At 32.6% G+C, this 71,893-nt stretch overlaps 7 protein-coding genes across 12 annotated transcripts; 5 read left to right on the forward strand and 2 right to left on the reverse strand.

Annotated features, from left to right (window-relative positions):
- Window positions 1-12,470: 12,470 nt before the first annotated feature.
- Window positions 12,471-14,969, forward strand: LOC137808264 (Tetratricopeptide repeat (TPR)-like superfamily protein). The gene has a single exon (XM_068609293.2). It carries the CDS (start codon window positions 12,682-12,684, stop codon window positions 14,557-14,559), a length of 1,878 nt encoding a protein of 625 aa, XP_068465394.2. The 5' UTR covers window positions 12,471-12,681; the 3' UTR covers window positions 14,560-14,969.
- A 299-nt stretch (window positions 14,970-15,268) lies between these two features.
- LOC137808265 (WD40 repeat-containing protein HOS15) lies at window positions 15,269-29,314 on the reverse strand. Its single transcript, XM_068609294.2, has 14 exons — window positions 28,990-29,314; window positions 26,658-26,803; window positions 26,034-26,532; window positions 25,455-25,549; window positions 25,302-25,348; window positions 23,613-23,763; window positions 21,955-22,018; window positions 21,028-21,186; window positions 20,797-20,918; window positions 17,492-17,566; window positions 16,889-16,942; window positions 16,694-16,767; window positions 16,138-16,212; window positions 15,269-15,759 (listed from the first exon to the last, which is right to left on the reverse strand). Exons 1-14 carry the CDS (start codon window positions 29,048-29,050, stop codon window positions 15,540-15,542), a joined length of 1,842 nt encoding a protein of 613 aa, XP_068465395.1. The 5' UTR covers window positions 29,051-29,314; the 3' UTR covers window positions 15,269-15,539.
- A 1,831-nt stretch (window positions 29,315-31,145) lies between these two features.
- On the reverse strand, window positions 31,146-41,497 carry GPS1 (geranyl diphosphate synthase 1). Of its 5 annotated transcripts, XM_090299680.1 has the most exons (13): window positions 40,950-41,242; window positions 39,631-39,720; window positions 37,886-37,966; window positions 37,693-37,764; window positions 37,356-37,418; window positions 36,754-36,888; window positions 34,539-34,625; window positions 34,333-34,404; window positions 34,117-34,202; window positions 33,749-33,881; window positions 32,996-33,085; window positions 32,060-32,158; window positions 31,146-31,644 (listed from the first exon to the last, which is right to left on the reverse strand). In XM_090299680.1, the coding sequence occupies exons 6-13, from the start codon at window positions 36,874-36,876 to the stop codon at window positions 31,465-31,467; spliced, it is 870 nt and encodes a 289-aa protein (XP_090155806.1). In that variant the 5' UTR covers window positions 36,877-36,888; window positions 37,356-37,418; window positions 37,693-37,764; window positions 37,886-37,966; window positions 39,631-39,720; window positions 40,950-41,242; the 3' UTR covers window positions 31,146-31,464. The 5 variants fall into 5 exon arrangements, 2 of the variants coding, with proteins under 2 accessions (XP_090155806.1, XP_068465387.1); XR_016519247.1 differs by lacking the exon at window positions 37,356-37,418 and having other exon boundaries at window positions 34,121-34,202; window positions 40,950-41,395; XR_016519246.1 differs by lacking the exon at window positions 37,356-37,418 and having other exon boundaries at window positions 33,765-33,881; window positions 40,950-41,383.
- A 4,679-nt stretch (window positions 41,498-46,176) lies between these two features.
- LOC137808258 (GDSL esterase/lipase At4g01130) lies at window positions 46,177-48,503 on the forward strand. Of its 2 annotated transcripts, none has more exons than XM_068609287.2 (5): window positions 46,177-46,504; window positions 47,083-47,292; window positions 47,377-47,531; window positions 47,622-47,892; window positions 48,145-48,503. In XM_068609287.2, the coding sequence occupies exons 1-5, from the start codon at window positions 46,267-46,269 to the stop codon at window positions 48,411-48,413; spliced, it is 1,143 nt and encodes a 380-aa protein (XP_068465388.1). In that variant the 5' UTR covers window positions 46,177-46,266; the 3' UTR covers window positions 48,414-48,503. The 2 variants fall into 2 exon arrangements, with proteins under 2 accessions (XP_068465388.1, XP_090155807.1); XM_090299681.1 differs by having other exon boundaries at window positions 46,211-46,504; window positions 46,615-47,292.
- Window positions 48,504-49,221: 718 nt separating this feature from the next.
- Window positions 49,222-52,125, forward strand: LOC137808259 (putative receptor-like protein kinase At5g24010). Its single transcript, XM_068609288.2, has one exon. It carries the CDS (start codon window positions 49,437-49,439, stop codon window positions 51,933-51,935), a length of 2,499 nt encoding a protein of 832 aa, XP_068465389.2. The 5' UTR covers window positions 49,222-49,436; the 3' UTR covers window positions 51,936-52,125.
- A 4,872-nt stretch (window positions 52,126-56,997) lies between these two features.
- Window positions 56,998-60,094, forward strand: LOC137808261 (putative receptor-like protein kinase At2g23200). The gene has a single exon (XM_068609289.2). It carries the CDS (start codon window positions 57,153-57,155, stop codon window positions 59,739-59,741), a length of 2,589 nt encoding a protein of 862 aa, XP_068465390.2. The 5' UTR covers window positions 56,998-57,152; the 3' UTR covers window positions 59,742-60,094.
- Window positions 60,095-63,090: 2,996 nt separating this feature from the next.
- Window positions 63,091-66,204, forward strand: LOC137808262 (putative receptor-like protein kinase At2g23200). Its single transcript, XM_068609290.2, has one exon. The coding sequence runs from the start codon at window positions 63,320-63,322 to the stop codon at window positions 65,903-65,905; it is 2,586 nt and encodes an 861-aa protein (XP_068465391.2). The 5' UTR covers window positions 63,091-63,319; the 3' UTR covers window positions 65,906-66,204.
- Window positions 66,205-71,893: the final 5,689 nt, after the last annotated feature.

The following is a 71,893-nucleotide window of genomic DNA, read 5'->3' on the forward strand; positions in this document are numbered from 1 at the left end:
ACATATAAGTCATAATAACCAAATATAAAAAACATATAAGCATTCTTATAACCATAAAGTTTTAATAATTAAACTTGCTTAAATCTAACAATGATCTACAAAAACTATTTTTTAAATATAAGCAATTTTCGTAATTTAAATTAATAATAATATGCAACATGTTTTACGTATTATATGTAGTAGGTGCAGGTATAAGAGGAGTTGATGCGAAAACTTTATCACCATTAAAATTTACAGGTAAATACTTTACTTGAGATTGATTTAATGAGTATTTTATTCATGGATACTATATTATCACAAACCTCACTTAATTAAGAATGATATAATTACACCAAATAAATCCTCAAGTAATATTTTCTCTAATTTCATCATCCATCTGTACCATGTACTGATTTTAGTATCAAAATCCATGTAGATACTACTACACTACAGAATTCTACCTGTGAGAATATGCACAAATTTTGTTCAAATATTCAACTTTTGCAAAGTGGCGTAGAATAATATGTTTGATCTATTTTTGCTAAAATATAACTTTATCCCTCATGTAAATTTTTTATTTTAGTTTGGTTTCTTAAGTTTAAACAAATACACTTTGATTCCTTAAAATGTTTCTATTAAATCCAAATAGTTTTTGTGTGAATTTTTTGCATTTACATTATTATTTTGATTAACATGGCAATTATCGGATGTGACATCTCTCATAATTTGTCACATGTCACTAAATTACCTTTGTATAATCAACTAAAGGTTAATAGTCAGTTAACTAACAAATATGTATATATTTTATGGAAAAAAAATCTTACTATAAAAACTTTAATTTTATTTATGTATGAGATAATTGAATATGTGTGTGGTGTTTACTAGCTGACACATAATTAACTCTAAATAGAAGCATTAAGAATTTTAATTTAACAAAACAAACAAAAAAGGTAAAAGACTCCTTCAAGTTTAATTGGATATTAATTTTATTTTTTCTTAATAAACACACATATTAATTATTAAAGGATAAACGTGTACTTAATTATCTCAACATTATAAGTTCAAAATAAAAACAAACTTAATTATAATATACCAATCATGTTGTAATAAGAAAGTGCATCCTCTTCAATTCTATAGAAGTCTACTTAGTGAGATATACATGAACCCTTCTTTATTTAAAAAAAAAAAAAAAACCATGAGAGTCTAAATTATATTGTAATTTTATTTTATTTTATTTTATTTTATTTTTCAGTTCTTAAACAAGACTTAATTAATAACTAATATAGAAAGTTAATATAACACTGGAAGTTTGGTGTATGTGCACTAAGTGGGTTGAGGAGGTTATAGTATACCATTAATGCTGGGTCCCATTTCGTGCAATTTTATATAGACTGGGTTTCATAGAGGATAAATAGTTATTGGGGGTGTATGTGGATTGTCATGGTTCGAGAAATTTGGAAACAGAAGAACCTTGTCATCTTTGAGAATGATAGAGTGGACTATTACGAGATTTTTACTTTGGCCTAACTCAAGGCGTGCTCTTGGCTCACGAGTAAAGTAAAAGGCGTTTCGTTTAGTTATGCCCAATGGTGTATGTATCCTTAAGCAGATATGTGTGCTTTCTTTTTGCTTGCTTTTAATTTGTATCTATCGTCTTACGTTCTTGGTTGGATGCTACTAATGTTGGTCTTATGCCAATAAGGGGTTTGTTGGTTATTGCAGGTTTTGGAGATGGATCCGAGGTAATAAAAAGAATTTATACGTTTTATATTATATGTGTTTATGGTTCTGTTGGATAGCTCGTATATGTTTTGTTTTTTGGGGCTTGTAATTTATGTTACTTTGAGTAAGATTACACACGTTGGTTAGTATTGGAGCTTGAAAGGTGTTGCGTTGCAATAATTTATTTGTTCTTGACTTACTAATGTAAGTGGGTATTGATCCTGAAGTGTTCCATTTTATTTTATTTATTTATTGTTGAGAAAAAAATTTGTTATTTCTTGATAATAAAAAAATGTTATTTTATTGAGAAAATATTTGTTTGTTAAAAAAATATTATTATTTTTATTGAAACCATCTAAGAAGTGTCTAAATAAATGAAGCAAGTATTTTTTTTTTATAAAAGTGACGTGCTAAGCATTATTATTATGAGTTAAAAAAATCAATTAAATTAGCATTTTCAAGCTCATCAATAGTTTTTAGCGCATATAAATACAGAAAAAAGAGTGAAAAAACATAACATATCAAACTAAACTCATAGAAATAAGATAAGTTTAAGAAAACCTATTGAATAACCATAACTAATGAAACAAGTAATTTGAAATCCTCTTGCGCAATATTTAAAAAAATAGTTTTTTTACGTTCTTATAGAAATACTATAAAAAAGTAATATATGTTAACATGCACGTGATGAAAATAAAAAAGAAATTACAACATGTGAAATATGGTACGACTTTAATATCAATTAAAATTTAGTTATACTTACGATTTATCTAGTTTATTATTTTTTAAAATTTTATCTATTTTAATAATTAAAATACAAAATTAAAAATCGAGGTTGGTAGAGTGAAGTAGACTTTCATATTTGAGAAGTTACGTATTTGAACTCCCATGATCTTTGAAGGATATCATCCTCTTCTCCATAATATTTTATAATACTCAACATCTATAATTGATTTCGATCGTCTTAAAAATGACAAAAAGTATATGATCTAAAACTTATAGGACACGTTGCATCACCCAATTCTGCTTATTGTATTAAATTATGTATAAATTTATCAGTATTTTTCACTTTTTATAAAAGAAAAAGGAAAACAAACATCTCATATAAGAAAAATATTGAATTATACAATTATAGAAATTTCTCTTGCTTGGAATCAAACATGTTGTGTATCAATAGTGTAAATCAAGAGATTTCGAATAATCAGTCTTAAATAGGAGGAGACAAAATTTATTACTAAATTAAGTCAACAATAAGATCAGATACAAGGAGAAGAACATTACTCTATATAACAAAAAGAAAACAAGTCACAAAACACAACACAAAAATACTTTTTATTCATATTTACAATATTTTATGCTCTTAATAATTTCTGCATATGGAAGCTTCTCAGAAGTCTAATCGACCTCAACTGAATGTTTTAGGTTTGAAATCATCAATACTCTTATTTAAAACAAGTAACACAATATGTTTTATTTTTACCTTATAGTAACAAAATATGGTGATGTTGAAAGGTGAAAAATATATTTTTATGTGAGTAAAACTAGTTTATGAATCAGTCAAAATGATTTATGAATTATAAGACACAACTCCAAATATAACTAATAGCTCTTTTAAACAATGTCTCTTGTTTTATAAAATAAAAAATAAAAAATATGACTTTATCTCCAACGAAACTGTTATATATTGATAAAAGACACGAGAAGATTCATTACTAATTAGAGGGTATTTGGGATAGTTACTAAAACTGATTTCTTTTAGTAATCTCAAACGTATAATTGATTATAATCAAAAGTCAATTTTTGTTTGAACGGTTTTAAAATAATTGTTTTGTTTAGGTACAGTAAAAAAACAAGAATTTACCCAAGAAAAGTACGTATAAAGCTAAAAAGGAAAAAAAAAATATTGAAAATATTAATAAATTATAAATTTTCAGATTGACAAAAGTATCTTATTTGAAAAAAAAAAGAGACTAAATTTCATTTGACATTCAAAACAAACAAAAAATTGAAAAAAAAAACAGCTGAAATGTTTAAAACTTCATATGCCTCAAACAAGCTCTTATGACAGGCCTGGGACTTGAGTCACTGGAAGCAATATACTTTAAAAAACGATTAATAAAGGAAAAAAGAATCTGTAATAAGAAATTTAGGAAAGAAAAAAAATTTGATTGAAAAAGAAGTGATTAAGCAAAGCATAGGTAGTTGTGGGGCTCTGTTCCGAATGAAGAAGGGTGTTTTTACTGATGAAAGCGATAAGTTCCCACACTGGATCCTGCAAACTACTTTGGTGTTTTAGCAGTGGTAGATTGGTACATTAAGTGATCTTGGAGTGTTGGTGTTTTAGAAGCCACAAATTTGATGGGGGAAAGATCTAGTTTGTACAAAGCAGTAGTTACATTGACACACAAAAACATAGGCATAGTGGGACAGTAATAACGTGGGATTGGTGACGGTATGGTCCATCAAAGACATGAGATGGAGTTCATTTTGTTGTTACTCAGAGAAGTCACGGCAAATAACACATGGTATGCAATATAGAAAAGAGGGGCAGATTTGAAGTACAGAAAAAAGCAAACTATATGCCCAACATTAGAAAAAGGACCAAATACACACTAAAGATAGTGGATCGTGTTGTCGCTGCTTGTGCTCAATCTTTATTTTTATTCATAATAATGTAATACTCCTATTCTGGAAGTTAAAGGGGTCCGCAAAAGCTGTCAATAATGGTGAGAAAAAGTTAGAGGGGAGGGGAGAAGTGATACTGAGTTTTTAAATCAGTTTCTAACCAAGATATGATGGTTGTGTGGTGTCTAGTTGTCAGTGGGCTACGTCCATGCACAGTACAAGTGCATTTTCAGCCACTTGTATGCTTATTCTTAGATATCACAATCACACTCTCATGCCATTCTTAACAAAGTTTATAATTTCCCCAGTAATGGGATGATGAAGCCACTGTGATGTTGAAGCTTCCTTTGGAAATAAATAATTGAGGTATTGGATTGATGAGTCGGAAGTTACGAATTAGACATGTCTTATCTTGTTGGAATATAATAAATTTAAAATTACTAGGATTAGAAGCCAAAAGAGTTGTCAATGATCTACAGAACTCTGAAATCAGCATCACCCCAAAATATAGTACCTACCCTTTCTTTAACTCGTGCCTGCTTTTCTGATTCAACATCATACCATTTGCAAGTATACAGCACATTCCAAATCACTTCGTCGCTTCCTTTTGTTTGTATTGACATATCACAGTCAGAGAGTTAATCAACTGTTATTTGGGAACAATCAGAATATTAAGGAGACTTTTAGATTTTAAATATTGGTTTAATGGTAAATTAGAAGCTGAAATGATCATAATTAAAGTCTGGCAACATAGTGTGACTAGGCAGGAGCTGCGATTGGATAATAAGTGCATATGGAGTCAAAATGTGATGAGGGTATCAAGTTGAAGCATTTTGTGACAAAGATCCATGCAAGCAAGCAACAACTGCTGGTTCTGAAGTGGTTAAAAGGAATAACCTAAGTGAGCTTGGGCTGGCTTATCCTCATATATTCCTAGGTATGCTTCTGTTTGGTTTAATGCTGCTTTAAAACATCTATTAAAATACAAGACAAAAAAGGTAAAAGATGGCATGGAAAAGAAAAACTGTGAGAGAACAAATTCTAATCATGTAGCAGATGCTAATAAATTGTGGTCCTCTTTAAAAGTTTTGCTACTACACTTTTCAAACTCAGTTTCTTCACTTACACGCTATCACACTTCCATCAGGAAGTACAAATGGGAACTGTAAATCTCTGCCTTTATGTCAATGTGGTAAACAATCTATTTTGTTAAAGAAAAAAAGCACCCACCAACATTTTTTAAAACAAATTTTAATTAAAATTAAAATTAATAAACCCAGAAGGATAATTTTTTAAAAAACAGTCCCATACTATTACTTTAAGATACTATATTTTTTTTTTCACAAATAAAGTTGTACGGTCCAAATTCAGATATCAATCCGGTCTAACTCAAATAAGTTTCACTTGAGTCCAAATCACAGATGACCCATGACTAAATAAAATTAACCAAGATTGCTGGGAATATTATTGATGAACCCCTACATAATTATTATCATACAATAACGTTAATTTGAATAAATATATTATAAGAATCAATTATTAAGACACAATTAATATGATTTCATATAATTTGATTTTATTACACAATATTCCCTATTCTATTATATAAAAGCTCGGATTATAATACAAAATACTCTTGTTATTTACATGATATTTAGATTTTATGATATGATACTATGATACGACACATTAAAATCTGAAAAAAATATTCAGTATCAAAGATCCAAGCCTATGATAGGGCTTATAAATACAACTCAGAGGAAGTAACTTCAACTCATATTTTAGATTAAACAACTCATTATATACACTGAATTTTATACTCTTATTGACTTCTTGAGAGTCGGAGTATCTTTTGTAGGTGGAGTCTTTCACTCATTTGGAGCCAATTCACAGAGCTTGGAAGGAGACTACTCAAAGCCCATATCAGAATCTGATTGAGCTCATATCAACGAAAACAAAAACAATTTTCAACGGAAAACTTTAATATAACAAGTTTATGATTTTTTTATATTTATATATTCTTAAACTTATTTATTATATATAAGAGGACTTTAATTCAAATTTTTTTTCCAAAGAGAAAAACAATCAACCTTGTTGTAACAAAAGTGCAAAACCAAAAAAAAAAATGTATGTTATTTCTTCACCCACTAAATTGCATAAACCAAACTATATCGAACTTCATAGGTAAACTTTTTCTATTATTCTAAAATACCACAACAATACCAAATTCAAAAATGGATGGAGTCCAAATCTATCCAAACTCCTAAAGATGATGTTAACATTCTTTTAAAAATTTGTAGTTTTAAAATTTTAACAGGTTTTAGTGTTTAAAAGTGAGATATTTTGTGTTTGTTTATAATTCACATTGTACATCATATAGCACAAAAGGCTATATTTGATACTTTTGAATCATACAAAAATGAGTGATGGTTGTGTAGGGTACATCATCAACTTGTAGAACATTATATGAATTTTATTAAAGGATGTTAAAAGAAGTTTTAATCATTCAAAAAGGATATTACAATAAACCATTTTATAAATTTTTATTAATAATAAAAATTATTTTAGATCCCAATAATTTTTTTTAGTTTATAAAATGGTCTCTAATTTAATCAAATACTAATTAATTATTTTGGTCTCTAAAACTAGTTTCTATTTAATGATTTTGTTGTAGTGTTAGTAATGTTTTCATCACCAAAACTCTATATAGATAAAAATATAAACACAAATTTTATGAAGATTAAATATTGTTGTTACTCATGGGACGTCTCGATTAGAATGATCATTCTATCTATGATCCCTCAATTATAGCCTTTGTCATTGGTGTATCATCTTTTGAGTCTTTCTTTATAAATATATCTAGATTGGATGTAACTACTGATAGAATTATGAATCTCTAGTCAATCAAACTCCCAAACAACAGAAAGTCACACATCGCGCAAGAATCAAAGGGTGGATAGACAGACTTTAGAGTTATGATATTGGGTGACTACATCCATGTTTGAAAGTGTTGTAGCAGAGGAACTAGAGGATGAGACAAATGAGTTGACTAACATGTCATTTTATATGTTCACTAAAAAGAGTCTTCAGTTTTATTCAACTTCTTTTTAGAGTTAGGTTGTAACTTCATATAAAACATTACAAAAAGAGGTAGAAAGCAAGTTAATAAATAACTTCTCTTTGCATCATGAACAAAGGTACAATACCCAAAAATCTCAATAAAATTTTATTTACAACAAAACAAGAGTAGAATGAGAACTTGTCTTGAAATATAGAGATATCGAGTGTGGGAGATGAAGAGATTTTAGGAGAAAAGTAGAAGCTCCTCATACTTTAGTCGCTCTAGAAATGGAGGGTAGAAAAGATTTGTATTGGGTCCTAAAAAATGATGACTTTAAGTGGTGTCTTGGTGTAGAGAAAGGAAGGAGATAAATTTTGTAAAAAGAGATGGAAGAAAAAATGAAATTTCAACTAAAAAATGAAATTTCAACTATACAAAGGGAGACCAAGGAGAGAGTGTGTTGTGCAACTCCCAAACCTCATTTGTACTTACAAATTGCCTTATCTTTCCAATTTGTTCCATATTTTTGTTCTCGCTCACCTTTTAAATGATTTGTTTTCAGTCTTGTTTCAAATATGCAATTTGGAGTTTTATTAACTAAGCGTAGCATAATGAAATCTTTTGCGAAAGATATTGAAGAAGATTTTCTCCAAATCAAGTAAAAAATGTAGAGGCTTATCTTTGTAAAAAAATTGAAGAATATCTTTGTAAAGGATATGATTGAATTTTGAAATTATTTCTTCATTTGAATGTTATCATCAAGACACAAATCTTTGCAAATAATTAGAAATAAGAAAAGTGAAAGAATATGCTTAAAATCCAAATTTTAGCTATTAATCTCAATGAAAGTCAAATTAATCCTGATACGAATGTATGAGAAAACATATATATTGTAGGATTGGACAAAATAATAGGAAGTAGTACTCGAATACTTGAGATTTAGATGCTTCGTATAGGTATCATGGTAGCTTGCTAGCTTATGATGAATTGTGGTTTTTTCTTTACCTTTCCTATGTATGTGGTTGTGTATCTTCCTACTAATGTTTTTGATGAAATACAATTAAGGTTGGATTATATAACATGGAGCAGCAGAACATTAAATCCGTTGGTAAGCTTTTTTTGCAACATATATATAAAGGTTTTCTCCACAAATGATACTTTCCTAACAATGCATTTGACAACATACAAAACAACAAGGATGTAAATATAGATTCTCTTTTAGAGACGGAGGGATTGTCACCGCTAACGGTAGAAATCCACAAAAGAGGATAAAACACGCTTTAATAATAATATTCAGTTCCTTATATATCTGATTTTTATGATGGGTTAATAGGATGCGTGTAGAGAATCTTTTCATATGAAATTTTTTCGTTGATGGTCATATACAACTATTTATGCTAAATTTTGTTACTTCAGTGATACTGAGAATGATAACTTTTTTAAGGAGGAGTGATTTTGTAAGTTGGATGATTTTGAGCCTAAAAAGATAGTATCTCTTTGGCTTAAATTTCTTTTTCTTTTTATTTAATATATTTTTTATTTGTTAATAAAAAAAATCTTAACTAAGTAAATTTTATTTAAAATAGGAAATCTATTTTCAATTCTAGTACAAGAAAATCAAACTAAATATAATTAAAAATATACTCATCAAATAATCAAATAGAGATGTGACATTTGTATGTTACTTTTAAATGATGAACTTTATCATTCATATTAATTATACCATCATTCATATTAATTATCTGATTAAGTGTGCATTACTTAACTTTTTATGAATAGAGCAATGATAATTTGACACCTCTTACTCTAAATTACACCTCTTCAAATGAAAAAAATATCCTTTTACATTTCATAACTTCTATTATTTGAAAGGTGTAATTTGGAGCAATGCAAAAGTGGGTGTCAAAATAATATTTTTCTTATGAATATGATTATGTAAGGATATTGTTGTAATTTTAATACCAAAGAACTTTGTTACCACCCTTTAGTTTAATACCACAACTTTTTTTTTTCTTGTTATTGCTATTTTTCCTATTCCACCAAAGTATTGACTTTTGACCTTTTTCACCAAGTTCGATAGGCACAATATCGAAGAGACAGACTGTCACAAAACCAAGTTGAGGGTGGAGGGAACAGAGATGAGTCTTCTGGAAAAATATCAAATTTTAAAACTATTCCATCCTTTTCCCATTTTAATATATATGGAATGTAGGGTTTTCTTTCCCAGAACGGGTAAGACGTGGCAGCATATTGAAACAGTAGTGTATTCTGGTATCTAATAATGCAGGGACAACGTCCAAAGCTTCCAAAATCAAGAAAAACACAAGTGCCTCATAATTGGTGAGTTTGAAGGTAGACGTTGAAATCAGCCCTAACATCCATGCAATACCAGAACAAGAATAGATGGAAGGAAAGGTAACAGTACGCTGCATAATCTTTCCTCTTGTGGGGCATAATGCTGCTCAAAGTTGTAACACTGCACGTGATCAAAACTATAAAGCAAACGAATGTGCCTCACATGTGACAATAATAATATATATGCATCAATCTCGCACTAGCCCAGCAGGAGCTACTAGACCACTCTCCTCTCGCCATGCTCACCGCCCAAACCAAAGCATTGGCGCAGGAACTTGCTGAATAATATCTCAGTAATCATAAACAAAGATTTTGTTTTTTATCACACCTAATAAGGAGAGTGTATGTTATATGCATCTTGGGAGAAAGAGGGAAAAAAGAAAAAGATATATATGATTAGGAAAAGAAGAGTTTAAGATAGATAGACAAAAGTTAAGATTGAAAATAATAAACGACTAGTTCCAGGACTTTGCCTACTCAAATTTAACTACAGGAGTGTTCCTATTGTTCTTGACAGATAAATATGGAGAACCAAGGTTACCGTAGCATGAACTAACTTCCACATGCCATCCTTCTCTAATTGTAATGGAGTTCTCATTCCACTCCCTGTGTATCTCTGTGTTTCCCCATATCACATATCATTTTACTACCAAAATACATAGATTATGAATGAATGAATACAGAATCATATAAAGTAGTCTTGAGTTAAAATCCTAAATATGTAATTATGTTAAATATGATCATTCGTAATATAATTGTATAAGGTTTAAGAAGAATTGATTTTTTTTTTCTTTATTTGATTTTGTAGGGCTCTTTATTAGATTCTATAATTCCAAATTTAACTCAATCCAATATGACTTAATCTTTCACAGATTAGATTAAGATTTCTATTTGTTGAATTCAAAAACCAATTCAACCAAAAAAGTGTAAGTGATTATAACAATATTAAATTATTTAATTGTTTAGATATTAAATAATATAGTTTATCTTTAAAAAATATTATATATAAAAATTTATTTTGAAGTTATAAATTTGAGGGGAAAATTCAAAACTTATAACCCAGTTGTCCAAATCAATCTAACTCAATTAAGGTGAGTTAAGGTAGAATGAATCTAATTAAAAAATTGCGGAAATTCAACTAATACTATTCAAAATTCTTATATTGAATTGATTGATAGGTTTGTCGAATATGCTCATTCCCAATTTTCTCGTCTATCATAAGTCACGATGAAATATATAAAGATTAATGAGAAATCTCTCTTGTGTAAACCTTCATAAGTTGGGATTAAATATAGGAAAAAATATATAGTATAGTATTGATTTACTAGAAAAAGTTAAGATATGTATAAATAATTAAAAAAATATTGAGAGATGGAAATGTTATGGTTTCATTCCACCATGAGTAAAACTTAAAGCCAATATGACTTTTATTTTCTCTAAACAAATAACTTCGTTGAATTAAAAGGACATATTGCTTGAGCGGTAGAGATTTCACAGTACAATCCAATGATTATAGTGAACTATTTATCAGTTGAAAATATTGCATAGAGACCAACAAAAGATTTACTACAAAGAAAAATTTGAAATTATTTAATTATTTATATGCGGTGTCAATTTTTCACAAAGATTAAAATAAAAACCCTTATTTCATAGTTATTATTGCACAATAGCAACAACTTGTTATTAAACACCGCTGCCTCAATTTGGAAACGAGAGATTTCAAAATTATTTAACTTAAGTCTTTGAGACTTAAGTTAAATAATGTTGTTTCGGCAAGCCTATAACACACAAACACGAGCAAGGCAAAGAAAATGGGGGTGCACAATAGAAGAAAAAGATGAAATGAGGGAGAAAGGGAAAAGAAAATTAGTTTACAAATATGTAAAATTGGTTTACATTCCACCACCTCCATAGGGGTGCGAGTTTAAAACATGGGTGCAGAATGCAACAACCATGCATATGCATGCGGGTTTCCAACTTCCATCACGGTGTTTCTTCTTACACCATATCAAAATTCATCCTACACCCATTAATTCTTAAGAAGACTTTTTTATCCTTTTTTTTAGTAACTCTTTTATGAAAACTTTCTAGAAAACATTTTTCATAAAAAAAAAAAATCAAAACAAACTTTCTGGAACGTATATGATACGTTCTAAAATGTATTTTCCAAAATTAAACAACTTCAGTATGTTTCAGAAAGAGCTCACCTATTTAATGGATGCACGAAACAGCTCTTCAATTAAATTCATATAGCCCAACTTTCTATCGGGCAAGGCAAGGAACCTGATGTTCGATTGAAATTTGGAATGCAAATCAAATTATACATGATTCTCAAAAGTCATGAGATGCTCCCATGTTTTCTTTGTGCTGTTTTCTTGTTCTTCTAACACTAAAACCCGCTAAAAATTTCAAAAAGTTGACTTTAAATATTATTGTCATTTTACATAAAAGATGAAGCTATGTTTAACATGCACAATTTATTTAATACTAGAAAAAAAATTAAAACTATTCTTTTAAAATACGATTTCAGTTAATTATAAAAAAAATAATAGTAAACTCAGTAACACTCTTTCTTTTATTTTTCAAACATGATCTATTTATTTTCTATAATTTTAAAAGAAATTCCCCATATCAATAATTTTGAGTAAGTGAGAGTTTGATTGAAAAGGTGAAATTCTACACCTTAAAGGTGGGTAGACTGCTTAAGTGTAAGAACGTTCCAAATTGAACAAACCTTTTAATTTATTAAATAATAAAATCCTTTTAGAAAAATATATTGGGATCCGAAAGTTCGATGTCATGAATAAATTTTGTGAAAGTCAATTTGGGAAAATTTTCCAAAATAATAAATTATCTAAATAATAATAGAATTTGGGCGAACAAGCAGTTAAAATGGGCACAGATGCAATGTGTGGGAGTGAAGTGGTGTATAAAGAAAGATGAGCCCAATCCAAGTGAGTGTATTCACGACGGCACCACCTTCGGCAACGTCAGCCTCTGGTCAGGTGGATAACCTCGCCCTCCTAATCGACAAATCTAAATCCATAAGCCACCTTCTCCAAATCCACGCTGCACTCCTCCGTCGCGGCCTCCACCACCACCCAATCCTCAACTTCAAGCTCCAACGCTCCTACACCTCCCTCGGCCTCCTCCACCATTCCGTCACCCTCTTCAACCTCACCCCAGCCCCTAACGTCTTCCTATGGACCTCCATCATCAACGCCCATGCCCACTCCGGTCTCTGCGACTGCGCCCTCTCTTACTACGCCCAAATGCTAGCCCACCACGTTCAACCCAACGCCTTCACCCTCTCTTCCCTCCTCAAAGGTTGCACCCTCGAACCCACCACAGTCGTTCACTCTCACGCCGTTAAGTTGGGTCTAAGTTCCGACCTTTACGTCTCCACGAGCCTCGTTGATGCCTACGCACGAGGCGGTGATGTTGTGTCCGCGCAGAAACTGTTTGACGCAATGCCTGAGAGGAGTTTGGTTTCTTTGACTGCCATGCTTACTTGCTACGCAAAACATGGGATGCTCCGAGAGGCGCGGTTGTTGTTTGAAGAGATGGGGGTGAAGGATGTGGTGTGTTGGAACGTGATGATTGATGGGTATGCTCAGCATGGGTGTCCGAATGAGGCTTTGGTGCTTTTTAGGGAAATGCTGGGTAAGAAGGTTAGGCCCAATGAGATAACTGTGTTGGCAGTTTTGTCGTCTTGTGGCCAGCTTGGTGCGTTGGAGTGTGGTAGGTGGGTGCATTCGTATGTTGAGAATAATGGTGTTGGGGTTGGGGTCAAGGTAAACTTACGTGTGGGCACTGCGTTGGTTGATATGTACTGCAAATGTGGGGGTTTGGATGATGCGCGCAAGGTGTTTGATGGGATGGAGGGAAAAGATGTGGTGGCGTGGAATTCGTTGATTATGGGGTATGGCATACATGGGTTTGGTGATGAGGCATTGCAGTTGTTTCATGAGATGCTTTGTGTTGGAGTGAGACCCTCAGATATTACTTTTGTTGCTGTTTTGACTGCATGTGCACATGCTGGTTTGGTTGGCAAAGGATGGGAGGTTTTCGATTTGATGAGGGATAGGTATGAGATGGAACCAAAGGTTGAGCATTATGGGTGTATGGTTAATCTTCTTGGCCGTGCTGGGCGTGTGCGAGAAGCTTATGACCTTGTGAGAAGCATGGAGGTTGAGCCTGATCCTGTCCTGTGGGGGACTTTGCTTTGGGCTTGTAGAATCCATAACGATGTTTCTTTGGGAGAGGAGGTTGCGAAGTTTCTTGTGAGTAATGATTTGGCTACTTCAGGGACTTGTGTCCTTGTCTCTAACATGTATGCTGCTGCTCGTAACTGGGATGGTGTGGCTAAGGTCAGATCATTTATGAAAGGGAGTGGGGTTGAGAAGGAACCTGGTTGTAGTTCAATTGAAGTTGACAACAGGGTGCACGAGTTTCTTGCTGGTGATTTAAGACACCGGCGAAGCAAGGATATATATTCGATGCTCGAGGAAATGAATTGTTGGCTCAAGGCACTCGGTTATACCCCAAAAATAGATGTTGTATTGCATGATATAGGGGAGCAACAGAAAGAGCAATCGTTGGAAGTTCACAGTGAGAAGCTTGCCTTAGCATTTGGGCTTTTAAGTACCAGTCCAGGAACCACAATTAAGATTATAAAGAACCTTCGAGTGTGTTTGGATTGTCATGCCGTGATGAAGATGATGTCCAAGATCTCTGGCCGAAAAATAATAATGAGAGACCGGAATCGGTTCCACCACTTTGAGAACGGTTCGTGTTCATGTGGTGATTACTGGTGAACTTAATTTATTATATTTTTTTACATAAAGTTCCTTTCTTCTAAAAGAGAAGCACCAGATTTGCTGCTTTTGCTGACATTAGCTTTGGATGCAATAGCAGCTAACGTACTAAGAGATGCACAGGTTCTAAAATTCAAGATCGAATTCCTATTGTATATTAACATGTCACTTATAATCTATAAAATTATATATGTAATTGTTACTTAAATCCTTGCTATTCCTCACCATTCATAATTGTCAATAAACAACTGTCATCTAAAAAACATCAAGATACTAATCATTCCGAGTCAGCCTCAACTGTATAATGAGGTCTTAGTGGGATTGGGTTGTGTATTGGGTAACACGTTGCTCCTGGTTCAGTTCTTTACATCTCATTACTCAATAATTTAATCTATTCCTTTTCTGACCCTTGAACGTATTAGAGACGTCTTGTTATTACTTTATTACTTGACATCTAATGCTCTAGTTTATTATTACGTTCCCGTGTCATCTACAGTATCGATGAAATGGTGGTCTAGGACCCCAGAATAATTGTTTAGTGCTGCTACGCGTCCCACCAAAAATAAAGTTTATACTTCGTTGCGCCCGCGGGGAAATCTAATTCTCCTCCTTCCTTTTATCGAGCTGTTAAACACGATATTATTTACCAATAACTTTCCCTTCCGCATTTCCTTCATAAGTTACCTTAAAGGATCAAAGGGGCCTAAAATGCAAGAAAGGTAAGTAGACACAATACACAAGTCAACCGATACTTGTGCAGGATGTTCTAAATCTATACATTTTGCTTATTAAGAATACACTCCTACAAACTACATTTTACTTTAAGTTATAGCAAATTACAACAGGATCCACGAACAATGAGTTATACCTACAACTATGGTTAAAATGGGTAACCTACCCACCCACTCAAAATACACTTCCACCGATCTCATCTCAAGGGTGGAAAAGAAATAATTTAATTTACTAGTCCTTCATAGATATTACATTCTGAAATCCAAAACACAAACTGTATTATTGGCAAAACATGCAGCAATCTTATCCCCCTCCTTATTCCAACAGACCTCAAAAATGCCTCCATTGCCCGTGTATGTCTTGACAATCTTGCCTTCTTTCAATGACCATATGTGCATGGATCGGTCAAGAGACCCGCTAACTAAATACTCACCATTGGGACTAAAAGCAACAGAATATACGGGATGCCTGTAGAATCAAATAGACATATCAGGGAAACAAAACTCACGGCCTCGCTTATTGTGCGAGAATATTTGGAAGTGATTGTTCTATTAACGTTTATATTCTGGAAACAATTTTCGAAAATAGAATTTTGACGGGAAATTTATTGCTTAGTGTGGAATTGTTTTAAAAACAGTGTTCAAAACAAAAAGGTGTTTATAAAGGTCTTGCATTGGTGAAACTTCAAATTGAAGGTTAGATTAAATGTTGATCAGCCTCCTCTCAGTCTACAACTTCGAAACTGAGAATGAAAAGAGGCTGATATTCACAGAATACCCTTACGTAAGAATAAACTAGAGCTCAGAAGACCCTCAAATAAATAAATTTCAGCTATAAAAACGGTACCTGTGTCCATCCAAGCTGTAGATAAGTTTCCCGAGTTCTACATCCCACAGCTTTACAGTTGAGTCAAATGAAGCACTGCAAAAATGGAAGATGACTGCAATGTTTTTAAAATGAAAACTAAATTCCAAAAAGTATCCAACAAAAGAAAAAATAGCAAGCAGGCACCCATCATCATAATCAAACTGTCAAGAGGGGAATAATTTACAAAAAGTTTAAAAGAGTACTTTAACAAATTCTCTACAGCAGTCAAATATATAGAATGTAAACCTTGTTTAAGTTAAAGAATTTGAAATTTAGGGATGGTCAATCAAAGAGGCAAAACAGTATAACACTAAGTGAACACAATTATAATCAATTGGAATCAGCAACCTGCCAAAGGCAACATACAAGATAAAACATCATTACGGACTGAAGAAATGAAGTCCACATCCATCGACTAGGATTCAGGGATCCAGAAGCAGAGTAAAACAACATTCTAAGTTTGGAGAAATCATACACAGATGCATGTATGTAAATCACAACTGGAGAACCTAATTTCACCATGAAACTAACTTACCTGGCCAAAACAAGTTTATGATTAGGATTATTTGTACCAGGACCAGTGGGGCTCCATCGGATGGTATATATCTCCTACAAAGCAAATTATTTAGTTTTCCCCACAACATGCATAACACATCAAGAATTAAAATGGCAAATTACAATATGCAGACACAAACGGAAGACACAGGAAAACAGACAAAACTCAGGGTACCTTGGAATGCTCCTTTAAGTCATGAAGATATGTATCCTGCTTCATACTCCATATCTACAAAACAATCACAACACAACCAATCCAAACAAGAACATCAAACCAACATACTGTATTATCAAAGATGACTTCAAATTTCAGACAATAAGTAATTTTATAAAAATATCAAAACAATTGCCTGCAGTATCAGACAAAATAATATAATTAGTATGATAATAACATAGATCTAGGAGTGTAGATTTATGTTTAACTCAATCCTACAACATTGATTTGTGAAGTGAGAGTTATCTTCCACTTATATATATACTCTCTAGCTTTCTCTCTAGTCAATGTGAGACTTAGTTTTTTCCCAAAATACCCGCTTACACACACCATTGGACTTGCTGTTAGTTATATGGTAGGTGGTCCAATAACAAAAGTAGGATAGGTACTGATATCACCTTAGAATGTAAAATTGAGTTTAACTGAATCTCATAAAACCAGCAAGAGATGCCCTCTACTTTCATAAACTATTTCAGCCTTTTCTCTCATCAAAATGGGACATGAGTTTTCCCCAATATTAAATAATAAGATCACGAGGTTAGTTACTAAGTGGTCAACTATTACCTTTGCTGTGATGTCATCAGAACATGAGGCCAGCAATGAACCAGTCGGATCCCATTTGACACAATTAACTTCTCCCTGAAAATGCAGTAAGGTCATTAGCGGATGTAATGTAAAGAAATATCTCTAACTACTGGCTTTCCAAACACTCAACAGATAAAATTCAGATCTTTGATGATTTAATAACCTCAGTCAAAAAACTATGACGTAAAATGCAAACAAGTAAACCCTATAATCTGGTTAAGTGGATTTTACCTGATCAAGACCAAATTACAAAAAAAATACAAGTTGTTAAACTATATGGGAGAGAGAGAGAGAGAGCTGATTGTATGTTTCTGAGGAAACACATGTTTTTGTTTAAATTAAAAAAAGAAATCAAAATAATAAATAGAGATTTGACATCCTCTAATAATAAAGATATTATATGGGAATAAATCAAAACATTTTTAATATCATACATATACATATTACTACAATTGACAAATCTAATGATGTCTCAAGACTCCATTTTTCTCTTAAGAAATGACAGTGAGCCTTAAAAAGTTTGGTCCTCTCATGGAAGAGAGGATTAGAGGCAATGTGTAATAATGCCTTGTTGTCACATATAAGATGCATTCTGTAACTTTCTTCAATATTAAGCTTTTTGAAGAGTTGTTTTAGCCATATGAGGTCACAGTGACCAATGTCATTGCCATGTATTTGATATTCCTACAACATTATGTCTCTTTTTCACGATATTAAATTACCACCAACAAGAACATAGTACCCCAAAGTGGGGCGTGCTTTTGTATTTGATATTGCTACAACATTTTGTCTCTAACTTTTCCATATTAAATTACAACGAACAAGAACACAGTGCCCCAAAGTGCAGCATCTATTGGTTGGTGATCCTTCCTGGTCAATATCATAATACCTAACAATTTGAGTATTTTCCTTATCTTTATAAATGAGGTCTTTTCTTAGAGTCTTTTTAACATACATTAGGATTCACACTACTACATCCCAATGGTCTTGATAAGGAGAATTTGAAAATTGACTCATTACGCTCACCACAAAGTTAGGATGAGTCACATTGAGGTAATTTAGCTTACCAACTAACCATATAGTCAAAATTGAGAGTTAGATCGTGGAATCGTACGATTCCACAATTTTGAACCTTGTGCTTGTTTTAGTGCCTATGCATGATCAGAACAATGCAATATCAGTGGGATTGTAGCATAAAATCAAACTAACGATGCCACTGAGCTTTGTTTTAGGTCAACGATTCAAGTCAGCAGTTTTTGTTCATTTCAAGCCCAATAAAAGAATGATTTTCCCTCTTCTTCACATACAAAAAAATGGCTTCGTCTTCAACTCTACATGAGGTCTTCACCTTTTCCTATTCTGGTGTAGTGTGATGCTTGGTGCGATTTTGTTTCTTTATTTGTGTGTGGTTTTAGTTTGGTGCGACACCTAGTGTATTTCATTTTTGCTTTATCTACATGCATTTTGTTTCATTTCTTCACCCGCGTGTGGTTTCTTTTGCATCTCCTTGCTCGCCGAAAAGCAATTGTAGTCACAAGTCATGGTTAGTTTCCGCTTTCACAAAGTGATTGGTTTTGTTTGAATTATTTACGTTATTTTCAGAGGGATTGTGAGTGTATGTATGCACCATACTTTTGTAGAAAGTAAAAATCTCCAATCCGTGTTAAGTTCCCACAATTTACGATTTTGTGAACCCTCCACGATCCTAACCACAATCTCAATTTAAACTACCTTGCAACTAACGTTTTGTATCTCCCTTTAGTAGAAAACGATTATCCTTTGTTGGGTAAAAGTTTGTCATCTGAATCCATTGGTGTTTCCACAGGCTTAGCAATTAACATCCATGATTCTTCTAGAATGTCTCTTAGATATGACCAATCCATCATTGGATTGTACAACTTCTATACTAAGGAAATGACTCAGGTATCCAAGATCTTTTGTAGCAAGATAATGTTTTTTGTACAATACCCTCTTGTTGTTTGTGATAACAATGTCATCCATATATACAATGAGATAGACAAATCCTTAGGGAGACTAACAATAAAATAAAGAATGATCAGCCTCACTTGTATCATTCTACAGTGTTGGATGACAATCCAAAAATGCCCAAACCATGCATGGTATGATGGCAATCCAAAAAGACCTACATAGACGACGTACCACATTATATGTCTCCCCTGAGCAACAAAACCAGAAGATTACCCCATGTAGACTTCTTCATCAAGATCACTATGTAAAAAGGCACTTTTTTATGTCAAGTTGAAACAGAGTCCAGTGGTGAATAGATGCAATGGAAAAGAGAAGTAAAATCGATGTCATTTGGTAACATGAAAGAAAGAGCCTATAATATAATCTTGGTCACCGACACCCAACAATTGATTTGTCTATTGGATGAGGAACCAACTTCCAACTACCACTACTTTGAAAGGCACACATCTCATCAATCATCACTTGTTCCCACTTTACGTGAGATAAAATTTTACTTGGAGACCTAGGAATGGGAACAAAAGATAACAAGGACAAACAAGTATAATGTATGGAGGAAATCCAATGATAACTTAGATTTTCATAATGGGGAGTAGTAAACTTCAATAACCTTGTGTTTGGCAAAGAAAATGGTGGTCACCAAAACTTCGCCGAAGAACTAGTTGGAAGTAGAGCTAGAATAATGAATGCAAACTTGGGAGAAAGTTTTGACAAAAAGAAAAATCAACTTTTATGATTGGTTTCCATCTTGTATCATTTTAAATTGGTTTTGGAAGGGTAAAAAATACCTCTAATCCTTTAAAAACAGTTGGCCTAGTGGGATTAATACAATTTTGAAAAAGGCCCTGGATACCATGCTAAACTATAGGGAAGATCGAGACATTGAACCAAAATCGTGTTTATGAGACAATACAAATGTTTTATTCATATTGAGAAAAAGAAACCAATACAATAATAGGGGACATTTGATATCCTCTAATAATAAATATGATACGGAAATAAATAAAAGCATTTCTAATAATACATTTATAACTTAGATATTCTTGATTATATAGGATTTGCTCTTTATTTCTACAATTATAATAATGAAATAGTAGAGCAACTCAAAGTCAAGATTCATCTTGAAAGTAGCAGCACACAGTGATCAACTGAACTAATGTATTTAGTTAACTTTGTTGGATATATTTAACTAGCATAGAATGTATGGGATGAACCTTTCTTCCCAATAGGGTGTAAGTTAGCATTGAAAGATTTCCACTTATAACATAGTTCCACAAAATAAGAATTCATGTACAAACCTGATGTCCAGCAAAAGTCTTTATAGGGCGGGTTTCGCCAATTTTGCAAACATATATCATATTGTCTGTGGAACTAGTGGCAAAAGACACATTGTTGCGCCAATCAACATCAAGTGTGGGACCTAAACAACATATCAATCCCAAAATTAAACAATCATTCATAAATATGGTAGAGAAAACTCTCACTAAGAGCTCTTTTTATTGAATTTTCCCTTCATTCCTCATTTGCACCTGAATGAAATTCAAATTGTTGTTTCCATTCCTCTGCTTTCACATCCCACACAATTGCAGTTTGATCACAACTTCCAGTGAGGAGATAATCGCCTTTCTTATTCCACTTAAGGGAGAATATTGGTCCCTTGTGTTTGCTTAATGTACTCTTCAGTTCACCTAGTCATAGATAGCACCAGAGTCAAAACACCTAAAGAAAATTCAAATACACCCAAAGTCCAATTAAATAAATGAAAAGTAGAAATCAATGTTTTTCCAAAGAGAATGAATGCTACTATAAAAATCAGACATTAATACCCATAGAGGATTCTCTAGAAAAGACACATTAAAAAATAAGTGCATATTCATGCATGCACAAACTACTAAGTATAAGATAAAAGTATAATATCCTTAGCACACAGATCAATCTGATTGACATTTATTAAAACAATTCTGTGAATGAATAAACATTACATACGATTCATGTTCATCCCTAATCATTTTGGATAGAGAAAATAACAATTGTGTCACAAGCAACTATATGATTAACTATTTACCAGATCAACAACCCACAATACTGGCATTACAACACTAGTGGTATTAGTTTAGAATAATCAATTTCCAGGTACTAACAAAGGGATAGAGTTCTGTGAGCTCTCAGCTTAGATTACTCTCTAATTGAATGTAATAAATAACGAGTTAATCACCAAAATAATGTAGACTTGTACCAAAAAACTAATAACTATAAATCCTCCGTCAAGCACAGGCTGCTGACTTGTACCAACTTACACCATGCAAATACTATTGAACTTCTTTTTTATCATGATTGTGGAATCAAATGCATACTTACAAAAATAAGACTCCATGGCAACTTCTAGTTCTTTTATCTCATCAATTAAAATTCCTTAAAGGCTAGTACAGAATCTAAGGATACAAAGAATGACCTACCATTAGTGGTCCAAATTCTTGCTTGCCCATCATATGAACCAGTTGCAAGAAGTGTCCCCTCCCCCTGTAAGACAGGGCCAGAGTGAACTCTCCATAAGATATAAATCATTACTAGCAAATATTACAGATAATAATCTTGAAAAAAATCTTTATATTCTCAAACAAAAAGATACATAAACATCAGTACTTTATGGAATATTTTAAAATTCTATCTATTGTCTTGATTTTTAACAAATATCTTCCCAATGTTCACATAACCTATACAAACCTGACAAGAATTATAATAACATATCCCCTATAAACCTTAATCAACTGACAAACCAAACCCATGATTGTCATGATTTTGGCAAACTTCCCCTGTTCAACGGACGTGAGTTACAAAACATAGAGGAGAAATTAAAGTAGTTAGCTCTTTCTACTGACGGGAAAGAAAATATATTGGAGAGCATACAAGTGATGGCAACACCCTTGAACTATTAGAGGTATTTTTTACCCTTCCAAAACCAATTTAAAATGATACAAGATGGAAACCAATCATACAAGTCAATAATTCCAAATTAGTTTGGTTAAAAAATCATCAAAACTGATTTTAAAATTGGATTCCCTTTAGAAATGTAAAATGTTGAGTTCAAAAAAGTTGGTATGCTATACTTGGTTCAATAAGTGGTCCCTACAACTTTAGCTTAACTAATGGCGACTCTTAGGTCTAGTTTTGAAGGATTCTTCATTTGTAAATAAATCTTATTTATGCTGTAATAAATTTTGCATAGCATCTTATAGCATATTACCCTTGCTATCACGGTTATCAAATTCAAGTTCTAACTCATGAAGATGTCCACTATCCTTTTTTTGTGTAACTCGCTTGTAGAATCCTTTGAGTGGGCTCGATAGGATCGTGGCCAAATTTGCAAGTTCAAGTGTTCTTTTTTTTTTAACTCTAAACAATGCCCCCTTTGTGTTCAAAAAATGGAAGAGAGGAGAAGACCTGTGATTAGGGTTCTATGTGGCACTCATCCATGTGCTATTTCTCTTTGCTTCGGTGATGGAGCTACTCTTCTCATAACCATCCCTTTATTTTTTGTCAGTTACTATGCCCATCTCAGTGTCAGTTACCGTAGTTGCACCCCTTCTTGGTTTATTGTTTGTTCTTCCTTAGCAAACAGCGACAATCTTATCCCCACAATATTGTGGTTTGTGAATTTCTTGAAGCTCTATCATCTTTTTATGATTTGAAGATATTTCTCTTTTTTTAGTTATTTAAATGTTAACTTGTATCTTGCATTAACTTATGTTTTAATTGGTGTTGTTTGAAGTTGATTAATAGTAATGAACTACTTGACTTGTTACCTTTTTATTAAGGTTTAATGTTTTGCATTATTGTGGAATTAATTCATTCATTATCTTATTACTTGATGTTTTAATAATTATTTTATATGAAGTAAACTCTAAGGAGTTTACAATTCAAGTCTATGGACTTTTCGCAAGTTCATGTAAACTCTCAAGTTTGATAACCTAGCTTGCTACATTTTGGGGAGGAGGGAAGGCTTCACAAGTTTACAACAGTGAACTAAAAAAACAGCTTTGGTATTTAAACATGTAAATAACAAAAATGAAAGTAGTTTTCTTAGATTTAAATCATAATATGCAACCGAACTCACATTCCAGTCAAGTGTAGTAACATCTTTACTTTTTTCATTTGTTTTACCCCTAACATGCTTCAACACCAACACGCTCAAAGGGCCATTATGTGAACCAGGCTTACATCTCCCTTCTGCTATTGTCCAAATACGAGCTGTTGAATCCCCAGATCTAAAAATTCAAGTGATCATGGTAAAGTGAAAGAATATCATTAATATCATAAAGCAAAACATTCAGACGAAAAATAACCTGTACTACTGCCTCCATCTATTGCAAAAAATTTGTTAGTTTCATAATGAATAAATTCCGAGATTCATATTACTTATATTAATCTTAATACCTGTCTGTTACAGTTTACCAAATTCTCAACCACAGACAATACATACCTTACATAACCCATATGCAAAAATTATGATTGAGAAAAGGACAGAAAATCCAGGCCTAGTTTTGTATCTATAACTTCAAAAAGAAGGGTTAAATGGCCAAAAGAACTACAGAAATAGAGATTCCATTGGCCTTTTATTTCAGTAATAGTTAAGCATGGGTACTGGATACCACTTAAAATAGTTGGAATGTAACTAATAATTGGATACCATTAAATAATTTAAACTGTTTGAATGTTCTTCAATGAAATTTATGAACAGAAATAATACCATTAATTATGTTCCCAAAAAATTGTTTGTATTATTTTCATATTTCCAAAATTTAAACAGATTTTTGAAGTCACTGTTAGTAATAATAACAAGAGGAAAACTTAGGTGGATGACGGTTTTAACAGTGTTAATTATGCATCTAACCAAATCACTTTTAAATGTAAAATTCACATGTTAAACCACCATGCACATTAGTTTTCCATCTATCCTTATAAACTAACAAGGACCTAAAAAAATTAAACTTTAAAGGGACAAAAATAATATAAAACTCTTTTGGGGATATATTTAATATATTTAAAATTTTACAAAGATGCAACACAATTTTAACTTTTTTTTATAAAGTTTATATAAAATTCTTAAAAAGGATAAAAAAATACACAAAACTATTCATTTAACAATAAAAAGTCATACATGTCTTAAACAAAACATAGAAATCAATGCTAACAAAAGTCAGATACAATTTTCCTAGATAGGAAATCACTAATAATCATCTTCTAAATGATAGTAGCCCTCCTTACTATTTTCACTAATATTACAGTTGCAGAATTCATTTTTTAATTGAAATCCCAAAAAAACTCCAATGTCTCCGTTCAAAGGGATTTTTGGAATCAAAAAGTAGTGCCAACCCATCCACTGTGTCTGCTATTCAGCCCACTATTGGGTGAGCTACCACAACTACACTAAACTGCTCTACTAAATAGGCCCCTCTACCAGCCAGGGGCTACTTTGACATGCTATTAAAATCTGATTCCATAAACCACCAGTTTTTTAAAACAGTTCATATTGATTTTACCTTCCATTTCATAAAAAAGATAAAATTTTCAATTTCAGAAATTGAAAACCAAAAACAATGTTTCCAAACAGATTTAATTAAAAAAATAATAACTCAATGCATTTAGTTTTCCTCAATCAAAAAGGAAATCAAAGAAAATTGGAAGCATTAGAAATGGAATCCAATATGCACCAACACAATAATATTATGCGCGTTATCCATCAGGTTATGCACATTTTTAATGGATATTTTTATAAAAAGAAATCATTTATTTAGATGCCTACCCTGATGCAAGAAGAGATCCTGTAGGACTCCATGCACAAGCGCACACCTAAGAACAGATTATGAGCAAGCAAGTTAACAGAGAGTTTAACAAAAATATCACTAAATGAAAAGAAAATTTAAGAAACAAAAGCAGCATTGAAGAAATACTTAACCTCTGATGTATGACCTTCCAAAATTGTCACACATGAACTAGGAATTTCACATAGCTGAGATGTTGATGTCGTAGAAATGTCCATTGGTTCTGGCCCTATTAAAGCAAACGAAAAATATGAAAGAATAATATTAATTGAAATAGACCCCGTCTGTTTTTTTGTGTACTACTGCAACATACAATGAAATACTCCTATTAACAGCATTTGGGGGCAAGGGACTCTAGTTGTGAAAACACTCGCAACTATGATAAGCAATTTCAAAGAAATGGAATTACTTATTTTAAAAGAATCATATTTCCAAGCAAACTACAATATCAGTTATTAGTAATTAAATCACTCCTCCTGCTTCATAACCTAACCATAATGTTCAAGCAAACAAATTACAAATTTTAGAAAGAGCAAGCAATGATAGAAACATGTAAAGATGAACAGAAAATAAGGGATAAAGCAAAATGAAATCATTTGGAAAAGGAATTTAGGACAGAGTTCAATAAGAAAAAGCAGACAAGTACTAAACATGCAGAAAAAACATATTCTACAAAAGACAATGTAAGCAATTTCCACTGAACAGCACATTACCTCCAACTGCTCCATTCTCTTCATGCTTTACAGGGATCCTATCTTCATGATCTATGACCATGTCTTTAACATTCTGATCTCCATGCTGTTGTTCTCGTTCTTTATCAGTTTCTACCTTCTCCCTATCCTTTTCAAGTTCTTTCTCTCTTTCACGTCTTTCCTTTTCAACTTCTTTCTCCCTTTCACGCCTTTCCTTTTCAACTTCTTTCTCCCTTTCACGTCTCTCCTTTTCAACTTCTTTCTCCCTTTCACGTCTATCTCTTTCAACTTCTTTCTCCCTTTCACGTTTATCTCTTTCAACTTCCTTCTCCCTTTCACGTCTTTCCTTTTCTCTTGCCCGTACACGTTCTCCTTCATGCTCCTTTTCAATTTCTTTCTTTCTTTCCTTCTGTAGTTTTTTCCTTCTTTCACTTATTATTTGCCTAAGTTCATGCACATCTTTTGTGATAATATCCAAAGGTTGTAAGAATGAAAAATCTTCTTCCAGGTCTGCATCACACTGGCAGGCTTAAAAGAAACATTGATCAACATGATACCTAGGGTATAAAAGCTTAAAAGGTCTACTCAAATGGATAATTGCTATGTTGATATAAATCAAGAATACAAAAAGTAGAAAATGCTAACATTACTCAAGTTGGCTTCCATCTCAAAGTACTGTAGACCCTTCTGAACAAATGTAACAAGAGCACCTTGTGGCACCAAATTTCCATCAATGGAGCATTTGTTTATACCAGCTTCATAACCAAAAGTAAAAGCAGCATGCGTGAAACCTGCAGTAGTGATGCCGCACAAGTAACCAGTAAACCAATTCAGTTGCAAGCTATATGGCAATTTCATATATATGGAAAGAATGACTTTTTATTGTCCAGTAAACAAATTATGCTATACACTCAAACATCATCCAGTTTTCCTAATTCTTATGAATGCACAACATACTGTTATCACTACAAAATAAATTCAGACTGATGTTTTGAAAGCCAAACTCTCCCGAAAGCTTTTACTAGGTATAGGTAACAACAACAATCAAGTCTTTTCCCATTAGAAGAGGGTGTCTACATGGACCAAACCAAGCAATGTCATAGCATTCTGTCATAAATCATATCTATAAAAAAAAACTATTGACCCCAAAGTTATTCTGAATGATTTCGCTGATATCTTCCTTTTGTCCCCTTTACCCCTATATTATTTACATATTCAGACCTGGAATTAAGGACCAGATCCTGAGATATTAGCTCTGGTTACAGTAGAAACAAGGAAGAAAACAATAAGAGAAACTCCCCTTAGGCACTTCAAGAGGCATAAACTCTCCCAAGGGTCCCAAATTCAACTTAGTTCCAACCTAATCCGCCTTTATCCACTTATACCAGTATTCTGTAAAACATTTCCCAATTTCCACGCAATACTGATAACCAGTTAGTACCTCTTTTCTCTCCTTTTGGGATAACTATGTTATCAGTATGGAATATCCACGGGCTTTGCCAATGACTAATCTACATTGGAAAACTCTCCTTTGATCCTTTCTCCCTTTGGGTCCTCCTTGCATACACATTTGAAATAATGAGCTTCTTTGAGCCTGTATCGGGGTTACACTCCATCTAATTTACTCTCCTTACTAGGGCTTTTATAGACAGGACCAAACCACTTAAGGTGAGAGCCATATAAGCTTCAAGCACAGACAATGCATTTCATTTATAACAAAGGGAATAACAAAGATCAAACTTCTAACCTTTGGGAAATAGAACAGAGGCTCTAATACCATGTCAAGAACAAACTTTCTCAAAAGCTTAGGCTATTAAGTGAACATTCAATAGATTAATTTACATGCACTATTAGTGTAGAGATTTTACACAGTCAACTAATTAGAAATCACCTTAGGCATGACTTTTAAAGCATAAGTCAACAATAATCTTAACATATATGACAGTTTTTTTTATTAAATGACAGTAAAAAAAACCAAAACCAAATGACAAAGCTGTTTGGTAAAAAGTCATGGAATGGTTTTATATCTAACATTATATATCGCATGTTATGCAGTTCTGTGACATTTACTCCAAAGACCAAGCAAAATTTTATTATTCAAACCACCTAAGAGTCCTTTTCAAAGTTACCTTGAGCACTCAGTTCCATATATATGAAAGCTTCATCAAGCCTCCTTTAAATCAACAATCCTACCATCTTTTTGCAATATAATTCATGATTTATAGTACCCACGATTAAAACATATTTAAGTAGGAGCAGAAAATAATCATAGCTCGTCACAGGCATCATGTTGATTCACTATACACATCTCAATCGGTACAAAATGAACTGCAACCCATACCAAACACAAGGCAGCACCATATCATTACGAACATATACTCCAGTCTCAATGTATCTTAATCAAAAACCATAGCTGATAAAACAAAACACCCCCACACCTATTTTTCTCCGTAGCAGATCTAACCATTTTCAGCCCTCTTAGATCTTCAACCCAGAAAACAAACAAAAAAGAGGCGAAGGATGATTTTTTTCCTCGTGAGTAATTTTCTTTTTCTAGCAATACGAAACCCTAATCCGCTGGAACAACATTGAAATGCCCATACAAGCTCGAAAATGTCAAATTATAAACAGAAAGGACTCAATACTCATCGAAACATTTAAAACCTTAACATCTTCCAGACCCCACACACCCAAAAGAAAAAGGGAGAAAAAAACGGAGATACAAGTATATGACATATCAATAAAAATTGAAACACAAACACAGAATGAAGACAGCGCATTCAAACCTGGTTGTTGAAGGTAAAGAGAAAAAAAAAACTAGGAAATTGACAACATCTTACACGGAGAGAGACAGACAGACAGAGACAGAGATAGAGCAAAGAGAAGAGAAATAAACAAGTATACCACATATCAATAGATTTTGAAGCACAAAAAGAAGAAAAAAAAAATAGAAGAGAAGAGAAGAAGCGGAAGGAACCTGATTCTTGAAGGTAACGAAAAACTAGAAAATTGAGTTCGGCGGCGGAGATTGAAGCCATGTTCTCCGCTACACGAGCATGAGTCCTATAGCAGTAGCTGAATAGAGAGAATGAAGAGGAAAATTGAGCTGTGAATTGGAGATGAATGTGAAGGTGAACGGTTATGTTATGGTAAGGGGTAGCAGAGGAACGGATTATAAACTGCAGCAGTTACGCTCAGCTCACGGGGTTCAAGGCTTCGCTTCCTTCCGTCTGCCTCTGTTACTTTACACAGCTTTTCCGTTTTTTCTACTTCTCCGTGCTTATGTTTCACCTCGCTAATTCATTAATTCATTATTTTTAAACCTAAAAAAAACAATGTCATGCTCTTTCATCTTTTTTTTTTTTCATTCACACACAAATCATGCCACCTCAACTCTTAGCGGAAAATTTAGTTATTGAAATTATTTTTTTACTGTTTTATCTTTTATAAGTTAAGGATATATTTTATAGACCTTTATTTTATTGTTTTCTTAAAAACTACTTTTGATCAAGTTTTTGTTTTGTTAACGTAAATAAAGACAGCAAGTAAAGATCATGTTAACTTATAGAAAAAAGTTACCAAGTATAAAAAAAAATCAAAATCATCAGAATGAGCCTTTTTAAAATCTTTTACATGTAAGTCATATTTCACAAAACACAATTTCAGTTTGAGTTTAAAATTTTTATGAAAAGTATAGGTTGAGAAGAACAACTTTGTCTTTTTTTTTTTTACAACTTTGTTTTGATTAAAATAAGCAATAGACTAAAAATCGTACTAAATAAACATGAATAAGATTATCTCTAGATAAAGTCCTCCATTGGAAATACAATTTCTGATGTATCATCTTCACAATTTAGGTTTACAATTTAGTCCTCCAAAACCCTAAAAAATGTTTACAATGAAATCCTGTATAAATAATGTTCATCATGTACCATTTCTATTTTTAAAAAGTAAAAAACATAAAAATAATATTTCTGATGCATTATGAATTCAACATAAACATAAACATGATACGACATTCTCGTATTTCCGATGTTTACTTAAAAATATGAACTTGTGTTTGTTGATGGAGCATTACCAATTTTACGACTTTGCTAATTAAAAGGAAAAAAAGTCATTCGGGAAACTATTTTTGATAGACTAAAAGAGATTCTTAGTTCCATTTCTAATTAAACGAATCTTTCTTAAACTGAATGGAAAAAAATTGGAATTCAACTTAATGATGTTAAAAGATGGGAAATATATTTTTTAAAATAATATGTTTATTACGAATTATTCAAATTATTCAAATAATTCAAAAGTAGCCAACCCGATTTATTTGTTCGATTCATTTAAATTATTGTGCAAATTAATTTGTTTTTGTTCGAATTTATGGATGACTGAATTGTTTCTACAATAATATAATTTGATTATTCTATGTCATATACTACGGAAAAAAAAACTCTGTACTTGCGAATTATGATTTGTTATTTGATTTTACTTTTTCTATTTCAAAAACTTGTGTGGTCAAGCTCTTGTCAACCTCCTTATTAGCATAAGCTTTGAGTGTTTATTATTTCGACAATAGTCTCTAGTTTTTTTTTATTGTTTAGACAATAGTTTCTATAAAATAAGGAAAGTAAAAAAAAAGGAGGAAGGGAGAAAAAAAATTCTCCATTTTTTCAACTTTTTAAAAATGTATCATTCGTTTAAAAAAATTGTCTAATTTGTCCTTTTAAATAGAAAAATAAAACTCAAAAGCGAGTAAACCAAAAATATATCACTTGAGTAACAATTTAATATTATCCTTTATGTTCTAATTTATTACAAAATGTAGTATTAACTTTTTAAGAACTTGGTCATATATACATAATTCATGAAGATAAAAAAATGTGTAATTCTTGTGATTAAATATTTCCTCTGTACCACAATCACTGCAATCGTTTTGCTGAAATAATCATATTATTTTAATAAATATGCATTTTTTAAAATAAAAAAGAGAAAATGATTAATTTGAAAGCGTATTAGGAAGGAAAAAAGATTAATTTTATATGTAATTTTTCTTTTGTATAACTTGGAGGTAAAATCCCTCTTCCATTTTTGGGATAAAATAACATCTCCCTCCATACTCAAACTAGAGATCAAACCCTAGACTTTGGCTAAGAAACTCAGTGTCAATAAATATATGAATTATAACTATACAGCTGTTCCATGCTCCAAATACAAGAAGCAGCAAGGTATAAACTGGCAAAACTTACCAAAGGTCATTATTAAACATAGATGGGAAGAGAATTTAATCTAAACAATTAAGAAAAAAGAACAAAGTCATTATCCTAAAAACACTTTGGGCTGAGGGGAACAATTATAGAAAAATTGATGGCAACAGAGAATTGTTGGTCTTAAATTTACCAAGATCTGTTTTTCCTTTAACTACCCACAAAAAAGGGGGGGCAAACATTACTGAGTCTTGCTTTCACTTTGTTCGTGTAATGACTCTGTGAGTTAGATCTATTAGGGCTTTCCTTGATCTTCTTACTTCCTCGTCGTCACTGTCGGGTAAGGAATCAATTGCTGCTGCTGCAAGGTTAGCATGCTCCACGGCTAGCTCCCTTGTCCTCTGTATACCTCGGCTCTTCCCTAGATAGTCCAAAGCCTATGCAACCAAAATTACAAATACAAAAATATGTGAACTGCGTAATAATAAGCTACTCTGATGTGGATTTTGTGCATAACCATCATGACGTTGAGCTGCTTTAGTAACAAACATATCTGAATTCTATTTGTTCCGTTATTCTACATATTTAAAACATGAAGGGTAAAGCTTCAAATCTATTATCAAAGATGAACCTTGATAAAAGCAGGGAAAATGTATTTTGAACCACTATCAGAGAGGCCATCAATGATCATCAAACTAAAATCTCTGAGTTGAAATGACAAAACCAACTGCAACCACTTAAATGACAGATTCATGGAAATCATCTGATCTAAACGTAGTTATTTCTTTTGTTTAGAGGAATAAGAACCAATTATGTAGAATAAACGCAACCAAGAAACACAATTTAACTTACAAGCTCAATATTCGCAGGGTTTTCAAAGCCCTCGTCAACAATTGCACGCAACTGAGGGAACTCCTCCATCGCAAACAATATGGGAGCTGTAACAATTCCCTGCATTAAGTTTTTGGACACCTGGTCATTCAGCTGGTAAAACAAAACACAACAGGTCTCATGAAAAATAAAAGGCAAAGCGAACCATAAAGTAATAATAAAAAATATTTTCTTCTAAATGGCACCCAACCCAAAATAGGTTTGTTAGCATAGAAATTTAATATCAGTGTAAAAATAGATTTCTATATGCTGTCAAAACAGGATCAAGAAATAAGCACAATAAATAACACATTTGTTTACAGATATTAAATGAAATGTTTCCAGTCATATAAGGCAGTATACTGTATCGAACTTCCATTAACTTTCTGCTTAAAAGCCCTTTTAATCCCCTCAAATATTCCCTATGTGTGATTTTGTTCTCCCCGAGTTGAAAGTATGCAAATTGGATCCACCAAGTATTGCGATTACATGAATTTGATTCCTCCATCAGTTTTCCATTAAAATTTTCCCAGATCTTGTAGACCTTTTGCTAGACGTATATGCTAATATGAGTTAATTACATTAAAAATTTCTCACGATTGCAATACCAAAGAGACAAAAAATGCAACTAAGTCACAATAGCATGTGTCAAGCAACAGATCAATTGTCACATCAACAAAATTTATTAGATATTTAATGAAAGACAGATAGAGGAACAAAAAATACAATTACGATACTAGATCGATCTAATTCGTACATTTGGAAACCAAGGAATCAAAATTGCACTATTACGATATTCGGGAGACCAAACGTGAAATTAAGCCTGTTTTTTTTCTATCACATTTGATAAGATTTTTAAAAAATGAATAAAATTCAAAAGTGGGTGAAATTTAAAATAGCAATAAATTATGAAATTACATGTTGAATGTCCGTTAAAGAACCCTTTCCAAGAGAAGCAGAGGTTCCAGTGAAATCAAGAACATCATCAATCAATTGAAATGCCAACCCCTGAAAAACAGCGGAGAGGGAAATAAGTTTCCAGGAAATCATAGACCGCAACTTAAACATAACATGTACAGACAGGAACTAAGATATCAACTAAATGTTGCCAGATAAAATGGTGGATACATCCGTACCGTAACATTTAGGAGGCGTTTGGTACAAGAAATTTAGTTTTCCAATAATTCAAAATAAAAAAAGTTTGTAATCTGTGCTATGTTTAATCTTTAAAATATAACATTCTGAGGAATGAAAATGTTTTTAGCAGATTCCCACAGAATTGTTTCCAATGGTAGATATGGGAATCTAACTTTTTCGAGTTAAAAAAAGTTTCATAGCAGCGAAACAACACAATACAATAGTCTTATTAGATAATTCAATATAGTAAATAATAATTTTTTGGGTAAAAATACCATGTCACTCATTGGTTACCTGGACTCGTGTGTTTGTGTGTGAATTAAGAATATTTATGACCAACTGAACATATTTCAGTTATTCTAAGGATTCATAATTCCCAGTGGCATGAAAAAAATTTCCCTGTACCAGACGTTTCCTTAGTTCCATTATTTTTCATCATGCAAACCCTTCAATTATTAATTGTTAAACAAACTATTTACTACGTAAAACATCATACTTCAAAGTATAAATCCATGAAAAATTGAATATACAAACCAGATTTTTTCCATACTCAAAAGCAAGAATTGCAACTTCTGTTGTTTGCCCTGCAAGGATGGCTATTGCCTTGCAACTATTTGATATTAAAGATGCAGTCTTGTAGTAGGTCTTTTGCATATAATATTCCATGCTGAAAACATTAACAATTATGAGAAACCATTATAACCATAAACAGGTGCCTTACACGACCACATTCTAATGAATTAAGACTGATCTATAAAAATGTGTTTATGCAAAAGGAAAATCAATGATTTTCTATAAAGAAAACAGTAATTACTGATAGGATACAAAATTGTATAAAACAAAGGTTAACCTCGTCACAAAGAAAATGCATACATACATGACAGAAAAGGACTCAAGCATACCTACACTGTTGATCAGATGTTGTAGTCATTTGCATGGTCTCCCCAGTTACAAGATGCTCTACAACTTTTGCCAATAAAGATACAACCTACAGGGATGCAATCCATACCTTAGGCAGATGGCAGAAAAATAATTGTGTGCCCCATCAAGGAAACTAGATACATCATACATCGTTACAGTTTTGAATGTATACACAGCATATCACCCAATTAACTTACCTCGGTGTTTTTTAAAGAGGCCAGAGCAACACAAGCCCGAGAAAGGAGAAAATCTCCAGCCAGTACTGCCAACTGCATAGAAAAAGAAAAAAAATTAAGCAACCTATGTCCACCATTGGACAGTATGTGTATAGAAAATTTAACCAAACAATACTGCACCAATGGCATATAATATGCTGGCAAACGGAACACAACTTTATTTATACCTTATTGCCCATTACAAAATTCAATGAACCAATACCACGTCTGGTATCAGCATCATCTAATACATCATCGTGAAGAAGGCTGGCCACCTGTGATAACATCATGCCAACATTATTTTGTAATAGTGATAAGAATATATTCTTACAACTGTGTAAAGAGGGACTTTGACCATATACAAAACTCATTCCTAGAACTAAAAATTTGAAGCATAAAGTTTTTAGATTTGGACATTTGCAGATGACCCAAAATTAGACTGAATACACTCATCACTATATTGGAATCGAGAATAGACTTAGCTTAACTCAACCTCAAAAACTAGCTCAAGAGAAGAAAATTGTATGGTCATTATAACAGGTACTTTGTCCGATGCTAAACTGATATAGGATCTTTAAAATAATAATAACAATAATTATAACCTTAATTGACAGAACACACAGAACAGTGTATTTGATATCACACCTGCATGACTATCACTTACATATACATAAATTTTCAGTTTGTTAACAAGACTAAGCATAAACAATAAATGGCTATCACTTCAGTGAGCAAATACAGAATAAAAAATTAATACAATTAGAATTTATGTTGTAAGATATTAACATCACGAAACTGGAGTGGTAAAAATAAAGATATAGCTCTCTCTGCTTCAAAAGAATCTTTCTCAGAGGTGCAAGAGCAGGGAAACACAACTTTGGTCAAAAATTTATTTTCCAAAAATCTGAAAGATCAAGCACAGTGGCTACAAGGGTTTATCAAAATGATATTGTTCAAACAGATAACAGGAAAACTAAACTAGGAAGCACAAACAAATAAAAAAGGAAATACAGAGACAGATGGTAAAATTTGCAATAGAATTGTTTAGTCTTTTTCCAGAGAAACAACTAAGCCTCATCTCTTTGAATGGAAAAAAAAACAAACTAAGCCTTATCTCACAAGGTGGGTAAGCTAAACACATCAAAGAACAAAACCACTAGAATCTATCAAAACCAAATTTTCAATAAATACATTTAGTGCAAGATTTTTTAAAGTTTTCATCAGTTTTCCTCTGTTGGCCTTCTTATTGGAGCATCTATATGTCTTTCCCGGCATAGCCAAGCCTAAACCCTAAACCCTAAGCAAATTTCTGTAATGTTCTTCTCAACAGTTGCCATTCCAACCTTATTCCAAATGCATTCGTTCTTGACTTTTCTTTTATCATATGGTTGCAGCAACCATAATCACAAATAGATAGAGACCATAAACACAATCATGAGCTTTCTTCAGATTTATGACAAGTAAAAGCCCTTCCAATTCTGACCACCAGTTAATAAACTGAGTAGTTCAGGTTATTCTTTTTACCCTTAGAAATTGTTATCATACAATCAAGAGCGAGAGAGACGCATAAAATATTAACAGCAAGTCTACCAGTGAATAATAGCGGTCATAAACAATAAATTGCAATATTCTATAGCAAAAGGTAAAATGGAAAGCCAAATCATCCAGTCTGACCAGGAAACCTCTGTCAACCCAAAAACAGAACCGATGGAACTGATGAAAACCAATATAAAATATTGGTTTGAATCAGTATTTTAAATCTTAATTTACTTTTAATTTAATCTAAAAAATTTAAGATAAATAAAAACGTGTTTTTTATTATATAAAACATAAGACATTTATATTCATTCACAATTTTTCTTTCATGATTTTTATAATTCTATATTACTTTGTTACTTAAAATATTAATTTAATAAATACCAATTCGACCATGGTTAAACCAATAAAATGTGAATCAGTGCTTTGCTTTCACAAGTTAAAACCCATGTGTTTATTAAACATTACAGGAGAAAACGACACATCTTTTAGCCAATGTCTACATTGCTTGAAAAGAATCAACAAAATTAGAAATAAAATAAAAAATCTAAAGCAATATTGCAACAATCTCTTTTCACACATTCATCTCTGAACTTCTTTTTGTGAAGTTATTGGCAGTCAAGCACATATCATTAAACAAAGTAAAACATCAGATATCACCTAAATCATGTATCCTAAACCTAAAATAATCAGCAGTATCAGGAAAGCACTGTTTTATTTAATAAGAGTCTAATTGGATACAAAGCTAGAAGAGTTTAAAAAGTTTCTACACTGGAAAAAGCTCTATATTTCCAATAAAGAAACTGTCAAAAGCAATGCTAATTTGTATACAAACAGACACTACGAGAAAAATTCTGAAGGACTTACGTGAATCATCTCTGTTATTTCAGCTATGCGTTGTTGTCTTGAACGTAAATCAGTTGTCAAGTCACCTCCTAGTTCAATATGAGCAGATGCTTCATTTATTGGTAGATTTAATGCTGTTGACATTAACAATAAAACCTGTAGAAACATTAAATCGTTAACCTGAATCCTGAATGTGAAAGAACAAAACAAGATTAACAATAAATAATACAGGAGAACAAAGACAAAATAATAAAATAGACATTTTATCACCTTATAACTATATGCACACTCACAGAAAAAAAGATGGAGAAACAGTAAAGTCATCAAAGTTAATTAGCACCATGAAGTGAAAAATTAAGAATGCTAGGAAGGCCTCCTGATCCAGACATCAGAACAATTAAAATAAGCTTGAGCATAAGTTGTAGCTATTGTTAAAAATATCCTTGTCCCTGACATGGGCTGTTTTAGCTTATTTCCGTAAACTCCCAAAGATAACTTGTCAAAACAGCTTACAGCCTTACAACTTAAACAGTCTAACCTTTTTTCTACTTGGTTATAAAAACAACTTAAAAACTCTTGTATGAAAAGAATTTATTCAATAAGCACTTAAGCAAGAGATTTACCCAAACACACCCTTAAAGCATGTGTCAACTGTCAACGATTGTATTTCACAGAATTGGGTAAACCTGAGCTCAGGATAGAACAGAGGAAATGAGTCAGCAAGTATGGATGTGTTAGCTAGCTTGTATTGATTTTAAAGGGGCAACTTGATAACCAAGTGATTGTAAAAAAATTCACAGCTTTACAAGCATAACTTAATGGTAGTTTAGCTCCTCCTACAACGATAATTGATATTCAAATATCAAACCACAGGAAATAATTGATACACAAGCATAGAAGATCTGCGGCAAACATTGATGCAAAAGAATGCAAGAACATGTGCATAGCATTTATGCTTACTGTTGGGCGAAATCGTTTTCCTTCCACTCCCATTTTGAAGAAGTATTCAGCAGCTGAGGCAAGCTTTGGAACCTGATACATAATAAAAAATTCTCACCATGAATTATACCTGATTTCTAGGAAGCAAATGACCCAGGACTGAGCTTTCAATTTAATGCATAAATTAGGAAGTAAATCAAGAACAATCTCATACCTCAGCAGCTACCATCGCTCGCAGCTTGTTACCAAGAAGTGACAATTCGTCAGCAACCAGTGAAAATGGATCATGTTCATCCTGAGAACAGTACATGTATCATAATGGATAATTAAGTATAGACAGATAATTGAAAAATACATATAAGAGTCTACAATGAATCTTTCTATTTTTTTTATGGATGAGTTTGATTGTATTTTCGTTTGTTAGTTCTTAAAAAGTATTTTATAAAAAAAAATTCAAAAACTATTTTTTATAGTGGTAGAAGATGTGAAAGATATTTTGTTTTTATTTAAAATATGAGTCATAATAAAAATCTGAAAATAGAAACACAACTAAAAGATATTCTGTTTTTTTATTTAAAAAACAAAAAAAAGGTATATTAGTGTTGAAAGAAGACTTCAAAACTACTGCTATCAAACAAGATTATTTTGTTATAAAAAAATTTAAAATAGAAAAACAAACAGCCTTAAATCTATCAGTATTTGTTCAAAACAGACAGGTTCAAGTTGTTTCTGAGAACAAATAAGGAATAACACAATGGACAAATAATGAAATTTGTATTACTTATAGTCATGGTTGTTAATCACACTCTATTGCATTACAGCACTGGGTTGCTACCCATTTTCAGATAAGCAGAAACAAATTACTCCGCCACAAGTTACCTCAACTATTACATCATTCAAAAACTTTTTATTAGAAAATATTATCTCAAAAATCTACTATTAAAAAGTCTTATTTTACATTTATCAAAAATTGTTTAATATTCCATTGATAAACATCAAAATCAATGTCGCATATACCTTAAATATGTTAAGTCAGAACACTTTGATCACATAATTCTTCAATTTTAATAAAATTTGACAAGAACAACCAAGGTGTTATATAGTAATAGTTCAACAGTTCAATTGATAAAATCACATTTTGTATGAAGTTGTTGATAACTTGACAGTGTATCTTACAGTGTTGTATCAAAAATTTCACAATAGCGTTCATCCTACTATAGCAGTCTTGAAATCAGGCACTGCACACTACATTCCATGATTGATAACTATGCTCATACCCTTGCATTTTTCCTTTGAATAAATATACATGTGGCACTAACATGATTAGGGAAACTCTTTGTAAATTGGGTTTTTAGTAAGAGAATCTACTAAAATTTAGACAAAGAGAATATAAAAATGTTTAGTTACATTTTTAGTCCCTCGGCTATGGCGATTGTATGATTTTGGTACCCTAAGTTTCAATTGTACCAATAACTCCCTCAAGTTTTCTCCTATTTACAATCAAGTCCCTCCATCCCAATTCCATCCATATTTTAAGCATTGATTTTCTTGGAATGGAAAGATATTCCTTTTGTTGTTCGTTGTTGTTATAAAAACTAAAATTTACCCACAAGCATCATCAATATAACAACTAATTCAATACAATCAGAACATAATTTTAGGGTTCAGATATTCTGTGTTTTTAGGCATATACACCGTATTTACTCTGTCATGTCATGTAAGTTTGCCACATCAGCAAATTCTGTTAAATATTGGATGGAATCGGAATGGTGGGACCTGGTTGCAGATGGGAGAGAACTACTCTTTTGAGAACTAGCAGACCAAAATAGTACAATTGAGATATTAAGGGACTAAAATGCAACTAGGCCATATAAAAACAGCATAACTTATTGAAGCAGTAAGAAATGGAACCAATGAACAGAAGAATGAGAAGTTACCAAGAAAGAACACAGAACTAACCTCAACTATGGAGTTGCTTTGTTGATGGATCAGATATCTACTACTATGCAATGCTGGCAGGCCCTTTGAAAAATTTAAACTTCTCATAACCTGACACAATAATCATTTGCAAGTAAAATTAGGTGATGCACGATGTTTTTCTTCAGATAAAAGAAGACGATGTTATGAGAATGAAAGAAGATAAAAAGATGATATTATGAGGATGAAAGAAGGCTAATTAACAGAAGGAGGATAAGAAATTCTCGTTAGGCAAATTGATAGAAAAATTAACCAACGAAAGAAGCAAAACACAACCACAATTCAGTGCCTGATTGGACACTAATGCAAAAAGATGTTCAGCTAATGGAGAAAACTTCTCCTTCCCTGAATAGTCTCTAAGAAATATCGCAAAACATAATTTTACGTTAGAGAGTCTGAAATGAAGTTGCTTATATGTTGAGCAACTTGAGAATACCATTGATCGAACAAGTTTGAATGACATTCTTATAGAAGTTCCTTACATAACAACTCCCACCAAGATTACTTAAAAATTAAAAAAAAATTATAAGTTAAAATGAGGATTTGTGAAAGAGGAACAATAAAATGAGATCTACTAAAAATAAATTAAGAACTCAAGTTAAGTACTACCATTGGAATAAAAATTAATAAGTATTCTTAACTCCTATGTGACAACAAGGGGCCTGCCAAAAGAGAATTAAGAACCCAAATTTTCCAATGCTCTTAACCAATCAGACCTAAACCACTGATACAATAGAGCTCTCTTGTACCTCCAAATCTACTAAAGAGACCCCTCTCTACTTAGCAAAAATCTCCATTACTTATTAATTATATTATATGATATAAACATAACTATTAATCACTGGTAAAACATAAACTTCATGTACAAGCATGGAGGCTCAGTGACCACAAAACAGCTTACCCATTCACAATTCACAACAGATTCTACTTCCTCAAAAATGTTAAAACATTGCAACGCCAACAATCACCACACTATAAGTGCTTCACTATTTGATTCGCAACAAGACAATTCTAAATTTGAGCTCCCAAGACCAGGAAGCGCTACTAAAACTTAAAACCAAACATAAGTTCTATCGGTATAACTCCAAACAGTTACTAGGCACATCGTTGATGTTTACCAATAGAATTCAGACAGCAGTGATCCCGCATGGCGCATTGCCCAGACGATTCCAATTAACAGAAAAGGGGCGAAAGCAGAAGCAACAAAGTTTGAGACTTGAAATCGGACCACAACAAACGAGGATCCCAAAATACGCATGCTAAGTGAAACAACACAAAGCAAAAGGTGGAAAGCAGAAAACCTGATGAGTAGAGTCTCCAAGCGAATGAAAATTATGCGGGGAAAGAAAACGGTGGTTGTGGTCTCCAATGGACAGAAACCACCGACATGAGTTGAAGCTTCCTCTGAGGTTTTTCGATATCCGAGAAAATAGCATCGTATCCGACGAAAGAAGGCTTGCGAGAGAGGAGGGGGACAAAGACTTGAAGGCGGCTAAGGAAAAATGAAATTAGGAATTGGGAGCCGTCGAAAGAGAAGTAAACAAACTCCTTTGCCAAAGAAGCGAAACAACTAACATCTATGAGTTAACAATCTGGTGACGACGGCTAAACACAACCATATATATCAATTAATCCTAATTTTTCCAATATTCTTGCTCACTAATATTTTTCTTTATAATTCACTAGTAAATGTTTTTTAGGCAATTTTGGGACCTACACCCACCCCCAAAGGGTTAATTTTGGGTGCACATTTATTCTTCAACTTCTTCTATGAAAAGGTTACAAATAAACAAAAACTTTTGCAACTTTTGTCAACCTCCCATAAACAAGGAATGAAACTTTTGTTTCTGAATTCACCTTAGTTGAGTAAGAAACTGTTGGTCATATGATTTTTAAGAAATTTAGATCAAAGTTACTGTATCTATCATAATAATAGTTTATGATTGAATGATTGTGTATTTTTTTTATAGCACTGGTTTACACTATTATTCATTTAAGATGGAAATAATATGAATAATCAACAAACCAAATATTTGGTAAATATTTGAGTGAGTTTCGTGGGAAAACAAAAATAGACTATGATTTCAACGAAAAGAAAAAAAAGTTTTTTTTATATTTAAGGATAACTTGGGATTTATTTAAATAATTCTATTCAAATAAAAAAATGTTGTATGGTAGAGTTAGTTCTTCAATGCGTTTTGTGTGAACTCTATGTCTGTCAGTCCTTGATTAGATGTTCATTCTTTTCATATTAATTGACTGTGATAAGGCAGAGAGTACCTGAATTTCAATTAGTAATATAAAATCATAAGTGACCCAGATAAAAATAACAACTTACTCACAAAACAGTAAAAGAAAATAATGTTTTTAGGATCCAACTCACATATAACTAAATAGTATTAATTATTTTAGTTCATATTTAAAATCAAATACATGTCACTCAAAGTTAAAAGTTGGTCAAAGTGCAATACATGTCACTCAAAGGAATGTGCTTTATTCCACCGTATCTCATTACATCAAGGAATAAAAATTAGTATTTATCTTTATTGAGTATGGAGGATTAGTGTAGTGCATAACTCATATTTCAATACTCATGTAGGAGAATTTTAAATGTTCCAAGTTTTATGTTTTGTGATTATTCTCTCTGTAGTAGTGAATGAAACCTCTAAATAAAGATTTGTGTTAATTTAATTTTGTTTTGCAAAATTATGTTGTATCAGGTAAAAAAGTCGATACCCGAATGCGATTTTATTTTCTTGTGAACATCTTGTATAAATATTGTATAAAATCTGGAAAAACTTTGTAAGCAAAAAAGTACTTGGAAGAGTAATCTTCTTGACTATAATACTTGTGACTAATTTAGTTGTGGCTCTGAGGTCAATGGGTATGTCCCTACTAAGAAAAAAAAACGAAAAAAGAATAATCATCCTCACTTCCTCGTTTTTATATCATTCTATTCATATTAGGAAAAATCTTATGGATAAAAAAAATATTCTTAGAAAAGTTAACTGCTTCAAGGTGGTTCGGTAATTTCTTAAAAAAAAAAAATAATAATTAATAAATTATTAGATATTTGGTGACAATGACATGATTATCTAAAATACTCTTTTACTCACTCACGATCTATGTAGCATAAACAAATATACGACACGCACATGAATACGGAGATACATCTCTAAAATGTAGGGCACGGAGACACGGATTTATATATTATATAATTATAAATTATATAAATTGACAATAAAGATTTTTGTGCACAAGTATGTTCTAAATTATTTTTTGGAGCAGAAATGTCTTTCATGACTGGTTCACAAAGATTTGTTTCTTATTTTTATAATCATAATAACAATTTATACAATAAAGTTTGAATTTTTAAAAAATTAATGTATTTTTTCTTTTTAAATTTGTGTTAAAACCGTATTAAAATTGTCATGAATCTATCAAATGCTTTTTTGAATTTGACATTTCACAAAGTATCTTACAGGTGTCATACGAGTACACGTCATTTAAAAGAAGGCTCACGATTGCTCGTGTGAATCTTCTCAAAAGAAAAATAGTTTTACTTTCTCTATATTTACTTAAAAAAGAGGAAAATACTCCACTAATAAATGAGTTTATTATTATTTTTCAATAAATAATTAAATAAAATAACTTAGAACAAAACCAGAATATACAGCCTACGAATAAACAAAACCAGAATATACTACAAAAGACAGTTGACTAATTTTACAATCGGTAAAACAAATTACATATTTTGTGAGAAAAATAGAAAAACACAAATAATAAAAGGAGTTCGGATATAACTTTATTAAAAATAAATAAATAAATAAAAGAATCCATTCTGTGTCCTTAATATTCTTAGATAAAAATAAAGTTGTCAAAATTGTCATCGAATTATAATATTAAGTATGGCAAACTGGCTTAACTTGACAAGCAAGTTAAATTAATGTCTAAAAGGTATCTAACCTATTTGAGTAGAATCTCGCCCTCTTAGAATTCAAATAGTTTTTGAAAGAAAAAAATAGGCTAAATTAGTCAGGTTTGGTAATCTAATGGGCTGGCAAGATAGTAGTCCTTGTGTTTCTTCTTGCAACTCCATATATTATTCTCTCACCTCCATAAATTTTCATATTTTCAAAAATACCTCTTTCTAATATTCTGGATTATATAATCTGTAAGTCTTTTTTCAAATTCGTAATTAGTTTCTGGATTACATAATTTGAAAGCTTTTTTTTAGATACATAATTAATTTCTGGATTATGTAATCCGAAAGTCTTTTTTCAAATGCGTATCCGGATTACATAATTTGGAAATTACTCTATGGTATAACACAAGAAGGATAAAAAGGTATTTTCATGTTGTGTATGGAAGTGGCAGAAGCTACAGGAAGAAAGAGTCTTCAAACTTAAGTTGATCCATTTGATAGGTTTAGGAGGAAAGGCTCCTTCTTCCTTCACCCACATAAATTTTGTAACTCCAAAAATATATGTAAAAAAGTTAAAAAAATTAAGATGTTTTTATACTTTTTACCTTGGATTACACAACCGGAAGTTAATAATAAATTTGGAAAGTACTTTAGTAATCCGAAATTTATTTTTTGAAAAAAAACATTTCATATTACATAATTTATAATTTTTTTATATTTTAAAAAAATTGCATCATATAATTAGTGTTTTTTCAAAATATGAATTTCCAATTATGTAATTCGAAATATTTTATAATAGAAAAAATGTTTAAAAAAAATCAGTGCAGTGAAACCCGCAAACAAATAGTGAAATATATATTAAAAACTAAATTTTTATACCACACAACCACAATCACACTGCTCTCAAACTTTGTATACAACCACCAAAACATTTTCTATTAATGAAAATCACATTCTGAAGATGTCTTGGGGTGCTCACGTGGATGGGGTGCTTGAGATGGGTCGTGAGAAAAATCAGAAGAAGGAATAAGGTGAAATATCCAGGTGATATTTTAGAGTTTATTTATTTTTTAACAAAAGAACAAAAATGTAAATACATAATTAATATGGGGTGCCACAAGAAGAATCTATGGGGTGCAGGAAGAAGCAGCCTTTAGGAAAAATTGGGTGCGAATATATATACTGAAGGACATAAGATAGGCTGCTTCTTCCTGCACCTTCATACCTTCTTGTGCTACCCTATATGTTTTTTATATTTTAAAAATACCATTTTTTTAATATTTTGGATTACATAATCTGAAATTCTTTTTCTAGATCAGAATTAGGTTATGGATTATGTAATCTAGAAGCCTTTTGTGATTAGCTTCCGGATTACATAATCTGAAAGTCTTTTCTATACATAAGATTAACTTCCGGATTATGTAATATGAAAGTTTTTTTTTCAAATGTATGATTAGCTTCCGGATTACATAATCCGAAAGTCTTTTCTAAATATGAGATTGACTTTCGGATTATGTAATCCAGAATATATCCGGATTACATAATCCATGGACTTATTTCAAATGCAAAAAAGAGTTATGGATTTTATAAATCTCAAGAACACTTCCGGATCCAAGAACAGCTTCCAGATTATGTATGGAGGTGGCACAAAAAAGGAGAAAATGGTATTTTTACATTTAGTATGGGGTGGCAGAAGAAGGTATGGAGGTGTAGGAAGAAAAAGTCCATAAGATAATTTGAGTTCATAAATCCCCTTGAAATGTGACACTTGCTGAAGGAAGGGAGGCCATGGTCATGATGCATTTTATGATCAAAACTTCCCCATCATTTTATCCATTCATGCATTTGTTCATACAAATTATGTTAAACAAGGAAAACATTATTAAGGGTTGCTGAATTGAGTTTTAATGAATTTTCCAAACAATATTTCTGAAAACCTTAAGGATAGATTATTTGTTTTTTATATTTGAAAAGGAAGTGACACGTAACACTTGACTTAAAGAAAAAAAACGTCAAATAATGATTTGTAAAAACAAAAATTTCACAACATATTAAAATACAACTTCAAGGTTTCAGGCACTTGACAGCTTAATACATTAATATTTAATTATATTTATTTTATTTTTTAATTAAAATTATTATTATATTATTATAAAGGGTTGTGAAATGAATGTATTTTTTAGTGTTGAGAGTGTTAAACAATTTTTTTCCTTTGTTGTCATCCCAACCGTATTACATTTTGCTAAGCTGTGTTGAAATTGTTTTAGTTTATCCAATTAAATCCGTGTATTTGCCCCACCCAATTACATTTTTATACGTTAATTTGAGTTGATTTTTTTTTAGTTTAAGTAGAATTAAGATGCTTAACAATTTCATCAGTTTCAAACACAATAAATTTTAATTCAACTCAACTCAACTCAATTTCACAATAAATATATAATAAATACCATTTATCTAATAATTCTAAGGAAATAAAACGTTGTTAATTATATGAATGCAGGTGCCCATCTTCCATGTGTTAGATTTTTTTGGTAGTATTCTCCATGTGTGTGATGAACATCAATTATTGTCATACATTATTGTAAGATGAATGCAGTTAAAATTGCAAATATAAACAAAACTGGAAAAGGAGAGGTCACCCTTTCTTGTCATACAGCACTACCTCATTCCACACTGTCTTTAACCTCACAAAAATGACTTCAAAGGCATCCACCAATTTCTTTCTCATTTTTACTCTTGTATTGCTTTGCATGATCGGTTCAAGTCACACCAAGTGTGATTTCGAGGCAATTTTCAACTTCGGAGATTCAAATTCAGATACTGGTGGCTTTTGGGCAGCTTTTCCTGCCCAATCTCCTCCCTTTGGAATGACTTACTTCAACAAACCAGTAGGAAGGGCCACAGATGGGAGACTCATAATTGATTTTCTTGGTAACTAATAAACTCTCTCATCTTAGTTTGCTCTTCTAATGTTTCCACTTTAGCTATACTGAGAATTTGTTCATTTTCTTGCTTTTCTATAATATCCCTCACCTTATCAGTGTGGACATTGAAGCAAAACGAAGAAGAATGAAAATTTTAAGGAAAGATTTAAGCTTTTGGTTCTCCTCTCCTTGTTCTATCTATTTTCTCTGTAAATGCTAAATGCACAAGAGACAATTTCTTTGTTAATAGTAGTTAATAGTGTCACTTTTTAATACCTCTCTGGTGCTACCTGAATTACTTATTCACCTTCCTACCCTTCAATTATTTCAGTTTTTTTTCCTTTTAGTGGTTCTAGAAAAGAAAAATTTACAACACCAAATTTTGAAATTGACAATGAATCTCATTTATGTTGTCATTTATCTTTCATAGATTAAAGACATGCTCTAATGCTTGAGCTGTTATATGCTAGTCAATTTAGTATTTTTTTTCAATAGAATCTGCTTTATTCATTGCAATATGAGAAACCATTCTATCAGTAGCACAGTACTAATATTTGACAAGGTATACTGCATTTCATTCGGCAGCTGAAGCTCTTGGATTGCCATTTATTAGTCCATATCTGCAATCAATAGGATCTGATTATACGCATGGAGCTAATTATGCTACACTGGCATCCACTGTGCTTCTACCTAATACTTCTTTGTTTGTCACTGGGATCAGCCCCTTCTCTCTTGCCATCCAGCTCAACCAAATGAAGCAGTTCAAAACCCAAGTTAATGAAGTGCATGAACAAGGTACAAAAAGCTCAAACTTCCCAGTTCTCACTCTAGTTTTTAATTTCTGTAGCATTCTACTAGTTTCTTTTGATTGTTCCTCAGGGTCCAAGCTTCCTTCACCAGATATATTTGGAAAATCTCTTTACACATTCTATATTGGCCAAAATGACTTTACTTCCAACTTAGCTTCCATTGGCATACGTGGAGTGCAACAATACCTTCCACAAGTTGTTTCACAAATTGCTGCTACCATTAAGGTGAGATTACCATAACAGTCAAGAACAACTCAAATCTAGATTTAATGAAAAGAAAGATGTATAATTGAATTGTGCTCAATGAATTTATAGGAGTTATATAATCTTGGAGGACGTACATTTTTGGTTCTTAATCTTGCACCAGTGGGATGCTACCCTTCATTCTTGGTCCTGCTTCCTCATAATAGTTCAGACATTGATCAGTTTGGATGCTTGGTTTCTTACAACAATGCAGTAAGGGAATACAACACTATGTTGAAACAGTCGCTGAGAGAAGTTAGAGAAAGTCTTTCCGATGCTTCTGTCATTTATGTGGATACTCACACTGTTCTGCTGGAGCTCTTCCAGCATCCCACTTCTCATGGTTCAAACACAACTCCCTCTACTTGTTTAATAAGACAACACTGTCATCATGATTACCAAAAAGATACAATACATCTCAATAGGACTTTATTTGAATCCTTTACTATTTCATACCTTATTTAGAAATTGAAGACATTAGAATGATATTTCTATGACACCCTTTGGCTATACTAATTTACTCATAATAATGGATGCTAAATATACAACCAGAATTTGTTCATTATTTTTCTGACTTTTTTCCCTTTTGAAACAGGGCTTAAGTATGGTACAAAAGCTTGTTGCGGCTATGGAGGTGGTGACTACAACTTCGATCCCAAACTCTACTGTGGCAATTCCAAAGAGATACATGGAAGCAAAGTGACAGCAACTGCATGCAATGACCCTTACAACTATGTGAGTTGGGATGGAATTCATGCCACAGAAGCTGCAAACAAGCTTACTACCTTTGCCATTCTTAATGGATCCTTCTCTGATCCTCCTTTCCCATTTCAGGAACATTGTGATCTTCAACCTATAGATTGATCCATTTCTTATTTAACAAATGATGAAGGCCAAATTCTGGTTCAATTGTTGAATAATTTTTTCCAAGAAATCAAATTTCTTACCACGCAACACTTCCAAAAATGTTAGAAAAAGTTTGTATTCATAGATGCATCAGCTTATAATTCAGTCAACAGTACTAAAAGATAAATTGAAATGAAGACAGTGATGAAAATAAGGGATTTGTTGAATATTTTAGTTTGACCTTATTAGATATAAAATGAGCACGAAAACACATAATGTGAAGTTATTGAGAGGAAGGAGAGAATAATGACACATATTCCCTTATTGGGAAGAGGAGAGGAGAAAATTATTTATTGATTTAATATATTAAAACCATAATCATATTTTACATTATAATAATTAGAGTTTTAATTATCCCGTAATAAGCCAAATCAATATCTGCTTATAAAACTCGTATCAATTTATTTTTTCTAGCAAATTCACTAAATTGGACAAGTTATATTGAACACATCTAACTATAAATAACTAATATAAATAATATAATATGATATGTAACCCAAGTTAATTAATTAGAAATAGTATAAATATTATAATAGAATATACAACCCAAGTTAATTAATTAAAAATTATAAAAATCCGAACCAGGATTTGGAAAACAACTACACATACAAGAATGACCAGAAGACTATTGTATGGTGTGTACGTTCTGAGCAACCGTATTCCAATCAATCCCTTTCTTTTTTAAAAATAAAATATTAAATTAGAATATAAATTATTTGTTCGATTTTTACTAAATATTAAAATAATATATTATAAATCACACTATTAAATATCCTTTTATTATTGGAGTGAAGTTCTCAAATTTATCGGGCAAGACTTTTCCATTTTCCTTTTCATGAATGGTATAGTTTGGGAATATTTTGTGAATAAATAAAGTTTCAGAATTAAAATAAAAGAAAGAAAAAGAAAAAATAAGAAGAAAAATCAAAGGTGCCATGACATAACTTGACTGTGTTGAGGTCTTCTTTTGGTTGAAGTTCCATGCTGTTCTCATTTTACATGGCGACTCTTCAGCTCCTCAAAGCTGCCATCTTTTTTCTTCTCTTCTCATCACTGCACTTCCCTTCACTCGGCTACAACGTCCCAGATAAGTACTTTATCAATTGTGGATCAGACAAAAGTGTTACAATTGACAAGGTTTACGTTGGTGAACCAAATCCTGAAGCCAGTTTTAGCAGCAGTGAAACAGAAAGAAATCAGTCATCGGTGCCTTCTCCTCTTTACCAAACAGCAAGAATTTTTCGAAGCGAATCTTGGTACAAGTTCAACATCGATTTAAAGGGCACCTACCTGCTACGCCTCCATTTCTTCCCTTTCTCTTCCCCCAGTAATCTTTCCTCGGCCAGGTTCAACGTTTCAGTCCTTCGTTTCTGCTTGTTGCAAAATTTTAATGGTACAAATGATACCAATAGCAACTCGGCTTCAGTTAAAGAATTTTTCATGGAAATCAGTCCCCCCACCTTCAAAATAACTTTCAGACCTCTGGAACCATCGTTTGCGTTTGTGAATGCCATAGAACTGTTCGTACTACCCCTCCATCTGATATCTGATAAGGTGTCGTTTTTCAAACCTATTGGGGGTACAACTCCTTATAGCGGAGGTTTGTACTCTCGGGTGTTGGAGACCAAACATAGGCTTAATGTTGGTGGTCAACATACCAAAGATCTCTTATTGAGAAACTGGATTCCAGATGATATTTATCTAATGTATACAGAAAACGCCAGCAATCGTTCCCCTTACAATGGTGAAATCGGGTACAATCTAGATGATGACTCCGATGGTCCAAACGCAGCTAGATATACTGCGCCAACTGAGGTGTACGGAACTGCTAAGGAAACTAACCTCTCTTTCAACATAACATGGGCTCTTCCGGTGGACAACAAAACGGATCATTTCCTTCGGCTTCACTTCTGTGACTATTTGAGTTCACAAGGTGGCCTTACATACTTCGAACTTTCCATTTATGACGCCCATGTCATGCAGGTAAATAGTGACGGAAACGTGTCTAACGAGTTGCCTGCCCCTCTTTATTATGATTTCGTGGTGAACTCTGATGACTCTGGACATATTAAGGTCAGTCTAACCCCGAATGGAAGCGCTGACGTACCAAGAGCATTTTTAAACGGGATAGAACTAATGAAAGTGATTAAATCATCAAATTCTGTCCCCCCTGACTTGGAAGAAACCGATTCCAATCATCGTCTTCCTTTGTTGCTGAGTTCAGTTCTCGGTGGTTTAGTCTTGGCTTTTGTTGTGGTGCTACTTGGCCTTCTTTGGCGTTTTAAAATGAGGAAGGAAAAGCCCGTTGAGAATTCGGACTGGTTTCCAATCCCCGTTAATGCTGGAGGAAGTTCTCACAGCAGATTGACTGATATATCCAGTCACGGCTACATAAACCTAGGACTCAAAATTCCCTTGATTGATCTTCAACTTGCAACAAAGAACTTCCACGCAAATCAGCTAATTGGAAAGGGTGGTTTTGGAAACGTCTACAAGGGAGTCCTCAAGAATGGCATGACAGTGGCTGTGAAAAGAAGCCAGCCAGGGTCAGGTCAAGGCCTTCCAGAATTTCAGACAGAGATTATGGTTTTGTCCAAGATTCGCCACAGGCACCTGGTTTCCTTAATTGGGTATTGTGATGAGAGGTTCGAGATGATTCTGGTCTATGAATACATGGAAAAAGGAACCCTAAGGGACCATTTGTATAACACAAAGTTTCCAACCTTGTCCTGGAAGGCGAGGCTTCAAATTTGCATTGATTCTGCCAGGGGTCTTCATTACCTTCACAAAGGAGCAGCTGGGGGAATCATTCACCGTGATGTGAAGTCCACAAACATATTGCTTGATGAGAACCATGTCGCTAAAGTTGCTGATTTTGGTCTTTCAAGGTCAGGTCCTCTTGGTACTGAATCGTATGTCACCACTGGTGTTAAAGGCACTTTTGGGTATCTTGATCTTGAGTATTTCAGGTCGCAACACCTGACAGAAAAATCTGATGTCTACTCATTTGGGGTAGTTCTTTTGGAAGTTTTATGTGCAAGAGCGGCGATTGACCCATCTCTTCCAAGAGATCAGATAAACTTGGCGGAATGGGGATTGCTTTGCAAAAACAAGGGGACACTCCAAGAGATCATCGATCCTTCCATCAAGGACCAAATTGATCAAAACTCACTCAGAAAATTTAGTGAGACGATAGAAAAATGCTTGCAAGAAGATGGTTCTGATAGGCCAACCATGGGTGATGTGTTGTGGGACTTGGAGTATGCGGTGCAGCTTCAGAGAGGTGCAAATGCAATACAGAGAGAGCCGTATGAGGATAGTTCTAGCAGTGTTTCTGCATCATTTCAACTGCCCAATGTTCGGCGTCTTCCTTCACTCTCCACACTGAGTGAAGCCGATGATACCATTGTGAGGAATGATGAATCCGATAGTGCTGTGGATTACGTTTTCTCCCAGTTGAAGATTGATGATGCCAGATAGATTATCGAGCACTTCAAGGCAGTCGTCTTTTTGTTTCTGTAGTTTTTGTTGTCAGACTATCACATTGTTCTGTCCTTAATTTCACCATCCTCGTCTGGTTTCCTTAATTAGTTTGAGTGAAATATGTATTCAAATATTTTCTTTGCAGTAACCTACAAACCTTCGAATCCACAAATACCATTATTTTGAATGTTTTATGTTCTCGAAAGTTTAGAGAAGGAAACTCGTGTGTTGGTATTAAGTTAGGAACAATTGGACTCATTAGACACTATGGTTAGTTCATTGTATTTTTTTTATAATTTCTATTTAAAAAATTATTGTATTTTTAATTGGTGTGGAACAGATATAAATAAAACCTATTAGTTATCGTGGATGTAAGTGGCAGTTGAAGACCGAATCACGTTAAATATTGTGTTGTTTCACTACGGCAGAACTAATTAAAAAATCCATTAAACTCATTATATACCATCATCACATATTCAAATTAAAAATCATTTTGTAATAATAATTTTTTAACTGAAGAAAATTGTTGTGATACTTTTTCTCTGACCACAATTTCTTGGAATTATAATAGAAGAAAAATCATTTGGAATTTAGACTTCTGTTGTATTCCATTCCAAGAAAACCAGGACAAAACATGTGAAGATTTTGATTCCTCTGGAAAGATATTTGTACTCTATTGCTAGCCTTCTTAATTTCTATCTTCTTTTTTTCACGGGTCTAATAGTTCCGGTAGTTGATAAATCCACTTCAATTCAAAATTAAAGAGAAGGGGGAAAGAGCACTAATACAAATAACGTATTTTATAATTATATATTAGATTGTTTTATTGAAAATTGCTAATACAAATAACGTATTATACACTGCTAATACAAATAACGTGTTATACACTGCTAGATTGCCTCCAGTGCTGATGTCGCCGCTAGATAGCTACCTCCACTACACTACTTGTTATTTATATAGAAAATTATTTTTATTATAATGTATTGGAATGAAATGTATTATGTTTTAAATTTTTTAATTATTATATGTTGAATGTTTTGGTATTGAATTTGGGGTGATCAACCTCGACAATGTGTACTATGTTTTATAATGTATTATGTTTGGATATAATGTATTATGCTTTAAATTTTGTTTGAATTGTTATTTTAATTGTTAAATGAACATTTTACTATTGGGTCTTGTGTATTATGTTTTATAATACATTTATTAAAAATTGGGTGACATTGATGGATAAGTGCTTCTATTACGTAATCACGAATCGAAGTTGGATAAATGTGAGTTGTATCAGTGATGTGTATGAAAATGGCGTTGAAGAATTTCTACAATTTGCTCAACAGAATGTAGAAGTTATAAGTGGAAGATATTAGTATGATGTCTTTTAATACAAGGACTGAAGATGAAAAAGTACTATGCAGAATAACAGTGTTACCCTTGAGGCGAAGTCTATGCACTTTGCTAGTTCAAAAGATAATAATCCTATTGTGGCTACTTTAAGTTACTTTGGAGTAATTGAAGAAATTTGGGAGGTTGAATACGTCAAATTTAGAGTTCCTGTATTTAAGTGTAAAATGGGTTGATTGTAACACAAGAGTGCATGTGGATGACTTGAGTTTTACTTTGGGTGATCTTACAAAGATAGGGTGGAAGAAAAATCCTTTCATCATAACTTACCAAGCAAAACAAGGTTTTTATGTGAAAGATCCTTCTAGGTGGTCAGTTGTCGTACAGGGGAGAATTGAACATGATGTTCATCCACAGGATGACTCAAGGGTCAAATCTGTATACAAGTTTTCATTCTCTAAACAAATACCTCCTTTGAATGATGAAAATAATGTTGATGAAGTATATGCTACACGCCATGATCACAATGAAGGAATATGGGAGAACATTTTAATACTTCCACAATAGAAATTAAGTTATGTTTTTATTAGCTTTTATATTTAAAAATTAGTTTTATTTAATTTAAATATATATGTTAAACGTGTTTTTATTTTTTGTAGGTTGATCACATGGCTGACTCATCAAAGAAGACTAGGGAGCCTACACGACTAAGAAATCTTGTTATTAGACGTATGGGTAATAAGAAAGTTCCAGTTCAAACAGACCCTCAAACTCGTAGGGCATCAGACCCTAATCATGCTCAATTTGTAAGTTATTTGGGAGTCCTAGCTCGATCTAAGGTGTCTATCTTGGTACTTGACTGGGACCATGTAAGAAAAGTATAGAAGAATCTTATTTGGAAGGATATTTGTGTAAGCTATTTATTTAAAGGTTATTAAATAATTTGTGTATTTAAAACGTTATTTACATTTTAATGACTTATTCATTATAATTTTTAGACAAACTTTGAGTTTGAAACTTCCAATTTGGTTCGGAGCAAGATATTGTCTTTAGTAGCTACAAAATGGAAGCAATTCAAGATAAATTTGATAGGCTATTACATATTTGGCAAATACAAGGACAGATCTCCTTGTGAGAAATATTGTATAGATGAAGAGGCATGGTCTCATTTTGTTCAGAGTCAAATGGATCCCTCATGGTAGGTTTGTGAACATTTCATTATATATGTTATTAAATCATATCATGCAATTCATAATTTATGTGTATGATGTGCTTGCAGGAAAAGTGGAAGAAAGCTCAAATCATTTCACAAAAGAATGTTACCTCCCACAGACTGTCTCGGGGAGGTTATGATTTGTTAGAGAAAAAGATAATGGAAGAAAAGTTAAAGAGGCAAACAAAATCCGATTCTGGTGAACTTATTTATCCTCCATCACCTCCTAATCGACATGGAAAATGGAAGTTGGCCAGAACTAAAGCGGGAGTCAGATGAAATCTGAGAAATCATTAGAGATTTCCCAACGTATTATAAGTTCATAATTACATGTCTTATTTTTAGTATTGCACACTTATCATTACATATTATATTAACATATTGTATTATTCTTTACAGAGAGTGTGATCTCTTTGGTGGGTTGATGTATTTTTATTTGTTGGGTTTCTATATCTTAATCTGGTATATTATTTTGGTTATTGTAGTGTAGTGTATGTATGATCCTTTATTGGTAGGGTGCTAGGAAACTTGTTTTGGGTTTTTTGTATAAGGGTTGGGACACCCCTGAAGTGTCTCAATTTATTTTATTTATTTTTTGCTGATAAAAAAAAAGGATTTGCTAGTGGAGCAAAGCTCACAGGGAAGTTTTGTTCCTAAAGGTCGAGATGACATCTTGACTGTTGCTATTGGAACTAGGGAACACCTTGATCGTGTACGTACTACTAGTTTTGGTGTTGGGGTGAGGCAATACTTTGGATCAGCTCATCGACCCAACTTTTCTACTGCAAATGTCAGTCAGGAGATGATGGAGCAATTAGTTGCACAATTGACAGAGAGACTGACACCACAACTAACTCATGACATAAAAGAACAAGTTGTCAAAGAGTTAAAAGCTGAATTCGAGCAGCGATATAATCCAGTTGAACCAGTAGATGTAATTCATACTTGTGGTTGAGGTAGCACAAAAGGTAGTTGTGATATCGATTCATACTCGTGGTTGAGCTAGCAATTAGTGGCCTTTTGAAGAGTGTATCCAGGACGTTTAACCATGCACATTGTTCCCATGCAGGGTGATTTCTCTAGAGTGGTAGTTGAAAAAGCTAGAGATGCATCTGCTACAGTTTCAATGTCATAACAGAGGTTAATACAGTGGGATAGACACTTGGAATATTTATTGCATGGCCTACACATTTGATAAAGGCCATTTCAAAAAATTATGAGGTATATTTTATTAAAAGCTATTAATGTCATTCATTGGGATGCCACATTATTTAGTACATAACCATGCAAGATGTCTTTGAAATCATTCAGGTTAATTAATTATTGAACATCGTAGTTATTCAACTATGGATGATGTAAGTACCCTTAATAATTACATGATACTTAATCAAACGATGTTTCATGAATCATGTCATTGATATCTATGTTAACAATGTATATAAATTAGATAATTATCAACATGAGTAATGTTGATATTTTTTATTTCCTTGAGCCGCAATCCATACAAAGGTATGATAATAAAAATATTAATTGTCAAACTTACATTCAAAGATGAATTCAGACATCCAGAAAGAGGATTTATATGGCTCCTTTTATAAATGGGTTAGTAAAACTTGTTACATTTAGATTTTACATAATTATAAAAATGACTAATGAAATGTTCTATACTAGGTCTCACCGGCATTTGATGCTTATTTGCCCCATGGATAATACACTTGTGTGGTTTTATTCATTACATAGGAAGTCAAGTCCAGATCTGGAGACCGCAGTACAAATGTATGTTTTTATTAATATGTTAATTATATAATTTATTGTCAATTACTAATATTTTTCTCTTTTTAGTGCAATTAATGTATGCAATGTCTTTGGCGGTAGACCCACTTTATCATCACAAGATCTAGTTAGATTTTTCCTAGGGTATATATTTATCTCTTTATTGAAACTATTAAGTTTTACTTCTTTTAGTTGTTCAATTAAATTAATTGTTACTTATATTTGATAATAGTGCAATAAGCAACAAAAAAAGCTTTGAATGTGGTTATTATGTAATGCATTGGATGTGAACCATATCCTTGTGAATATTATGGACTCTTGGAAGCGGGTATTATAAGATTTTAAACACTTTAACATCTCATTTTAAATTCATATTTATTATTATGAACACTAATATCCAATTACGTTTCTCAGCTTTTTGTAGAAATCGAGTCACAAAGCATACAAACTCTTAAACAAATCTGTCAAAAATGGTCCAAATATTTTCTAGAGATTAGGAATCAAAACATATCATGATTTGTAACTTTGTATATATATATACACTTTCATTAGTTTTAATTATACTATTTTTTATTAGTTTCAATTGCATGCTTTTATATTTCTCAATATAAAAATTGATCTTATTGGTTTTTGGTTTGATATAAAAATTAAGTTGAAAAAATCACATTTTAATAATTTTGAAAATAACAAATGTAAAATGTAAAATATCATATTACAACTGAGCTATATTAATAATAGAATCGATATAATATATCTCCAAAAACTTGGGTAATATGCATTATTGCACTAGTGAAGGAAGTATGAAGAAAAATCAACGTCCATCCTTGACCTGTGCTCAAGTCTTCCTCTCTTTTCAGTCCACAGACTAATAATCTTAGTCTAAAAAGATGCAAATATCACACCCGAAACTAAGCCCAGATCATCACCTTTCCATGGATATTCCTAAGCTCCACATAATTCAACACTCTCGCTGTATTGCACTTCTTTTCCTTCTTCAGTTCTCATCACTGCACTTCCCCTCCCTCGGCTACAACGTCCCTGATAAGTACTTTATCAATTGTGGGTCAGACAACAGTGTTACCGAAAGTGGCAAGGTTTACGTTGCTGAATCAAACCATGATGCCAGTTTTAACAGCAGTAACACCGAAAGGAATCAGTCATCGGTGCCTTCTCCTCTTTACCAAACAGCAAGAATTTTTCGAAGGGTATCTTGGTACAAGTTCAACATCGATTCCAATGGCACCTACCTGCTACGCCTTCATTTCTTCCCTTTCTCTTCCCCCAGTAATCTTTCCTCGGCCAGGTTCAACGTTTCAGTCCCTGGTTTCTGGTTGTTGCAAAATTTTGATGGTACAAATGATACCAATAACAACTCTGCTTTAGTTAAAGAGTTTTTCATGGAAATTAGTGCCCCCACCTTCAAAATAACTTTCAGACCTCTGGAATCATCGTTTGCGTTTGTGAACGCCATAGAACTGTTCGTACTACCCCTCCATCTGATATCTGACAAGGTGTCGTTTTTTAAACCCATTGGGGGTACATCTATTTATAGCGGAGGTTTGTACTCTCGGGTGTTGGAGACCAAACATAGGCTTAATGTTGGTGGTCAACCTACCAAAGATCTCTTATTGAGAAACTGGATTCCAGATGATATTTATCTAATGTATACAGAAAACGCCAAGAATCGTTCCCCTTATAATGGTGAAATCGGGTACCATGTAGATGATGACTCCGATGGTCCAAACGCAGCTAGATATACTGCGCCAACTGAGGTGTACGGAACTGCTAAGGAGATTAACCTCTCTGCCAATGACACAGACTTTGGACTTGTCAACATAACATGGGCTCTTCCGGTGGACAATAAAACAGATCATTTCCTTCGGCTTCACTTCTGTGACTATTTGAGTTCACAAGGTGGCCTTACATACTTCGAACTTTCCATTTATGACGCCCATGTCATGCAGGTAAATAATGACGGAAACGTGTCTAACGAGTTGCCTGCCCCTCATTATTATGATTTCGTGGTGAACTCTGATGACTCTGGACATATTAAGGTCAGCCTAACACCTTATGGAACCGCTTTAAATCCAAGTGCATTTTTAAACGGGCTAGAAATGATGAAAGTGATTGAATCATCAAATGATGTCCCCCGTGACATGGACGAACCCGATTCCAATCATCATCCTTTTCCTGTGGTTCTGGGTTCAGTTCTCGGTGGTTTAGCCTTGGCTTTTGTTGTGGTGCTACTTGGCTTTCTTTTGCGTTTTAAAATGAGGAAGGAAAAGCCCGTTGGGAATTCGGACTGGTTGTCAGTCCTCGTTAATGCTGGAGGAAGTTCTCACAGCAGATTGACTGATATATCCAGTCACGGCTCTGCCCTTCCCAACATAAACCTAGGGCTCAAAATTCCCTTGATTGATCTTCAACTTGCAACAAAGAATTTCCACGAAAGTCAGCTGATTGGCGAGGGTGGTTTTGGCAACGTCTACAAGGGAGTCCTCAAGAATGGCATGACAGTGGCTGTGAAAAGAAGCCAGCCAGGGTCAGGTCAAGGCCTTCCAGAATTTCAGACAGAGATTATGGTTTTGTCCAAGATTCGCCACAGGCACCTGGTTTCCTTAATTGGGTATTGTGATGAGAGGTTCGAGATGATTCTGGTCTATGAATACATGGAAAAAGGAACCCTAAGGGACCATTTGTATAACACAAAGTTTCCAACCTTGTCCTGGAAGGCGAGGCTTCAAATTTGCATTGATTCTGCCAGGGGTCTTCATTACCTTCACAAAGGAGCAGCTGGGGGAATCATTCACCGTGATGTGAAGTCCACAAACATATTGCTTGATGAGAACCATGTCGCTAAAGTTGCTGATTTTGGTCTTTCAAGGTCAGGTCCTCTTGGTACTGAATCGTATGTCACCACTGGTGTTAAAGGCACTTTTGGGTATCTTGATCTTGAGTATTTCAGGTCGCAACACCTGACAGAAAAATCTGATGTCTACTCATTTGGGGTAGTTCTTTTGGAAGTTTTATGTGCAAGAGCAGCGATTGACCCATCTCTTCCAAGAGATCAGATAAACTTGGCGGAATGGGGATTGCTTTGCAAAAACAAGGGGACACTCCAAGAGATCATCGATCCTTCCATCAAGGATCAAATTGATCAAAACTCACTCAGAAAATTTAGTGAGACGATAGAAAAATGCTTGCAAGAAAATGGTTCTGATAGGCCAACCATGGGTGATGTGTTATGGAACTTGGAGTATGCGGTGCAGCTTCAGAGAGGTGCAAATTCAATGCAGAGAGACCCGTATGAGAATAGTTCTAGCAGTGTTTCTACATCACTTCAACTGCCAAATGTTCGGCGTCTTCCTTCACTCTCCACACTGAGTGAAGCCGATGATATAATTGTGAGGCATGATGAATCCGATAGTGCTGTGGATTACGTTTTCTCCCAGTTGAAGATTGATGATGCCAGTTAGAATATCGAGCACTTCAAGGCAGACTTCTATTCGGAAATGTCTTGAGTAGAGTAGTTGCTTTTAAGATAGATTTTCCAACCTTTCGTCTTTTTGTTTCTGTAGTTTTTGTTGTCAGTCTATCACAGGGTTCTGTCCTTAATTTCACCATCCTCGTCTGGTTTCCTTAATTAGTTTGAGTGAAATATGTATTCAAATATTTTCTTTGCAGTAACCAACAAGCCTTGGAAGCCATAAATACCATTATTTTGAATGCTTTATGTTCTCCAAAGTTTAGAAGAAGGAAACCTGAGAATGATGTAAGTCTCAATGTCTCAGTCAAAAAACACGTTGCTTACTTGTTCTTTCAAGTTTCATATTGATGAATTATATTGACCAAACAATAATTTCCCTTCGCAATTTTCCTTTCTAAAGTGTTTGAGCAATATGGTGCAGACTTGGAAGGGGAAACTGCTACCTATTTTCACTCCTCCAACAAAATTGAGGAAGTTTCACTACTTAAGATGAGAATGGTAAAAAAGGGAATGGGTATATAAAAACGAAGAATAAGTCAAATGCCTGAAAATGAACCTGAGACTACGCCAACTAAAGAAGCTCAAGCCAAAGGAAGAGAAGAAAAATCTCTTTCATTTTTTGAACAACCTCTGTTGGTTAAGTTAGACAAAATATATAATTACCAGTTAAAGAATGATAAGGAATATGATGAAACATTTGAAAGCATTCATTTATCTCTTCAGAGCATTAAAAAAAAACTAGAGAGATTGAATTGAGAGTAGTGGTGAATTTAGTGAAGAATAGGATTTCTTCATGCATCTTGCATCTTCTGCATTTCACTTAATTATATTTTGTACTCATTATTAAAATTTGTCATATTCAAGATAAATTTGAATAAGATTTACTTCAGTTAAGTAATTTGTGTTTGTATGACTCTTATTTCTATTTAATTTTATGCTTAAAGTATCTATTTTAATATGTTAAAATGAAAAATAATCCATTAAATTGAAAAAAATAATGAATTAAATAGTCAAATAACATATTAAATATACTTGTTTTTTTACTTTGTAATGTTTTTTAAAGTAGATAATTAATTACATAATCGATTATTTTAAAGATAGGTTTATTCTGGAACCACAACTTTTGTTCAGGATAATCAATTACCATTTATCATAATTGATTATTCCATAATTTTTTTTGTATAAATATTATCTTTTTTATTGCACATGCTATCTTTTATTATTCTTGTCATAATTTCTTTTTGATAATGTCCCACGGGGGAGAATATATGTTTGTATGTTTGAAGATGTGCATATATATTTTTGAACTTGTAGTCTTAGTTCTTTGTTGTCTTTTTGCTTGTATTTTACGTAAGGTTAGGTTTTATAATAAGGAGAAAATACTTATAAACCTATTCTTTTTCACATTAAGTATAAATAAGAAAAAAAATATATATAAGAAAGAAATACTTACAAACCTATTATTTTAAAGATTTTTTATTGAAAGTAATATACTAATCTCTTATATAAATTGATTCATGTCTCTTTGTTATAGAATATATACAAGAGTCTCAATTTTAATACTTTTTCTCATTTACTCCAACATCCAAAAGATCCAATACGATCAATAATAAACGGATCATGGTTTTGTCTCAAATTTGTGAGGGACACCTTGTTTGCTTAATTGGGGTACTGCAATGAAAGCTTTGAGATGATATTGATGAAAAATGTTATTGATTTTTTTTTTAATTTAATAAGTCAATTTATTTAATTCCTGAGTTAAATCGAATTAACAATTTTTTTATGGATTAAATATATATTTTTTTCTTGTAACACGTGATTTTTGTTTTTTTTTTAAATTTAAATAATCCATGTTACTTATATTATGGAAATTATTTGAATAGATCTTTTGTACGTGAATGATTGTTATTTTTTTTCAAAATTCATTGTTTTGATTACATATTGGTGTCACTATAACTATTTTTAGTGGATTGATGAAGTATAATCTTAAATTAGATCAATTTCACCTACAAAAGGAAATATCTCAATCATTTTCATATTACATAAATTAGATGGATACGTATGATTTAAAATTTAAATAAAAAGAAAATTAATTCTATGTTATAGTAGAAAACTTTTTTATTTATTATAAAATTAATTGAATTAAGCTGATTCAGTTTGATGCATGAGCACTTATTCATTAACTTGTCATTCGGATAACTCGTGAACTTATGTCCGGAAAAGTTAACAAATAAAAACCGTAGCACACGTTTCCATTTGCAATTTTATTTTATTTTATTTTAATTTCTTTTACAATTGTTATTTTTTTATATCTTTATATTAACAAAAAGAAGTTAAGAAACTCATATCAGTATTTTATATACTTTTTATAACTTTTAACAAATTAATAGTAGATAATAACAAACATAAAATAAAAAGAAAATAAAATAAAACAAAAAACAAAGGAGCAACTATGATATTTTTAAACTCAACCAAAATCAGGTATTCCTGAAAGATGAATGGGCAATTTTTTTAGACTTAATTATATTTCAGTTCTTAAAATTTGTAAATCCAATTTTGACTTTTTAAAGTTAAAAACATTTTAGTCTTTTAAATCTAAAAAAAAAATATTATTTCAGTCCCTCAGTTAATATTTATAGAATAAAAATATTTTTTTATATTAAAAAACTGTTTTTAATACATTTTATAGATCAAACTAAATTCACTTCCAATTTAAAAAAAATGTTATCCTGTATGAAAAAAAAAATTAACAAAATATTATTTTTCTAAAAATGCTGAACAAAACATGAAGCCGTCCAATTGGTACAAGCATGTAACTTTACTCTACAATAAGTGTATTGAATTTTATATATAATAATTTTTTGTTCTATTATTTTATGATGATTTTTTAATTTTAGTCAAAGTTTTGAACAGATTATTCGTATCATATTAACAATTAATAACACAATGTCATTAATTAATTTATTAACAGAATTGATATTTAACAATTTTACATAAAAAATTACACTGACTCATATTTTAAAAGAATGAACCAAATTGAGTGGCATAAATAAAAAATAAATGATAATAAAAAAACCCATTAAACTCATTATATACAAGTCATCACATATTCAAATCCAAAATCATTTTGTAATAATAATTTTTTAACTGAAGAAAATTGTTGTGGTACTTTTTCTCTCTCCACAACTTCTTGGAATTTTAACAGAAGAAAAATCATTTGGATTTTTGACTTCTGTTGTATTCCCTTCCAAGAAAACCAGGACAAAACATCTGAAAATTTTTGTTCTTCAGGAAAGATATTTGTACTCTACTTGCTGGCCATTTAATTATTTATTACAACAAGTCTCCATGTCTGCGCGCTTCCGCAATTGGTTAAAGACAAAAGTAATGAAAACTTTCAATCTTCTTTTTCACGGCTCTAATAGTTGCGGTAGTTGATAAATCCACTTCAGAATTAAATAAAAGGGGAAAGAGGAAATATGAACAAAAATCAACGCCGACTCCTTGACCAGTGCTCAAGTCTTCCTCTCATTTCAGTCCACAGACTAATAATCTTAGTCTAAAAAGATGCAAATATCATACCCCAGGCTAAGCCCAGATCACCCCCTTTCCATGGAGATTCCTAAGCTCCACATAATTCAACACTCTCGCTGTATAGCACTTCTTTTCCTTCTTCAGTTCTCATCACTGCACTTCCCCTCCCTCGGCTACAACTTCCCAGATAAGTACTTTATCAGTTGTGGGTCAGACAACAGTGTTAACGAAAGTGGCAAGGTTTACGCTGCTGAGTCAAAACTTGATGCCAGTTTTAGCGGCAGTAATACCGAAAGGAATCAGTCATCGGTGCCTTCTCCTCTTTACCAAACAGCAAGGATTTTTCGAAGGGAATCTTGGTACAAGTTCAACATCGATTTAAAGGGCACCTACCTGCTACGCCTCCATTTCTTCCCTTTCTCTTCCCCCAGTAATCTTTCCTCGGCCAGGTTCAACGTTTCAGTTCCTGGTTTCTGGTTGTTGCAAAATTTTAATGGTACAAATGATACCAATAGCAACTCGGCTTCAGTTAAAGAATTTTTCATGGAAATCAGTCCCCCCACCTTCAGAGTAACTTTCAGACCTCTGGAATCATCGTTTGCGTTTGTGAATGCCATAGAACTGTTCGTACTACCCCTCCATCTGATATCTGATAAGGTGTCGTTTTTCAAACCTATTGGGGGTACAACTCCTTATAGCGGAGGTTTGTACTCTCGGGTGTTGGAGACCAAACATAGGCTTAATGTTGGTGGTCAACATACCAAAGATCTCTTATTGAGAAACTGGATTCCAGATGATATTCATCTAATGTATACAGGAAACGCCAAGAATCGTTCCCCTTACAATGGTGAAATCGGGTACCATGTAGATGATGACTCCGATGGTCCAAACGCAGCTAGATATACTGCGCCAACTCAGGTGTACGGAACTGCTAAGGAAACTAACCTCTCTGTCAATGCCACAGACTTTGGACTTTTCAACATAACATGGGCTCTTCCGGTGGACAACAAAACAGATCATTTCCTTCGGCTTCACTTCTGTGACTATTTGAGTTCACAAGGTGGCCTTACATACTTCGAACTTTCCATTTATGACGCCCTTGTCATGCAGGTAAATAGTGACGGAAACGTGTCTAACGAGTTGCCTGCCCCTTATTATTATGATTTCGTGGTGAACTCTGATGACAATGGACATATTAAGGTCAGCCTAACACCTAATAGAACCGCTTTAAATCCAAGTGCATTTTTAAACGGGCTAGAAATAATGAAAGTGATTGAACCATCAAATTCTGTCCCCCCTGACTTGGAAGAAGCCGATTCCAATCATCGTCTTCCTTTGTTGCTGGGTTCAGTTCTCGGTGGTTTAGTCTTGGCTATTGTTGTAGTGCTACTTGGATTTCTTTGGCGTTTTAAAATGAGGAAGGAAAAGCCCGTTGAGAATTCGGACTGGTTGCCAATCCCCGTTAATGCTGGAGGAAGTTCTCACAGCAGATTGACTGATATAACCAGTCACGGGTCTCCCCTTCCCAACATAAACCTAGGGCTCAAAATTCCCTTGATTGATCTTCAACTTGCAACAAAGAATTTCCACGAAAGTCAGCTGATTGGCAAGGGTGGTTTTGGCAACGTCTACAAGGGAGTCCTCATGAATGGCATGACAGTGGCTGTGAAAAGAAGCCAGCCAGGGTCAGGTCAAGGCCTTCCAGAATTTCAGACAGAGATTATGGTTTTGTCCAAGATTCGCCACAGGCACCTGGTTTCCTTAATTGGGTATTGTGATGAGAGGTTCGAGATGATTCTGGTCTATGAATACATGGAAAAAGGAACCCTAAGGGACCATTTGTATAACACAAAGTTTCCAACCTTGTCCTGGAAGGTGAGGCTTCAAATTTGCATTGATTCTGCCAGGGGTCTTCATTACCTTCATAAAGGAGCAGCTGGGGGAATCATTCACCGTGATGTAAAGTCCACAAACATATTGCTTGATGAGAACCATGTTGCTAAAGTTGCTGATTTTGGTCTTTCAAGGTCAGGTCCTCTTGATACTCAACCGTATGTCAGCACTGGTGTTAAAGGCACTTTTGGGTATCTTGATCCTGAGTATTTCAGGTCTCAACAGCTGACAGAAAAATCTGATGTGTATTCATTTGGAGTAGTTCTTTTGGAAGTGTTGTGTGCAAGAGCAGTGATTGACCCATCTCTTCCAAGAGATCAGATAAACTTGGCGGAATGGGGATTGCTTTGCAAAAACAAGGGGACACTCCAAGAGATCATCGATCCTTCCATCAAGGATCAAATTGATCAAAACTCACTCAGAAAATTTAGTGAGACGATAGAAAAATGCTTGCAAGAAGATGGTTCTGATAGGCCAACCATGGGTGATGTGTTGTGGGACTTGGAGTATGCGGTGCAGCTTCAGAGAGGTGCAAATGCAATACAGAGAGAGCCGTATGAGGATAGTTCTAGCAATGTTTCTGCATCATTTCAACTGCCCAATGTTCGGCGCCTTCCTTCACTCTCCACACTGAGTGAAGCCGATGATACCATTGTGAGGCATGATGAATCCGATAGTGCTGTGGATTACGTTTTCTCCCAGTTGAAGATTGATGATGCCAGATAGATTATTGAGCACTTCAAGGTAGTCATCTATTCGCAAATGTCTTTAGTAGAGTAGCTGCTTTTAAGATAGATTTTTCAACCTTTCGTCTTTTTGTTTCTGTAGTTTTTGTTGTGAGTCTATTGTGATTTAAATAGCGTTATGAAAGCAACTTAAAACCATTCATTATTTGTCAATTCCTATGCTAGGAATAAATTATTGAGTAATAGTTCCATTTCATACAACACTTGTTTGCACCAGTGGATGTACCATACACTGCGGCTAACCATGCTATATTAAATACATACTTTCGTTTTTCATTATCCCTTTTCGGGTTTCAATGGCATATAGATCAGCTTGTACAGGGAGAAGAGAGTGGCCCTGATGGCCTAGCAGCTAGTGAACATATCTCCCTATGCTAAAGTGAATAAAAACTGGGTAATTGTTTGTGAAAAGAAACCCTTGACGATAATTCTAGTATTAAAAAGGATTTCCTGTATGGGTTTGAAATAATGGATATTATGGCTGTTCTACCAAAAAAAAGTTACTTTATAAGTAACAGCGTTTAAAGTGAGACCTCCTAAAATGATGATGATCCCACAGATATGTCTAATTCCCTTTAGAGATACTGGTTCTTGTTGAACAAGGCATTACGTGATATTGGATCTTAACTTCTACGTTAGATTTATGGGGAGAATTCCTACTAAATACGGCGTATTTATACATTCCTAGATGTTGTGTGTATGTTGATAGTCCCTTTGGCCAAGACTCTATGATCACCTAATACTTGATGTGTCTTCCCATTAGCTAACATGTGGTTGATCATGTCTTATGCGTGAAAAACTCTATCGAAACGATGGTCATTTCTTCCTGTCCTCTAAAAAATCAAGTCACACTCCTTTTTATTCCAAAGAGGGTAATCTGTGTCCGATATCACTGTTGCACTCAATTCATACAAAGAGAGTATTTGAAGTAAAGCAAAAAAGGTGGTTCTTATTGAGTTTGAAATCCAGAAAAGCCAGCTGAAACTTTTAATTGGATGGCATTACCAATTAAAATAGTAGATGGGAAGTATCCATATCCCCATCACTAAATGTACAATCAGAAAGGGTAGTTTGGCATTGTCAATCACAGAGTTCCTATCTGAGAATGCCCAACCAAAGCACTGAGCCGCCAGGACCAGGAGAAGGCCTTCCTTAATTTCAATATGGGATCATGGTTCTGTCCATAATTTCACCATCCTGGTCTGGATTCCTTAATTAGTTTGAGTCAAATAAAATAAGCATTCAAATATTTTCTTTGCTGTAACCTACAAACCTTGGAAGCCATAGATACCATTATTTTGAATGCTTTACTATACTTAAGGTCCTTAAGTTCACGAAAGTTTAGAGAAGGAAACCGGTGTGCATATTTCACGGCTTCGGAGGGAACTAAGGAAGATGTACCTGAGTGTGAAGGAGGAACCCATAAACTAAACAGCTTGCTTCTAACATATGCAATGGGTGTTACACTTGGTTATTTCACTCTGTTATTTACAATCTAGTTCGAAATTAGCTATTTAAAAATTTGGTTAGATAGTTACTTTACTCTTTTAATAAATGTTTATTCTAATGGTCAAGCTTTAAAGTTAAATGAACTCATTGATCTTTCTAAAATGGCAAAAATTCATCACCATGTATTTGATTTTCTGGATAACTATTACAATTATTGAAAATGTTTTTCTAAAGTGAACTTTGAGGAGAATGAAAATATGTCATTGTATGGAAAATTAATGGCTGAATAATTTTTCAGTCATACGTGTATAATACATAGAAAGAGAGGGGTATTCTTTTAATAGAATTCACAATGAGTAATTTATACAACATATTTAAAGTATGAAAATGAGTAAAAGACCATTACAATTTGTGCAAACTTAAATATTTTGAACTTTTATGATCATGTGATTTATGTTTCTACGAAAGCTTATAATATTTTTCTTTGTACAAATATTATAAATTATTTTTTATCCACTCAAATAATTTTGTGGATCCGTCTCAACATGGACTTGTTGAAATTTTGGACACATTTCCAGGTAATAAAATGCCAAACTGCGAACAAATATAAATTCACACACTTGGGCAATGATTTCACATTAGGGAAATCTATTAAAATTTGCTTATAAAAAGCTGTTATATACAATTCAGGCAACTCTGAAGCACAGAAACTGGCACCAATAGTGGCCTAAAACAGGAGCTAAATATGAATAATCAAATAAAAGGATAAAAGTTAGGTCATGTCGTTTTGCACCCATTTTGCTGTTTACACATCCTAATTTTTGTTCTGTTTTCAGTTCAATAGTACTCTCTCTATTACAAACAGAGTTCATAACAATAAAAAGAGTTAAATATCGAAATTCATTTCCATTGACATACATTAAAAATTTAATTTGGAAAAATCATTCACCTCTTCCATACTTCGGAATTTAAATATTGAAAACGTGAATGAATGTTACATTTCTGAAATATAATTTCAAAAAAAAAACATGCCTTACTCGCTTGCATTTGCTTTCAAGGAGGTTATATCGATCTTGCTTTCGACCTCCCATCAACCCTCCGGCGACGCCGAGCAAGGGGGAAAAAAGGCTTCGAAGTTGTGTTGTGCGAGTGTGGGCATATTGGAAGGGAACGCGGGCTAAGTGTTCCTCCAGAAGAAGCTTAACTATCAGGTTGTGTAAGGGTGCCAAAACAGTACTGTTTCATCTCCATACCTTCTTCTCTCACCTCCGTAAGTTTTCAAATTTCCAAAAACACCCTTTTATAATATTCTAGATTACGTAATTCGGAAGTCATTTTTTAAATTTGTAATTAGTTACCGGATTACATAATCTGGAAACTATTTTTCAGATGCATGATTATTCTCCGGATTACATAATCCGAAAGTCTTATTTAACTTCTGGATTATGTAATCTAGAAGTTTTTTTTCAAATGAGTTTCCGAATTACATAATCCGGAAACTACTCTATGTGGGTGACACAAGAAAGAAAAAAATGTATTTTCATATTATGTATGGAGGTGGCAGGAGAAGATATGGAGGTGCAGGAAAAAACAGTCCCAAAACAGTCAATTCGGCCTATTTAGCCCAACCCATGGCTAACCCGTCAAAAGCGAATTAGATCGAACTCACCCGTTTAAGTTATATTTATATGAATTTAAATTGGGGAAGTTTCTTAATGCACCCTTACATTTTACATTTTTATTCCTGAAAATATGCTTTTACGATTTTGGATGATTCCGGAATAAGAGTTTTGTGAGAAAAATATTTTCAGAATAAGAATTCCATAAGGGTGTTTCTAAAATAAAAAATCTGAAAGACAAAAAATCATTCAGAGACACTTTTATTTTATTTTCGAATTGGTAAATCCAGAATTAATAAAATATATTCTGGAAAATATATTACGAAAATATTCTGGAAATAACAATCCAGAAGTCATTTTTAAAAGGGATAAAATAGTCTTCTTTGAAAATGATAGGTGCAGGAAGAAATTTATTAAGGTGCAGAAAGAAAAGAACCTTAAATTGGTAGCACACTGATGGACCGGGGGTTGACGAACTGTCATTTTTCAGTATTTTTACTTAAATTTTCTTTTTTTAGTTTTGTTTTATTTTAGATCTATCTATTTTGTTGTAGGAATGAATATCAATTTTTGACAATAAAATGTAAACAATAACAATAAAATAAATCAAAATTTAATATTATAATTAAATAAGACTTAATGTTTAATAAAATAAAATAAAAATATTAATAATATATTTACTATATTGAAAATGCTTTCATAATTTTGAAAACAACAATGCACACATTTTATAATTTAAATTCAATTTTTATGATAAAAAATATTGTTGAAAAATCACTTAAAAAACGATAATGTTAAAAATAGATAGTGAATGATTATGTAAATAATAAATTTAAAACCATTTAATAATTTAAATAATGCACTGAAATATTCTTTTAGCAGTTTGATTTTTTTAAAAATTGAATTGAGAAAATAATTACTTAGTTTTTAATTAAATTAATTAATTTGTATTTTAATTTATATCAATTAACCAATTGCGTAGTTTAGTCTAATTTTGTTAAAACCTTAAATGTAATATTGCAATGAAGTGATTCTTGTTGAATAATGTAAAAATGAAGAAACATGCATTTGAAGTATTGATGCATAAAAGATAGGATGCCGTCCTAAGATATTGGGTGGGGCCTTTGACCCATTTATATTATTTTACCTAAAATCTCTAAATCTATATTTAGATATTGGTGAATAATGTTCACTTGAATTTGCGTTGATCACTTACTTACTTGCATCCGTTGATTTGTATTGATTTAAAGTCGTGGAAATGTAGAGAAACTTAAAAACTCAATCTTTGCAAGATGTGGAGATTTCTAAAAAAAAGTCATACGAGTGTAGTGTTTTATGTTGGAGATATTATTGAATTGAATAAAGATAAGGACATTTCAAAGTATATAAGTAGGTATAAAATTCACCTTACATGTCGTTTTATAAGGTTGACTTAGGTTTAAAGTTCATTTCTTAATATGGTATCAGAGTCTTTTAGAGTCTCTTAGCGAGTGTTTGTTAGGCTTATCAGGTCACTCGCTATTAATCCGCTATCGGACCACCCATAATAGATATCACATATCGACTAGACACAAAGACATTTCAGTTAGACTTAAAGTTCACTTCTTAATATTTTACATAGTTATCTTTGAAATTTTTTTACCGCAACCAACATGAACCTATGTTCCAAAGTACTATTCCATGCCCCAAACACTACAAAGTCGATTATATGTTTTTTTATGAAAATATAATCGATGTTGGAACACATTATAAATAATTATGTATAAAATTTAAGCGGATAATCGATATTGGTCGCATGATAATTGATTATGGCTGAAAATTTATGAGATAATCGATTATTCCTCTCCCGTAATTGAGTATGGGTTGATTTTTCAGATTTTTTATTAATAGGACATTAAATAATTTAGACATGTATTTATTTAAGATTTTGAATAATTTAAGAATTTTATTTATTTTATATTTTTATTTAAGTAAGACATTAAATAATTTAGATTTGTATTTATTTAGTATTTTTAATAATTTAGAAATTTTATTTGTTTAGTATTTTTATTTAAATATAAAATTAAATAATTTAAAAATTATATTTATTTAAGATTTTGAATAATTTAATATTTTGAATAATTTAAGATTTTTATTTATTTTATATTTTTATTTAAATAGTGCATTAAATAATTTAGATTTGTATTTATTCAGAATTTTTTTATGTATTTTGAATTTTTATTCAAATAGAGTATTAAATAAGTTAGAATTTATATTTATTTAGAATTTTAAATAATTTAATAATTTTATTTATTTCATATTTTTATTTAAATATGACATTAAATAATTTAGATTTGTAATTTATTTATAATTTTCAATAATTCATAAATTTTATTTATTATAAGAAGTGAAAAATTTCATAAAATAAGAAATAGGATTATAGTGTTTTTGGAGTCAAATATATCATTATACATAAATTTATTAGAAATGTTATATCACATTCTAATGTAACTCTTAATAGAATCAATGACAAAATGCATACTGATATTTTAATATTTGTTCTTCAAAATCCTGACTTGCATAAGAAGATATCAAAGTTTCTATCTGTAAACAAAATACCAGTTTGAGAAGATAAGTCTTATTTTCAACTTGAAAATTAGTAACATCTAGACCACCTTTCATCTTAGAAAACAAATATTAGCCTAATCCATATTGACAAAACCTTAATTAAGAATATCTCCAGTCTAAATAAAGTTTCCCATTGATCAATTTGTTTAAACAAACTAACAAGACAATTATAAACATGGAAGTTACAACAGAGAATTCACCAATAACAATATTAACTAGAGTTTTACCTTTTCAAAAAGCATGTGTAATTCTTATTTTACCCTGAAACATCCACAAAAATAGGAACATCAAGA

The sequence above is a fragment of the Phaseolus vulgaris genome, chromosome 3 (genome assembly GCF_051622355.1).
Source record: "Phaseolus vulgaris cultivar YP4 chromosome 3, ASM5162235v1, whole genome shotgun sequence".
NCBI lineage: Eukaryota > Viridiplantae > Streptophyta > Magnoliopsida > Fabales > Fabaceae > Phaseolus > Phaseolus vulgaris.

What these genes read in the sequence shown, in the direction of transcription:
- LOC137808264 (XM_068609293.2), top strand. Translation starts at nt 12,682, where the DNA reads ATGAGCCCAATCCAAGTGAGTGTATTCACGACGGCACCACCTTCGGCA.
- LOC137808261 (XM_068609289.2), top strand. Translation starts at nt 57,153, where the DNA reads ATGCAAATATCACACCCGAAACTAAGCCCAGATCATCACCTTTCCATG.
- LOC137808265 (XM_068609294.2), bottom strand. Translation starts at nt 29,050, where the DNA reads ATGGCTTCAATCTCCGCCGCCGAACTCAATTTTCTAGTTTTTCGTTAC. An exon ending in GGATCTCTTCTTGCATCAGG is followed by an intron (nt 23,764 to 25,301) that starts GTAGGCATCTAA and finishes TTGAATTTTTAG; the next exon opens with ATCTGGGGATTCAACAGCTC. An exon ending in CTGATGACATCACAGCAAAG is followed by an intron (nt 16,943 to 17,491) that starts GTAATAGTTGAC and finishes ATTGTTTTGTAG; the next exon opens with ATATGGAGTATGAAGCAGGA.
- LOC137808262 (XM_068609290.2), top strand. Translation starts at nt 63,320, where the DNA reads ATGCAAATATCATACCCCAGGCTAAGCCCAGATCACCCCCTTTCCATG.
- GPS1 (XM_068609286.1), bottom strand. Translation starts at nt 41,084, where the DNA reads ATGCTATTTTCTCGGATATCGAAAAACCTCAGAGGAAGCTTCAACTCA. An exon ending in TTGGAGACTCTACTCATCAG is followed by an intron (nt 39,721 to 40,949) that starts GTTTTCTGCTTT and finishes TTATTGTGTCAG; the next exon opens with GTTATGAGAAGTTTAAATTT. An exon ending in TTGAGTATGGAAAAAATCTG is followed by an intron (nt 33,086 to 33,748) that starts GTTTGTATATTC and finishes GCTGTTTTTCAG; the next exon opens with GGGTTGGCATTTCAATTGAT.
- LOC137808258 (XM_068609287.2), top strand. Translation starts at nt 46,267, where the DNA reads ATGACTTCAAAGGCATCCACCAATTTCTTTCTCATTTTTACTCTTGTA. An exon ending in ACTCATAATTGATTTTCTTG is followed by an intron (nt 46,505 to 47,082) that starts GTAACTAATAAA and finishes TTCATTCGGCAG; the next exon opens with CTGAAGCTCTTGGATTGCCA. An exon ending in TAATGAAGTGCATGAACAAG is followed by an intron (nt 47,293 to 47,376) that starts GTACAAAAAGCT and finishes ATTGTTCCTCAG; the next exon opens with GGTCCAAGCTTCCTTCACCA.
- LOC137808259 (XM_068609288.2), top strand. Translation starts at nt 49,437, where the DNA reads ATGCTGTTCTCATTTTACATGGCGACTCTTCAGCTCCTCAAAGCTGCC.